Source organism: Cetorhinus maximus, chromosome 24 (assembly GCF_964194155.1).
Source record: "Cetorhinus maximus chromosome 24, sCetMax3.hap1.1, whole genome shotgun sequence".
NCBI classification, from domain to species: domain Eukaryota; kingdom Metazoa; phylum Chordata; class Chondrichthyes; order Lamniformes; family Cetorhinidae; genus Cetorhinus; species Cetorhinus maximus.
In genome coordinates, this window is record NC_135902.1 from 3,178,058 (window position 1) to 3,250,146 (window position 72,089).

The window sequence follows — 72,089 nt, forward strand, 5'->3', positions numbered from 1 at the left end:
GCGAACCTTAAGCAGTTGACAGAACACTGCGACTTTGGGGACACATTAAATGATTTGCTGTGGGACCGATTAGTTTGTAGAGTTCAGGACGACGCCGTTCAGCGCTATTTACTCGCCGAGGTCGACGTCGACTTTAAGATCGCCCTAGAAATCTCCCTCGCCATGGGAAGCGCTGTGGGACATTCACAGGCTTTGCAACACATTCAACATGGCGCCGCTCTTCATGTGGAGCGGGAACCTTCCACCGAGCGTGGCAGGAAAACCAGACTCACAGCATCGAAGCGAGAGGCAACGTCCAGTTATCCAGTGTTAGAAACATGAAAAGGCCCAGTAGAAACACTTCAGCAGCGACTCCAAGATCAAGTTGTTATCGATGTGGAGGTGACCACAGACCGGACACCTGTAAATTCAAGGAGGCAGAATGCCATTGCTGCCATAAGTAAGGCCACGTAGTAAGGCAGTGCAGGGAAAAGTCAAAACAACCTATAAAGCTGCAAACCAACATGACTGAATTAAAGAATACAACAGAACCTGAAGCTGCCGACACTGGCATTTATTCCCTATTTTAACCATTGTAAAAACCCAGCCTATCACTGTCACAATCCAAGGTAATGAGAATCCATTAATAATGGAGGTGGATAGGGGTGCCTCAACTACAGTGGTGGAGAGCACACCTTCAAATACCTTAACGAAGGTAGAAAGCCAGTAAAGCTGGAGCGGACAACCGCTAAATTAAAGACATACACTAGAGAATCTATCCAGGTAAAGGGCATCGCCACAGTATCAGTGTCTTACTGGCAACAGACAGCCCAGCTGCCTGTGATAATAGTGAAAGGAGAAGGACCCAGTCTGTTAGGCCGAGATTGGTTACAGAAGGTCAAGCTCAACTGGTCTGAGATATTTCACCGCAAAAACAGGATGAGTTCCTGAACTGCTAAGGAAATATGACATGGTAATTCAGGATGAATTGGGGAAGTTAAAAGGCCTGCAGGCCAAGATATATGTGGATCTTCAGGCAACACCACATTTCTTTAAGGCCAGACCAGTGCCTTATGTATTGAGGGAGAAGGTGGATGCAGAACTGTGCTGGTAAGAAAAATTGGGCATCATCCAACCTGTCCAATTCTCAGAATGGGCAGCAACCATAGTTCCAGCGGTTAAGCCTGACCAAACCATACGCATTTGTGGGGACTATAAATTGACCATAAGTAAGGCAGCGAAACTAGACAAGTACCCCAATCCAAGAATAGACAACTTATATGCAAAGTTGCCTGGAGACAAGTCCTACACAAAATTGCATATGAGCCATTCCTACCAACAATTAGAACTGGATAGCAAATCAAGAGAATACCTGACTTTTAACACACACAAGAGTCTTTATCAATACACTCGCCTACCCTTTGGAGTATTGTCTGCACGCGCTATCTTCCAGAGAACAATGGAGAGCCTTTTGCAAGGACTTCCCCGAGTGGTAGTTTACCTAGGTGATGTTCTGGTCACAGGGTCAACCGAGAACAAACACTTGGCCAACCTGGAGGAGGAGCTAAGAAGGTTCATGGAAACCGGCGTACGGTTCAAGAAAGAAACATACGCGTTTCAAGCACCAGAAGTTACTTTCCCGGGTCACAGGGTGGACACCGTGGGTTTGCATCCGGTAGAAGAGCAAGTTCGGGCAATAAAAAAATGCGCCTTCACCATCCAATGTAACTGAACTCAAGCCCTCCCTGGGTGTGATCAACTACTATAACTGCTTCTTGTCTAGCTTCCCAACTGGTGTTAGCACCACTGCAATTGTTGTTAAAAAAAGAATCACCATTGGCCGTGGAATTCACAACAGGAAGAAGCCTTTGTGAAAGTAAAGAAACTGTTACATTCGTCGTGTTAATTGGTACACTGCAACCCATCGAAAGAGTTGGTATTAGCATGTGATGCATCTCCTTATGGTGTCGGAGCTGTGTATTCACATAGAATGGAAAATGGGTCAGAAAGGCCCATTGGCTATGTCTCGAGAACCCTCTCTACAGCTGAGAAGGGTTATTCTCAGCTAGGAAAGGAAGGTTTATCAGTGATATTTGGAGTGAAGAAATTCTACCAGTACCTACATGGATGACATTTCACCATTGTGTCAGACCATAAACCATTAATGGGTATATTCAGTGAGGATAAGGCCATTCCGCCAATAGCTTCAGCAAGAATACAACATTGGGCTCTGGTATTATCTGAGCATAAGTATACTTTTATGCATTGTCCTGGTTTGCACATTGAAAATGTGGACTAACTCAGTCATCTCGCATTACCAAACAGCACTGCACATGCTCCTGTTCTACAAGAAGTTGTGTTATTTCTGAATTTCTTGGATTCAACACCCGTGTGTGCAAAGCAAATTAGAATTTGGATGATCAGAGATCCAATATTGTCCTACATGTATATGACGTCAGAGACTTAGTTTTGCAAGGATGGTTAAATTCACCTGTACCTGAAGATTTGAGATCTTTCCATGCCAGAAACAGTGTTAAGTTGTCAGGATGGAATTTTGTTGTGAGGACCAAGAGTTGTTGACCCATCACAAGGTAGAGAAATATTCTTGACAGAGTTTCAAAGTGCACATCCAGGAATACCAAAGATGAAAATGCGTGAAGCTATGTCTGGTGGCCAGGCATTGACAGTGACATTGAAAGCATGGTCAAGAACTGTCTCCATTATCAGCAACAAAGAAGTTACCTGTTTCAGCTCCACTGCATCCATGAGAATGGCCAGGTCGACCCTGGGTCAGACTACATATCGATTATGCAGAATCATTCTTAGGTACCATGTGTTTGTTGATTATAGATGCACATTCTAAATGGATGGATGAATAAGAAGTCAAATCGCCAACACAACTATTGAGAAGCTACATTACTGTTTCAGCATACATGGCCTACCTGAAATCGTTGTCTCTGATAACGGTACAGCCTTTACCAGCATAGAGTTTCAGAAATTCCTGAATCTGAATGGAATCAGACATATTAAAACAGCCCCTTACCATCCCTCACCGAATGGTGCAGCTGAGAGAGTTATACAAACTTTCAAGTCTGGTATGAAGAGGTTATCAGAAGATGCTCTAGAATCTCGACTTTCTCGCTTTCTTCTCAGTTATCATACAAGGCCACATTCGACCACAGGTTCAACACCATCTGAATTATTGATGAGATGCCACCTATGTACATCGTTAAGCCTGGGGTTTCCAAGTTTAGAGGTGAAGGTAGAGCGGAATCAGAATAATCAAAAATTGAACCACCGTACACACATTAAAGCTCGCACATTCAATATAAGTGACGCAGTATTCGTGTGAAATTTCGAAAGTGGACCTTGTTGGGTTCCCAGAACCATTGTCTCAAAGACTGGTCCATTATCTTTCCAAGGACAAGTGGAAGATAGAATCATTCGTAAGCACGTAGGTCATATTCGTGCTAGAGAGACATTCCAACAACCAACTATTCTGCCTGAGATTAACATCAAACCATCAACTCCTGAGGTGAATAGACATGCCCGATGTCTCTGTAGAGTTGCCCAGAAACCCAGAACTGCCACTTTCTAATGATGTGTCTCATGCTCCAGCTCCAGATCCTGTCAATCCTGTTGACGATCCTCAAGTGGTAGAGCCACGCTGCTCTAGGTGTGTAAGGAAAGCACACCAGAGACTTCATCTTCAGACACCGGAAGTTGTATATATGTATATGTTATTGGATATTCAAATGTTTCCCTGTAAATAGAAATTGTAAAAAACTAAAGGGGAAGGAAATGTAGTAACTGAAGGCGTAGCCTCCCCTACTGTCCATCGGGGTCACGTGATGATCTGGGAGGCTCTGACCAATGAACCCTAAGCTCGGGCAATCCGGGGTGGGGCTTCCTGACAAGAGTCCTGATTGAGCATGTAGCACCTGAAAAGCTCTCTGTAATAAAGTTTATCTGTTTCTTGTTGAAACCTGTCTGCTTCGCTGGGTCAGGATAATTGTAATTCTGTTATTCCAGCTCATTAGTTCAACCATTTTGTTTCTTATAAAACTGTTCAAATTAATTAGCTTGTTTTTGAATCTTTCAATGAAAGAATCATGATTTAGCAAAGAACTGTAGACATCCAGTTCTGCAGAAGCAGACCAAGCTGACTGAAATTCACTAACCCCTTATCTGAAAAATACCTCATTAATATGATGTAATACAGTAACATTTATGTGTAAATGTGTCAAAAAGTGAAAACTAGCCTCACAACTAAATTTCTACTGAATGACTGAGGATGCAACTGTTATTTTGGATATAACAGCAACAATAGACATTGTGTTCCATGGATAGTGCAGTGACAAATGTGTCAAGATGGGTACAACACTGGCTCAAACCCTCGGAAACAGGATTTTCTTCTGAACCATGATTTGCAGACAGAGGAAGATTCAAGGGAAAACCCACTTAGTGGTCAATTAACAGTTAGCTTAAGGCCAAGGAACAGGCTTCCTGCTTACCTCCTTGGTTGGGCAATGGTGCATGTTGTGGAGGAACCCAAACAACATAGGCAACATTACACTTTGATTTTGTCACATGACATTTCATATTGTTGAATTAATAAAAAAAATTACAACCTATACCTGGAAGACAGTTAGAAGCTCATGTTTCTCTATGAGAATGACATTTGTTGGAGGTTTCAGTAAGAGTTTGCATAGGGACCCTATTAAAGCAACAATAACAACAATTTATATTTATATAGAGCCTCTAACATAATGAAAAATCTCAAGGCTTTTCATAGGGATATTATAAAACAAAGTATGATACCAAGGCACGTTTTTTTTGTTCATTCATGGGCATCGCTGGCTAGGCCAGCATTTATTATCCATCCCTAATTACCCTTGTTCAGAGGGCATTTGAGAGTTAACCACATTGCTGTGGGTCTAGAGTCACATGTAGGCCAGACCAGGTAAGGATAGCAGATTTCCTTCCCTAAAGGACATTAGTGAACCAGATGGGTTTTTACGGCCATCATCAGGCTTTTAATTCCAGACATTTTTTTATTGAATTCAAATTTCAACATCTGCCATGGCTGGATTCAAACCCAGGTCCCCAGAGCATTACTCTGGGTCTCTGGATTACTAGTCCAGTGACAATACCACTGTGCCACCATCTCCCCCATAAGGAGATATTAGGTCAGTTGGCCAAAAGCTTGGTCAAAGAGGCAGGTTTTAAGGAGTGTCTTAAAGGAGGAAAGTGAGTTAGAAGGAGGGAATTCCAGAGATTGGAGACTAGACAACTGAAAGCATGGCCAGCAATGGTGGAGTAATTATAATTGGGAATACACAAGAGGCCAGAATTAGAGAAGTGCAGATACATCAAAGGATTATGGGGCTGGGGGAGATTACAGAGATAGGGAGGTGAAAGACCATGGAGGGATTTGAAAACAAGGATGAGAATGTTAAAGGCTTGACCGGGAGCCAATGTTGGTCAGCGTGCACAGGGCGATAGGGGAATAGGACTTGCTGCGAGTTAAGACACAGGTGGCAGGGTTTTGGATGACCTCAAATTTTTAGAATGTGGGAGAGTCAGGTGGATTGGATCGGTCGGGTCTAGTTTAACAAAGACATGAATGAGGGTTTCAGCAGCAGATGAGTTGAGACAGGGGCAAAGTCAGGTGGAAAGGTGGAAAATAAGCTGTCTTAGCGATGGCATGAATATGAGGTTGTAGCTCATCTTGGGATCAAATGTGACACCGAGGTTACAAACAAAATGGCTTAATCTCAGACTGTTGTTGGGGGAGGGATGGAGTTGGTAGCTGGGGAATGGAATTTGGAACAGGAACCAAAAGCAATGGCTTCAGTCTTCCGGATACTTAACTGGAAGAATTTAATTGAGTACTGGATGTCAGATAAGTAGTCTGATAGTTTAACAGCTCTGGAGGAATTGAGACAGATGACGGTGGGGTAGAGCTGGGCGTCGTCAGCATACATGTGAAAACTAATGCTGTACCTTTGGATGATGTTGCCAATGGCAGCATGTAGATGAGAAATGGTGTGGGGGGTTGGTGTAAACCAAGGATAGATCCTTGGGGAACATCAGAGATAACGATGCTGGCTCAGGAAGAGAAGCCTTTGCAAGTGACTCTCTGGCTATGATAAGCCAAGTGTCAACCGTTCCACTCTTCTGGACAACAGTGGAGAGGCATTGGAGGAAGATGCTGTGGTCAACTATGCCAAAGGCTGCAGATAGGTTGAGAAGATCAAGAGGAAAAAGTTTACCTCTAAAACTATTTACTGTTAATGACAAACAAATCACTATCCTTTCTGGAACAGAAAAGGTAACTTGAATAGTTTCATTTAAGGTCATGATAAGCTCTCAAGTATATGTTATAAATTATGTTGATTGCAAAATGGAATTAAAATTCCTAAAAACAATGTTATGTGCTCAGCTTAATAAAGATATACATCCAGGCACGAACAACACCCATTTCATCTTCAAGAGTCAGAACTGATTAAACTACAGAGTTTAATAACTGCAGTAACTGTCCAATATTACATACAAACTTAACATTTCCTCACAACAAAAGAACATTCATATTTGGGACAAATCAAAAAATTCATGGGCGGGGATTTTGAGTTTGGCGTGTGGGTGTGGTCAGCGGGCTGGGGAGTGGCCGGGAAATGGGTCGCTGCCGGCAATCGGCCCCCGGCCACGATTGCACGCTGGCTGACCAATTAACTGCCGGGTAGCATGAAATGCTCAGCGCTGCTGGGGTGGGGCCAGGAGGAGGGCGAGCGCTGAAGTCAGTGCAGGACCAGGGGAGCGCTCACAGAGCTGCCTCAGGGAACTGAAGAATTCAAAAGCCATAAATAAAGATTTTCAAATGCCAAAATAAATGTCCATGCATCAGAATCAGTCACCTGAACATATAGCTGATGTAAATTCTGTCCAAACATTTTTAGCTTTTTTAAAATTAATATCGGAAACCTCATCCCGCCCTTGGATGAGGTTTCCTCAAAAAGACAAAGACCGCCTGGCCCATTCGCCCGCCTGCCAACCGTAACACTGGACCAGCACAAAAAAATTACCGTTGATTACTACGTTAATGGCCTTAATAGGCCTCTTGATTTTCGGCGGGCACGCTGTCAACTCTCGCACACTTCTGCCGACTGAAATATCACACGAGTGCGCGATAACATCAGAGTGCTTGCCTGATGTCATCACGCACTATTACACACTCGAGTGGGTCGGGTGTGCACCCGCACGCTGAACGTAAAATTCTGCCCCATACCTTCCATACCATTAAGATCACAGAATCGTTTAGGTGCAGAAGGAGGCCATTCTGCCCATCTTGTCTGCACCAGCTCTCCGAATGAGCAATTCACTTAGTGTCATTTTCTGCCCTCTCCCCATAACCCTGCACATCTTCCTCATCAAATAACAGCCTAATTTCCTTTTGAATGCCTTGATTGAACTTGCCTCCACCACACTCAGGCAGTGCATTCCAGACCTTAACCAACTGATGTGTGAAATGTTTTTTCCTCATATCGCTTTTGCTTCTTTTCCAAATTACTTTAAATCTGCGCCCTCTCATTCTTGTTCCTTTCACAAATGGGAACAGTTTCTCTCTATCTACTCTGTCCAGACCTCTCATGATTTTGATTACCTCTATCAAATCTCCTCTCAGCCTCCTCTTCTCCAAGGAAAGCAGTCCTAACTTCTCCAATCTATCTTCATACCTGAAGTTCCTCATCCCTGGAACCATTTTCCTGAATCTTTTCTGCACTCTCCAATGCCTTCATGTTCTCCCTAAAGTGTGGCACCCAGAACTGGACGCCATACTCCAGCTGAACCAAAATAGTGTCTTATACAAGTTCAACATAACCTCCCTGATCTTCTACTCTATGCCCATATTAATAAAGCTTAGGACGCTGCATGCTTTATTAGCCGCTTCCTCAACCTGTTCTGTCACCTTCAATGACTTATGCACATCTACACTCAGGTCCCTCTGCTCCTGCACCCCCTTTAGAGTTGTACACATACATAGTATATATTTTCTCCATGTTCTTCCCACCAAAGTGACTCACTTCATATTTCTCTGCATTGAACTTCATCTGCCACCTGTCTGCCTATTCCACCAATTTGTCTATTGAAGTTCTACACTACCCTCCTCACAGTTCACAATGCTCCCATGTTTCATATCAAACACAAATTTTGAAATTGTGCCCTGTACTCCAAGTTCTAGGTCATTGATATATATCAGAAAAAGCGAGGGTCCAAATGCTGACCCCCTGGGGAACTCCACTACAAACCTTCCTCCCGCCTGAAAAACATTCGTTAACCACTACTCGCTGTTTCCTGTCACTCAGCCAGTTTTGTATCCATGTTGCTACTGTCGCTTTATTCCATGAGCTATAACTTTGTTCACAAGTCTGTTTTGCGGAGCTGTATCAAATGACTTTTGGAAGCCCATGTACACATCAGCAGCATTGCCCTCATCAACGCTCTCTCTGTTACCTCTTCAAAGAACTCCAGCAAGTTCATTAAATACTTGTGAAATCTATGCTGGCTTTCCTTAGTAAACCCACATTTGTCCATGTGACTATTAATTTTGTCCCTAATTATTGTTTCTAGAAGTCTCCTCACCATTGAAGTTTACTTGACTGGCCTGTAGTTGTTGGACTTATCTTTACACCCTTTTTTTCAACAAAGGTGTAATGTTTGCATTTCTCTGGCCTCTGGTACCATCCCTGAAGAAAGACTGAAAATAAAGGCTTGACAGACTGACATTACCTGACATAAATGATACATTATTAGAACTGTCATTAAAATTATATTTCAAAATTCTTATCATTATAGAATTTGTGTGAGAATTTCAAATCGTTGTTTCTGGGTTGCAGATTTTATACTTCAGAGTACAAAGCAAGCACTGACTTGCCTAAAGGACTGGAAACTGAATGTGTACAGGCATGACTGAATATTCAGAACGAGGTGTACAGTAACCAACACACTTTAGAATGGATTCTGCACAGATGCCAGGCCAGGATGGCAGTTACTAATTCTTGTCTTAAAAAACAAATTTAAGAGAGAGATTATGTAGAATATATATTTAACTCCGTTATTAAGATTACCATATTGCTGTAGGATTTTCAATAAAATCACAACTATCAGGAAAACCTGAGCAGGCGGGAGGTGACCTGATAAAGGTCTTTGAAATGATGAAGTGGCTCAAAAAGACAGATGTAGAGAAGAAGCTTCCACTTGAGGGGAAATCTAAACTCAAAATAGTCTTTAATAAATTCAATAAGGAATTCAGGAGAAGTGTGTGTGTGGCAGGGTCTTTTGGAGCCTCGTGTAAGCTCTCTCCCATGCACACAGATCCTTCATGTGTCACACTCACCTCACTGTCCTGGGCATTGTCAGTGCTGCTGCTGAGGTTCACTTTCAGTTGTCCATCTGAGCTGACCTGCATTTCCACCCACCCCCTGATCACACTCCCACGCAGCACCTGATCTCACCCCCACCACTGTCGTTTCACTTTCGATTTGGCCAGCATGGTCTGGATTCAGTTTATTGCGCACTCTCCCATCTTTACCCGTCCCCCAGTCACCCATTTCCTTTTCCCCCATCACTCTCGCTTAGTCTCTCCCCCTTCCTGACTCCCTCAGACACCCTTACTTCTCCCACCATCCTTAGTCCTTCCCCCTCTCCCAACTCCTTCCGCCAGCTTTACCTCTTCCTCCAATCTCACTTCTTCCCCCAGCTTTACTCCTTCCCACTTGCCGACTCCTTCCTCCAACCTTACTCCCTCCTCTCTTCGCACTCCTTTCTCCCCCAGACTCCCTCCCCTCTTCACACTCTTTCCTCCCCCTGGACTCCTTCCCCCCTCCGAACTCCTTCCCTTACACCTTCCAGTCCCCTTACACCTACCTCCCCAGTTGCCATCTTCTGCCCTGTTACCCCCACCTCCCCCCGTACTCCCTCCCCCATCCCAAGCTCACCCCCCCTGACACCTTCATTCCCCCCCTCCCAACCCCACCTCCCCGACATCTTCATGACGTTGTGAAACTGATTTTTGGCCTTCTCGCCATATTGTTCGCTCACACCATCGAACACGCCTGATGCCAGCGGGCACGGAAAATCTTGGCCAGCGTTACACAATCACTAACATTCCGCCTTCTCACCCACAGTTGTAGGTGCCACATCATAGAAGGGCCAGGCCAATGGGGGACAAGGAGGTTTGTATTTCCTGAGTCCTACAGTATTGATGGCTCTTAGCAACATGGGGCTAACTGCAATGGAACCTGTGGCATCTGACATCGATGAGAACGTTGAAAATGATGTTATGTTTAGTCTTATGCCCCTTCTTCATTACCAGCTCACTCTCATCTTGCTATTTCCCATGATGAGGAAGCTGCTGATGGTGTGACCATGGAACACTGGCTTCCCACTCCCGGTCCCTTCCCTCACTCCAACCTTCCCGTTCTGATTTTCTACATTCAATCACCCAAGAACTACCACTGTCTGCCCAGCCACAGATGTACAAGGAGGAAGAGAGAGAACAACAGCACAGCATTAATGAAGAGGCCCCATCAATGGATCTGATATTCACAGACATCAGCCTAGACACTGGTACTGCATGTATCGTGTCGGCAAGAATAAAGGTGTGAGTCATGTGGACACAAATAGGCTGCAGACAGGTTAGGGGGAATGGATGGTTGATTTGCCAGCTCACCAGGGGGCAAGGCCACCAACAGGTTCTGCTCTTGAGGACTCAGGTGAGGACCTCAATGGGCCAGCACACAGGTTAGTGCTGATAAACATGCACACCAATAGCTGGGTGCATTGATTGGTCTTCCACACAACCTCCTGTTACTGTAAGGGGCATGGAGGAGTCCAGCTCCGAGTTGGCAGGAGGCATGGTGCAGATCTTGCCCTGGCCACAGCCCGTGATCCATCTCCTTGTTGTGTTACAGGCCCAGAGGCTCTGCCACAGCTGCACCCATGCCAGTTGCAGTCTTTGTGTGGACAGGTCCTCCCTGTGAGGGTGCAGAAACACCCTCTGGCAAATCCAGGAACTCACCACAACACCTCCAAGAACACTCTAGAGTATTTTCAGAAATTCCACGAGAGTGGAAGTTCTTAAAAATTACCTTATATGTAATTTGGGTGCCTGGCCCTTTGAGTAACATCTGTGCAGGGCCCATCTTGCAACTCACCTGTTGATAGATGACTGACATGTAAATTTGCGGCCTGAACCCACACGGTCCAAATTAGGTATCCTGGCATCGCTTCAGCCGATTGGGCTGTGTGACATCAAGGCAATAGGCCTTCTCAGGATTCTGGTTTCCAATTAATGAAAAGCTTATATATCGAAACATACATTAAACACATATGTATAATGTAAATAATGCCCACTTGATAAGACAGGCAATTTCAAAACCCCCCTCATTTCAGATGACTACAATACTTAATTGAATTAATTACTATGTTCTCGACCAAGTACTTTCCTTTTTCCAATTAAGCTAAATTATGCATTTCATTTCAGCTTATATTGTAAATGACATTTCTTTAGATTTGATAAAGATACTGTTTACAATGGGTTCCAGCCTCCAGTTTTCAGTCCCCTAAGGAATAATTTGGCTCCCAGGAAGGTATTTATTTTCAGTCAGTGTATTGGGATGTATCTAACTTTATTAATATTTAATTCTAATTAAGAGGTCTTTTTTTTTTTACTGTTGCTATGGGAGCAGTTGGTTGAAACCATGTATGCTTAGGGTTTAATGAAGATACCAGTTCTGAATTCAAAGCATTCTTTTTCCTTCTGTTCTTTGTCCTTCCTTCTGTTTGGTAATCTTTCGAAAACAATTCAGCCCTAACATAACATCCAAGCACTTGTCATCCCTCTGTCAAGAACATGTATTAAGTGCAGAACCTCAGTACAAAGGCAAAGGAATTAAATAAACTACAAACAAATACTAATAAGACCAGTAAATTAAAGACACAAAAATATTTAATTGAATTAAGGCTGATTAGACGGCGAATTGAATTGCCAATCTCAGCTGTGTGCAGGCGCTGATCTGAAGCTAGGCATTTCCACACAGGAAAACAGATCAAAGCAGAAAAAGACAGTTGTCAACAAACTGTCTTTGCACATATCGTAATGTCTGACTTCAACCTAGCACTGCTGAAGGCCCAGCGAGTGCTCTAGCACACACAGTAAGCAGTGTAATATAAGTCTGAGGAAGTGAAATCCAACTGTACAGTGCTCTGGTCAGGCTGAGTACAGCATCCAGTTTGGGTTGCCTAGACACAGTAAAAACATTGAAGTGTTGGAGGCAGCAAAAAGCAAAGCCACAAGGCTGGTCTCCAGTGGTAAAGATTTAAGTCACAGAAGAGAGAAAAGTGCAGAAATTTGAACTTGTCAGCCTGGAGCAGAGGCTTCAGGCAAGTCATCTTCTTGTTTAGTTAAAGTTTCTAACACAATGGAAAATGTAAATCCACAATATCACCTTAAATTATAACAGTAAAATCACCCCATTTTTTAAAACTGCAGAAAATATATCTTACCTCCTGCCTGCATCAAAAGAGTGAAATTCAAGGATTTTACACATATTTGAGTTCAAATTAGTGCCTTATAATTCACAGCCCACAGTCCTACATAATACACACTGTTTTGTTATTTGTCCATGTTTACAGTGTTCATGTGGTTGTAAATGAAATAATACTTTGGTCAGCAATAATGGGTAAGTGAGCCTTAAGGGAACAACACAGCTTGAATTGTACAACAATAAATTTTGAAGCAAAATCAGATATGCCAAGACATCACATTGTGTTCCTTTAGCAGCTTGTCACCAGGACAGTATATTTCACAACTGTAATTGTGGTAAGATGAGGTGTAATACACCTTTAAGAGACTGTGAGCGGATTGACCATGTGACTGTAAGACCCAATGGCTGTGTAGCATGGGCTACCATGTTAATGTTAGTCTAGAATAGGGTCTGGCTGGAGAAACGCACATCGTGTTAATGCTCTGTTGTTTGTGTAAATAAACTAGTATGTGCTTCATTTCATATTGGTCTCTGTGTCTGCAGTATATTGTAATCAACTCACCTGCCGACAGATAAGCATGCAACCAGTTCACAAGCAAAGCCATCCCGTAGTCAAAACATAGCGGTAATAATTCCTTGAGTTTCAGGAATCCTTATTAGCTGAACTTTGAAGGTGAAAGCGAGGGCAAAGTTTGCACCTCTAAGCACTAATTTTTAAATAGGCCGAATACCAACATAACTGATATTTACTAACAACCAGTTTAAAAATTATAATCTACCCTATTTACCTCTACATTAAATTTCACTTCAGTAGAACGCTTGAATAACATAGCATTAAATGCAATTATCGATGCTATCATATGACTACTCCTCAATAGTTAAGGTTGCAGTCGAGTACAATCACAAAATAAACTTCAAGGGATTTTTTCAGCATTTCGTAAAGGTTCAATTAAAAAGGTATCATTTTCATTAAAAAAAACTATGCTTATCAAATCTTTGCTCTCTGTTTGCCATACACATGATGAGCTGATTACATTCATGTCAAAATAAATGCACATTGTTTGTGCACAATGAATGCCAGGATTGTGCAAGCCCATCCCTTTTCATAGGAATGACAATGACTCTGTAAAATGAATAATCAAATTCAATATGCACATCCTATCAAAATGAGAACTTCAGGAAGATCAACTGAAGAACGCAACCAGTCTAACAGCAATCTGCTTATTCTCAATCCCTAAGAAAACATCTATTGATACAGTTGACATTACTTAGCTTTATTCTGTTTCTAAACACTGAACTCAAAACAATTGTCTGTCAGCTGGGAGTGCTGGTGCATATAATCCTTTCCCAATAAGTTCTTTATTGTTACCTTTATTTTGCAGGGCATCATAAAATAAACTTTACAATGCTGGCAGGGATTGTCGAACGTACATGAAAATATGTCTGTTAATAAAAAATGTGTGGGCAAAGTAATAAATAAGAAGAAACAAAAGCTCATGAAACTATTTACCATCAGCTGGTCTCTTGGTAGAAGCAGTATCTTGGGGGGAAAAAACTTCATGCAGAATACCATATTATTTTAAAATTAGCAGCTGCAATGTTAGTATGGAAAAAATATATCAGGTATGTTTTATATTTTACAAATTAGCACATTCTGGACTGCTTGGATTCTGGGAGAACACACATCTCAGAATGCTAAGCAGACATCAATTGTCAATTTTTCTGTCCAGAAGGTGCTGGCCTATGCACCACAATTTAAAATAAGTTCATCTGACAGGTCTGTGATGCACCCTAGAAAATGTTCAGTACGACACTTATAGCTCAGCAATGTTTTTTGTAACATAGTCCATTTGCTGTTACAGAAAAGATCAGTCATCTTTCCAAGGGTGAGTTTGCTTGTGAACAGCATGCTTTAAGTTTTCCAATTTATTTGGTTAATATTTCTAACTCTAGGTGCATCTGCTAAAATGATGAAATAGGGGTTTGAGCTATATCTCTCTAATATTTTGTAAGACATAACAATTTTTCATATTTTGGGATGATGACTGTATATAGGACGATGATATCGGCATTTCATATACTTCATGTATAGAGAGCATAAGTACTAATTATATTTAATTACTCTGCCATCGTCAACCATGTGTACAGTTGCCTAGGCCCTAATTTGGACCTCTAAACCACTCCGCCTTGTTACTTTTCTTTCCTCTTCTAAGATGCTCTTTAAGACCAAGTTTTTGGTCATCTACCCTAAGATGTCCTTGTGTGGCCTGGTGTAAAACTTTGTTTAATAATGCTACTGTGAAGCAACATGAGACATTTTACCATCTGAAAGGCACTATATAAATGCAAGTTGGCATTTTTGTTATATATGTGTTTTTGTGGTAGGCTTAGGGTTCTTATCACTCTTATTGACCATGCATTTGTGTGAAGCAGTGAGTCACCTTAGGATTGTCTTTATCTAATTCTACCTTCTGACAGTAGAGTAATACTTAGGGGAACCCCAACAATGGATGGAAAAATGTAACAATTTGTTAACTCTTTCTCAGACAAGAAAATGTGTTATATTGTATTGAATACTAACCTCTAGATTTAGAATCCATATTACTTGAAATTTAAGGATTATGCTTCTTCAGTATTCAGAAGCAAATATTCACTTTCCCTTAAACTATCCATGGGCTATAATACATTGATATGGTTACAACACCAAAATGCCTACTCTCCAAGAGTTAGTGAACTTACTCTTGTATTTCGAGGCATTGAATTCATTTTTTGTGGTAGAAAGCTGCCATTAATATATATTTCACTGGAAGGTGATGCACCATTTGTACAAGACTGCAGATTTGAGGATTATATTGTGCAACACATACAGAATGTAGGATTTTCCAAATATATACTATTTCCCAAGATGCCTGTAATACTGATCGCACAAACATTAGGTGATCGAAACGTTTAAGATCCTGAGGGTTCTTGACAGAATGAACGCGGAAGGAATGTTTCCGCTTGTGGGAGAATCCAGGGCCAGGGATCATGGTTTAAAAATAAGAGGTCACTCATTTAGGACAGGGATGAGGAGAACTTTTTTCTCCCAGGGTCATGAGCCTTTGGAACTCTCTTCTTCAAAAGGCGGTGCAAGCAAAGTCTGAATATTTTAAAGGCTGAGCTATATAGATTTTTGATTAACAAGGGGGTGAAAGCTTATCGGGTCAGTGGGGGGTTACAATCAGATCAGCCATGATTTTATTGAATGGCAGAGCAGGCTTGAAGGGCTGAGTGGCCTACTCCTGCTTGTAGTTTGTATGTTCGTATGTATGTGAGCATCAACTCAGCTGTTTAACCATCATTGCATATACAAAGAGCATGGATCAATAGTGACAGCTGCTATCCAAATGAACAGCTGCTGGAGAAAAAGAGATGATTTGACAATTATAATCTTATTTCAGATATCATGCCCACCTCAGATGCCACTTTGAAATGCTAAGGGCACTCATAGCACCCCAAAAAAATGGGTGCTACAGCTCTGAATTTTGTGCCAGAGAGTTAAACCGAGGCCTACTCTGGTGGATGTAAAAGATCCCATGGCACTATTTTGATGGAGACCATGAAATATCCTTGCCAACACTCTTCCCTATAACAATATCACCAGAAACAGGTTATCTAGACATTCATTCATTTGCTGTTTGTGGGATTTTGCTGTGCACAATTTGTTTAAGGCCAAATAGTCAAGATTCTTAAACAAAAGCAAAATACTGTAGATGTTGGAAATCTCAAAAAAAGAATAGAAAATGCTGGAAACACTCAGCAGATTGAGGCAGCATCTGTGCTCAGGGAAACTTGAGTTAATGTTTCAGGTTAATGTTTACAGAATGCAAAATAAATTTTATACACTACAGTACTTGCAAGCAACAACTGGAACTGCACACAAGACATATTCAGAACGTGAATTAGAAAAAGTGTTATATTAAAAAAATATATATATATGTTTTGTATGTTTTTGTCATTTACATGCAGTGCTAACTCAAGACTGAGAAGACAGATGAATGCATCGCAAGGAACTTCATATAATTTAAATTTGCCTTACCAATTAGTCTGAATTCCTAAGCAAATGGAAGAAAAGTTGCCGTCACAACAACCACCAGCAGAGTGATTAAGGCGGTATCCAGTCATCCCATGCAAGTTCAAACAAGACTATCATATCGTACTTGCCCACAACAACATAAAAACCAACCACTGATACAGAACACTGAGGTTAAGGATAAGTAGTCAAGTAGTTATATTTAGATTATCCCAAGGACTGAAAAGACCTCAAACACAACAACTCCTCTTTTATTTCACCAGTTTTACAATTCCAAAGATAACTGATCATACTTAAGTTCTCCGTTATCTGCTTTGTTGAAATAAAACACCTCAAATTCAACACCTGATGAGAGCAAAATTTCCAGATTTCCAGCATGTAAATAGACAATAAAAGGAACACAGAAGCAAAGGCAATTGACAATATAAATAATTGATTTTTCTCAATGACAAGAGTGTTGCTACAACAACTTGGCATTATCATGTTTGCTGTTACATTACAGTTACACTGTAATGGACATTATAAGGTAGTGATGAAGGCAGATTAGAATATTGAGAGTGGAAGCATTGTTTAAAATGTTACGATCTCCAAGGGGGAACCATAACCAAACTAACTCATTTTTTGAATGACCCCCCCAAATTACCAAGAAGATTCCACTTTTTGTAGCTTTTAATTTTAAATTAAATCAGAACCAATGCAAAGTAAACATGAATTAACAGGCAAAATAATATTTCAAATAGAAAGGTAAATTTCATTTTAAATGATTGATCAATAAAGATATGTCTTTCACAATCACAAGAAACCACATCACTCCCCACACAAAAGTGGCAGTACATAGTTACCCATGTTGTGATACCGTGTTAAGAGAGAATATGCTAATGAATAAATAGCCAGGATGTAAACCATGTGATCAGCAGACATCGCTCGGGGAGCTTTCAGTTCAGCTAGCAACGTATGGTGTAAAGGAGTTGCAGCTGTACTTTCCAGTTAACAATAACTGTTGAATCTTTATAGTAAATCTGTCCGCTGAGCAATCGTGTATTACATCTTTAAGTAAAACAAACCTATGTTTAGTATACCAGTCCTGTGTGAGGTTGGTAGATTTGTATTAAACTAACATAGAAATACAACAACACAGTTCCACAATATGCTGTTCTTTATTTAGCAGGGTAGATTAGGAGTCCTGTCCAAAAACAGCTTTCACCTTCAAGTTATCATGGATATGATTATCATCAGCAGTGTACATTTCTGTGAACACTCTCTCACTCTGGTCACAACAGACCTGAGGGTGTAGCTTTCCAGAGTTCCTTTTCAACAGACCAACCAATAACACCCAGTTAGTGGTTTGATCACTTCTGGAAAAAAAACATTTAGCTCTTTAGGATCTTCGAGCGATTCACACCGCTTTTCAGGTTTTAGACCTTTTTAGCCAGCTCACGTAGTACCTCCAAGAGCTCCTGTCTTCTTTTCTGCCAACCAGAAAAATTGACCTCTTCCTGGGAGTGGCTTGCTTCTTCTCTTCACAAGAGTTCTCCTCTTTCTGTTCATCTTTTCGTGTCTGTCTGCATTTTCTTTGTTCTGCATCTGTGACTTCATCTTCCAGCTCCTCTGCTTGTAGGTCTCCTTTGTGTCTGCCAGCCACAATGATTCATTTCTTAACTTTCTTCCTGTTGGCACTGCTTCCAGGTTAAGGGTCATCAAGTCACATGGACCAATATTTCTTATTATCCATGAAAATTACAGTTGATCATTTTACAGTTGATGCAAACTCTTAAAAGTCCTTTTCAAACATCCTTTAAAAACAATTGCAGATTCCACAGACCTTTTTGTAAAATTACACATTTTCCTTACTGCACTACTTCCGGGTCAAAGGTAATCACAGAAATGTCAATATCTGTTCCTCAACTTACCAGGCAATACTGGATTTTTTTCATCCTATTTTGAATCAACTTCAGGGACATTTACATAGGTAATTAAACATTGTTCACCAAAAACATTGTTCCCTAAATGACATCAATTCTTTCATTTTTGCACCCTACCTGTCTACAAAACCTTACTATACCTATTATCAATTTTTATCACACTTTTGTATCAACTTTCCACATTCTGCCTATGTAAACTTGTCACGCTATGATTAGAACAACCTTGGTACATTGGCACTTCAATTTTTTTGTCTTCCAGCATTCAAAGGAACTATAAAGAAGGATTGAAATGGCACCTTTAAAAGGGGATGGTTACCAAAAATTACATTGATCATTTAAGCCACAGTAATTGCAATTAATACTTACCTATTGTCTGCACACCCCACAATGCCAACCTAACCATTTGCATGGCAACACTTTTAAGAGCTGGAGTCGATAAGAACATAAGGAATAGGAGCAGCAATAGGCCATTCGGCCCCTCGGGAGTGAGAAGTGTTTTGGATTTATAACCTTTTTCTAATATTAATAGAGCATAGGGGAGAAAATTGTCTCAAGTCATTCCTCAATTAGTGAGACTATCTTGACACTTGAACAGAAACATGCTGCAAGGTGTTAAAAGTCTTTTTCTCTCTGTTCTCGCGTGTGTGCATTTGTTTACTTGGCAGCAGCACCTTCATTATTCAGTCTGTAATTGAGCTTTAACTGTCCTTCCTCAGCTGTGGCTCAGTTCATAGCACCCTCGCCTTTGAATCAGAGGGTTGTGGGTTCATGTCCCACTTCCCGGAAACCAAGAACTGTGATTGTACTCAAAAGAGTTGCAATCTGTGACTGTTGATAACTCGAAAGAGTTTCCCAACCCCCCTCCCTGTTAGCAACTCACCGCGTCCATGGCAACAGATATGCAGGATTCACCGTACACACAGTACAGCCTAACTTGATGACCAAGACCCGCCCCCTGCGCTCATTTGCCCATCCGTCCAAACTGGAGTCGCGGCCGGCCCGCGATTCAACCTTCCCGCTGTCAATCAATCAATCAAGGGGCGGGGCGGTGCGGGCGGATTCCCCGCCTCCAGCTATCAGGTATGGTTAGCGTGCAGCGCTCTCCGCTGCTGCTGCTGTACATTGGACTGCGTGAGGACAGCGACCACCAATAGTTCTCTTATCCGGGCGGTAAAAAAAAACTTTGTTTGCATTTTAATTTCCCTTTTTATATCAAAAAAAAAAGCTACAATTTAAATTCAGTCTTTTGGATAACTTTACTGTGTTAAACAAGCTCATTGTTGTTAGTTGGACTTAACCTGAATGTCCAACAAGAATAACTTAGTCTACGGTTTGACTTTTCAAAAAAATGCATTGAAATTATCTGACTTGAAAGCTTCCATCCAGTTATGTCTCGTACCTTTCGAAGCGAAAGGGATTTCAATGAAGCTTTTAATAGGATCGATTTATTATCGTCTTGCATTATGCAAGTTTTGGAAAAGTAGTTTGCATTATGCATAAATACAAAATGATGTTAGAATTTTTTTATTAACAGTTGACCTGCAGACATTGTTCAGTTGAGTGAATGAGTTACATATTAATATATTGCTGTGTCCAGATTCTTATCAAAGTTTGCAGTTGAACAATATTTCTTTGATGTTTTCTCAATAAGTTTATTTGCACCCGCATGAAAAGTATTGAAACTGTTTAGATGTGTTGGCCCCAATCAACAAGCATACAGGAAAAATCGTGAAAGAAATACAGGAACATGTATAGTCTATAGAAAGACTATATTGGTTATTATTTTAAATCAATGGGGTTAAAGTGTTAATTCCAGCAATGCAGATCCAGTCGCTTATAGAATTTTAACTGATATCTTTATTCGCACAGGCCTTGATATACAGTTGGCTGAAGGTACATATTTGCAACCGGTGACATATAAGGATCAAAAGCATAGTAAGAGTATCTGCAAAATTTATGGCAGCGAGGATGACAATGAAATTCATATACCTAAACAAAAAGGTGGATAATATACTAAAGAATCCAAAAAGTGGTATGCCTGAGACATTATTGCAGTTACATTTGCTGCAGATAATGCCTGAACTATTAACAGGCAAAATGGTCTATATTGTTCACAGCCTTTAATTACTTAATGAGTTATCTATTTCTAAGAATGGTGACTTTGGATTAATCTCAATACTCTATCTAAGCAACATCATGTAACTCGTGTTGATTTTCATGAGTTGAAAGTCAAGTGGACCACAGTGATAATTTCTCCATTTGTTTTCTCAATAGGTGAGACCCTCCCCCTCTGGATTCATAAATTCAGCTCTCATTTTTTGGTTATGGTGCGAAGAGAGCAAGAATTAGTTTGGGATTGTTCCAGCCAAGAGTTGGCACAGACATGATGGGCTGAGTGGCCTTCCGTCCTGCAAACCTCTATGGTTCTACAGATTATGCCATTGAAAGCTTGGCTCTGCAACCTGTTTTAATTCCAAAGGTGTTGCTCAATTCTTAAACTACCTGCTCAAAATTCATGAGTAGGTCTTTCAAAACTTGTTTATTGTAGGAAATATTGAAACTATCCTTTCTTGAACCCTGTCAGCTGCTACCTGACTCTGTGCTTAAATCCACAATCTCCTCACAAGCACTTCAAGCTACGTCTCGTGATACAGAATCTGAATATCCATTTTCTCCTTATCTAATGTGCCTCCAAGACCATCTTCTTCCAAACTTTGCAACATTACTTATTTCCACCCCACCTCCCCACAGACCCCCCAGGATTCTAATCAATGCCCTTATTGCTTCAAGGCTGGATTTCTCCAGTAATCTTCTCCCTGGCTTCCTGGCATCCAGGCTCCACAAACTGCAGCTCATTCAGTATGCAGGATCCTGTATTCTTATCGACACAAAGCCTGACATCTACCTTCATCCTCCCAAGGCTGAAGTGACCATCCTTTGGATCATGTTCCAGGCCTTTATCCTCATCTTCAAACTTCTTTATGAACTTGCATCGCCCAAACTCAGCAACGATTTTCAGCCCTATGTTCATTCTTGGCTCCAGTGACACTGATTTACTCCTTGTTTCAGACCTCCTTGATCCACATTTGGTTACCATTGTCCAGTCACCATGCTGCTGCCCTCCCTACTTTCAAAAGTCTACTAAAAGCTATTCCTTCTTCCAGCCCCACCCCTGAATTACATCCTATGTATTGTTTTCCCTCTCATACAGCACTCTTGTAATTCCCTAATTTATGCAACACTCTGGAACATCTTTCTATTGTAAAGAACACTGTATAAGTTCAAATTGTTATTGCTGAACCCTTAAAAATTTACAAAAGAAAATAGGGTCAATTCAGTGCTCCCAGTAAGGAGCTGCTTTTGAAGGGGGATTCGAAGTTGCAGTGTTGTAACTATCTACAATCTGTGCTTCCTCTTGAAGGCATTCATTGCTGGGAGCGCAGGATTGATTAATTTGCCATAATATCTGCACATATTGTAAAACAGTAAAAATGAAAAGAATAAGATTGTTTTTAAAAGTAATAATTTGTGTATTTTATAGGAAAAGACATCATTGCACTTTTAGGCTCAACAATGGCTGCTACTTACATCCGTCCCAGGGCAACTAGTGCTAACTTTCTGCCTGCCATATCAACAATGGCATCAAGTTATAAAGGCCACTATCCTCTTAATGTGTTTAGACAGAGCCTAATGATGCCTTGGAGACCTAGCACTTATTACAAAGTGGCATGTGTTGCTCCTACCGTGGCTTCTTTTACTACTAATGTCCCTGGACATATTGAAGCCAAAAGCGCTCCTTTCCCATCGAATAGAACAACATTACTCACCAGATACACTCCTCAGGATTGGCATGAATCTAACCAGACCAACTACAGAGAATCAGAGTCTTACAGACACAGTGCAGAGAGGCTAAGAGCTGACACTGCTCGTCTGATCCAAAACAAGGAAAATGTTACAAAGAAAACACAGTTTGAAACCAGCAAGAATTTAGGAGAACGTGTGAATGACATTATGTTTTGGAAATCTGAATTAGCTCATGAGACTGAGCAGATCATTGGGGAGACTAATTCTCTCCTAGAGGTCAAGAAACGATTAGAGCGAGCCTTGACAGAAACTGAAGGTCCTCTTCAGGTAAAAGGCACCTTTATTCTGAATTATTTGATATTTTAATGCACTAATAATACAGTTAATACTCTAATTAGAAATAATTCTTTTGAATAAGAAACATGCAGATGAATTAGCTGTTTTAAAGGGAATACAGTATCATTGCTTAATGAATTGCCTTAATTGCTGATAATTTCCTCTCTTTTGCTTGTTCACCCTATGAAAATCATTTATTTTTTCCCACTGTGACTGTGAGAGTGGAGAAAGTGACTTTCAAATGCATTGAGGTTCCATGAGGCATTTCATGGGATTCATATTTATTCTCATGATCAGATTTCTCACTTTATGACCCAACTCAAGTGATGAATGTTGGTACACTTGGGGCAAAGATTCCCTCTAGTCACTATTGTGAGAAAGGTGAAATGTTTTGTCAATAATAGATAATGATATTAACTTTGTTCTTTTTGACACAGTATATGTATGGGGTTAAAAACCATGTTCAGTCATAGAAAACAGTCTGGCTTGTTTCACATAAGAGTCCCATAATGTAGCCTGGTCTTTGTGGAGGGGACAGTCATTCAATTCAAATGCAAAACATGTTGTGATGTTTATTTTAAATATATTTAACTGGAAACTCTTGAGCTTAAAAGACAAATAACTAAATTGGTTTTGTGCTGACCATGAAGTATTTTTCAGGCTGTCATATTAAAATTGGACAGTCTGTGTGAAGTCAATAGAAAGAGACAAAACAGCTACAGATTACATAGACAATCAACAGTGAAACTCAATATAAACATTAATATTCAGGGATGTTGCAGCCAGTTCAGCTTGCTTTGCAATTTTGCATAGCCAATGTGACAGTCATTTTCTACCTTGTAAGAAATGATGGTTAAACCTCTTCAGTTATCTATTTACCATTTAATAAATCTAATTGGTATTTCTAGTTGGCGCAATCGACCAGTGAAGGGTTTATTTCCTGTTTTCAAAAGACAAAGAAGATTATGGAAACTGATGAAATATCATCAGTAAATTGTTCAATGCCTGGGCATGTGAAATATAACCTAGATATTGGACAGGTAAAGGAACATGTGGGTCATAGGGAGTGAAGGTTGATTTATAGGAATGCACTGACATGCTGAATAAGAGATAAGAGTCCAAGAGTTAGAACCCACATGTCTGACAGTTATATGTTATGACATTGCCAACACCTTTTGAATGCATTTATGATATCGCACTAATATTGATTAAAGCAGTTCATTCCTCCCTCCCTCCCCAGTGCTTTGATGCTTACAGGATATGTCATTTCCAAATAAGACGCTTAAATTGAAACAGCCTTGCATTGCATAGCATAAGCTTTTTTAACCTCAATAGAAAATGTTCAATGAGTATATTATAACAGTAATTAACAACTCAATGCTGGTATTATTGTCAAATAAAGAACATTAGGATTTGAGAATTAGTAACTGTATAGCATAGTGTTACGTAAATACTGTAGGTTTCAGTTGCAGTTTGTATTCTTAATTTGCATGTAACTTATTAATGCAACAGGTGTCACAAGAATGTCTATACCACAGAGAGAAAAGGATAGGTATAGATCTTGTTCATGACGACGTAGAGAAGCAGTTGTTAAAGGTTGGTGTAACTAAATCAGAAACATTTTTGTGTTAAAAGTATACTGCATTGGTACGGTCATTTTGCTGAAGCAATATCCGCAATTTCTTTTCAATAGGAAGTTGAATGTATAAAGTCCTGTCAAGAAAGAATGAGAAGACATCTGAACAGGGCAATAGCCCAACTTACGTAAGGGTAACAATGTGAATTACAAAGCGAAACACACAAATGCAGGGAGAGTGAGAATTGAGGGATACAGCTTTAGGGTAGGGAGAGCATCAAAACTTGTCAAATTGAATTAAACCCTACCTGCTGAATTGAGTTCAGTCAGTGTGCAGTATGATCTTGTAAATCTTACTCCAACAGCTTTGCTTCCCTCCAGCACTCCCCCCAACAATCTACTACCCCCTGCCTCAAACAGTTCCTAATGCACCTTATCAGGTCTCTGAAACACCTTGAACTCTGATTCAAACCTGCTCTCCTATAATTCATAAACAGCCTTGCCAGATGATTTCCCACCTTTGATTCCACTCAAATATTAATGCAGTCGTTTTAAAATAAAGAATTAAGATGCTAATTTGCAGAAGTCGATCATTGTCACACCAGACTACATTTTCCAAGTGCCAATTTATAGCCAAGACTCCAAGCCACGAACAAAGTAACATAGTAAACAGTGGGTAGGATTTTCATGTTGGCGAGCGGGGGCGGGGCCTGCTCGCTGACACGTAAAATGACGCGCAGTGACGTTGGGAGGAACTCCTGACATCACCGCGCCCCAGTTAAATTTTCAGTTGGATGGGGGCGCAGCAAAATCAGCTGTGCACCCGCCAATCTGTCAATGGCCAATTGAGGCCATTGACAGAGTCATTTAACTAATTAATGGACCTGCCCGTCCAACCTTAAGGTTGGCGGGCGGACCAGGAGCCCTGGCGGGCATTAGAAAAAGCATCAAATCTCATCCACGGGCGAGATGAGGTTTCATGTAGGTCTTTAAAAATTTTATTAAAGTTTTTTAAAAAATTATGGACATGTCCCAACTCATGTGACAGTGTCACATGAGGGGACAGTGTCAGGAATTTTTTTTTCCATTTTTAATATTTTTGACAGAACAGCCGATCTCTGAGCACTTAGCCTCAGGGAGATGAGTGCACCCTTTCATGCGCATGTGCGAGAGAGCGCAATCTCAGGTTTAGGGATTCCTCCCCGCCCGCACATGAAGCGCTCAGCGTTTCTGTGTGGATGTCACACTGGGCGGGCCTTAATTGGCCCGCCCACGTAAAATGGCGCCGCGCCCCCGATCGGGGTTGCCGATTTGAGGCGCGCGCCTGTGCAGACCCACAATTCAACTTCGCCCCCAATGGTGGGGGGGGGAAATCCTGCCCAGTGTTTCTAAAACGCGTAAAGGCATCACTCTGACATTATATACTTATATCTAACCATGCAACAGGTGAGGATAAAAATGACATGTCAGCATTAGAAATGTTTTGCTTTTAATTTATTGCACTTGAATGGTCAGGCTGATGCTAAGAGAATAAAGAGAGACAAGGTCAAACAAACAAGATGGCAGGGATTAGAGAACACAGAAAAACCGAAGGGAGGGTGAGAAACCATAGCAAATTATGTGGAAGAAGAATGGAAAAAGATAATTAGAAGGGAGAGAAAATAAAGAAAAAGTTACAGAAACTCCGAGTGAAAGACAAGGAAAGGTAGATACAGAAACTATGCAGGAATTGTAGAAAGATACATATACCTAGAATCCAGAGAAGGAAGGAGAAGTTTCACTGAATTTGGAGAAATGAAGAAAGAGGGAAGGGAGAAAATAGAGAAACTACAGACACAATTAGGAAGCAGTTACTTAAGCTAGGAAGAGTCTATTGTAACATGAAAGAGAATATACAAAAATCATCTGCTGTTTTATGATTAGGACAGTTTTAGATAAAATGGTGTTGCACAAATGGCAATGCATTTCTGTCACATTTTTCACCATGATTAAAAAAGAAACACCTATTGGCTGATCTATTGGTTGGCTTTTAGCCATCATTGGGTTAAGGTGGTTTGAAAATTTGGCAATGCGATTTCAATAACACTGTGGCTTGATGAAAAAGGAGAAAAAAGGGCGATAGATCCTGTTGGAGCATGGTAAGAGAGGGAGAAAATTCTTGAGCAGTGGAAGGAGAGAAGCTCTCCTAAGATGGAAGAAAAGAAATAGAAGGAGATTCTCTGAGAGATCTGATTAAGGAGTGGGTTACAGAGAAATCAGAAGAGTGATGGTGTTGTGGGAAGAAAGAATGAACATTACCCTGTTACGGGATGAAGTAAAATGATCTGTTGAAGGAAGTGGGGCAAACCCTGTTCTACAGAGAGACCTATACTGGCATTGCTAGAGATGAGCGTTGTGATTACTGTCAGAGGTTAGCAGGCCCATTATGGGTAAATTATCCTGATCCAGCACCTGGGAATACTGGTCTGCCTGTAAGGTTGTCTTCCAGATTTTACCATCCGTGACTCATCTCTGGCTCATAACATGAACCGCCCTGGCACATCCACCAGTTAGTACTCTTAACCACAATAAAGTTCCTAAACTTCCTGTTAGTCTATTTTTATGGATCATTACTTTTTACTGGGGTATTAAGTGGTGACCATGGCCACAAAACCACAAAGGAAGTAACAATTTAAGTGATCTTTAATTGTGAAATATCTTGTTACTTCTGACTTTTGTAGGTCATGGCAACCTTTAACTAGAATAATATTAGCTTTTGCTTGGTGATTAGATTGTCAACTTGCCTACAAAGAATAATTTAATGCAATGAGTACTAAAACTTAATTGGGTGGTAGTAGAATATTAGAGACCCACATAAATTCAAACCTTTGCTTTGACTGTCCTTTGAATACAAATGTCCTAATTTAGTAAATGTCCTCAGTTCTTAGTTGGCTTTCAATGCAGCTTTGATACTGTATTAAACGTCTTTCGTTTGATCAGGTCCTGATGTGTGGGCCTCATGCATCTGGGGGAAACATCAAATAGACTTGCCAGATTCGATAAGGTCAGCAGCTCGGAAGAACCTTTTTAAGGATAATTATAATGCTAATCCTACCTCTCAACTTTTTTATAGTTGAAGACTGGTTTAGAGTTGTAAATTGGACATTGGAAATCAACATCATGCATATTCATGGTTAAATTACATAAAGCTTTACATTATTCCACTATTTAGTGTTTACCAACAAGGCATTTCATTATGGACCTTAGTTTAATGTTTGTAATGTGAATTTATACCATTGAATGTGTGATCAAAGATTAATATGATTGATTAGTAGTTTATGTGCTGTTAACAAGTTGATTTTCAAGGGTTATATATTTCATTAACTACTTCAATAAGATTGGCAAATCTCATTTTTAAATTGGATTCTGTTCCTTTCCTTCAGTGGAATCTATAGCCTTACATGATTCTGTACCATAGGACTATGAATAAAAAAAATCCTCAAATCCTATTCCAAACTAAAACTTAATTAGATTTTTTCCAGGGCCTGAGTTTTATGAACAATCAATGAGTAGAAAGGATGAAGGGGAAAGACAATTAAGAGAAGAGAATTCTGTTCAGTGAGTGATCAATCCCATGGCTATCCAGTGTTCTTCTGAGTTGATTAATTGGGGGAGTGACATATGGGGGAAAGATAACCAAAATTAATTTACAGACAACAAAACCATTCTCAGTGAGCTTTGATATGTGTTAATCTTTTCAGTTATGTCCCCATCAAGAGTAATTTATTGACTGTATTCTGATTCCAAATTTATGAATCAAAGATGGAACTCCGCCAGGTTCACTCATGAAAGAAGAACTCTGTCTGAAATAGTTGATCACACTGTCTATAGCATCATTCCAATTAATTGTAGTTAATAAGTTATTTGAATTATATTAATTTGTTCAAGATTCTTTTAAGCATTATGCATTGATATTGGTCAAATATCACCACTGAAACCCAAACCACCTAAAACTACAGTTAACTATTGCATACAATACAATAGAAAAGTTGCATTCTTTATTACCATAAACTTAGTAAGGTTGACTTTTGGCATACTGATTGGGCCTAAAGTAATGTTATGGATTCAGAACATTCTGATGAGAGATTATGGACCTGAAGCGTTGGCCTGAATCTTCGGCTCAGCGAGTGGGGGCGGGGCCCATTCGCCGCGGGGTGACGTCAGGTGGGTGTCCCGACGTCACTGTGCGTCATTTAGATTTTCAGCTCGACGGGCACACAGCTGAGCCAAACTGTCAAAGGCCTATTAAGGCCATTTAAATATCAATTAAACTAATAAACTGAGCTGCCCCATCAACCTTAAGGTTGTCGGGCAGGCGAAGAGCCCAGGCGGCCTTCGCATTTTTCATGAAACCTCATCCATGGGCGGGATGAGGTTTCATGAAGTGTTTATAAATTGAATAAAATTTTTTATAAAAATTCATTGACATGTCCCAGCTCATGTGACACTGTCACATGAGGGCACATGTCTTAAAATTTTTCCTTTTCTTTATTAAAATTTTGGGAACTTAAACTAACCTCCCTGAGGCAGCTCTGAGCCTCAGGGAGATTTCTGCGCCCTTTCGCGTGTATGTGCTAAAGAGCACAGGCCCCGACTCAGGGAACAACCCCCCCACCCCCACCGCCCACACAGGGAGCGCTCAGCACTTCCGGGCGCATGTCACGCTGGGCGGGTCTTAATTGGCCCGCCTACATAAAATGGCAGCGCAGACCCGATCAGCGGCACAGATCGGGTCCGTGCCCACCCCCGCACAACCCCCCCACCCCCAAACGGGGAGGAAATTCTCCCCATTAACTCTCTACACAAGCACTGCCTAACTTGCTAAGTATTTCCAGTCTTTTCCTTTCTTTCTTTCAGTTTTCCAGCATCCCCAGTATTTTGTTTTTGTATTATTCTTCCCCATTAGTTTCCTATTCTTGCAGTACTAAAACACATGATTGTTCATTTTTGCAGATCAAATAGAGGAACCCAGCATGAGCTGGAACAGGATATCAGTGATAAAAACACAGCTTACAGAATTGATGGGAAGTGTCACCAGCTACGCAACACATCTGATGGCATCAGCTACTACAGAGGGGTGGATCGTGTGGATGCTACGTAAGTTATTAAAATAGTGATTAGTTAATGAATCATCAATTTTTAAAGTAAGGAATTTCCTGTTGGTGCAGAATCTTAAATGTGAAAATTTGCATCATGTTACATTTCATGTAAATTATCCATGGTGTATTGATCTTGTCTGATATGAGATGGAAAACACAATCTGGATTTAACTCATTATTGACTGGAGGAAAGTGTATTCAATTGTGATCCTATCAATTTCATAATGTCTTCATAATTCAAACCTAATTAGAAAAGTCTTAGAAGGAACATCTGCATGAAAATATCTTTTGAAAGAATAAAGACGATGTATGACCATAGCCTCCTACCTTCCTTCAATTCCTTTACCCTCTGTGGCTTTAATACTTTCATCTGAAATTCTTTACTTCATTGTGTTAGACGAAGCATTAACATGTTTATTTAAAATTGTTTCCGTCTATTTCTGTTGAAGATGGTATTGCTGCTTTGTAGATGTGCTACTTACTGTGATGGTCTCTCCATAGTAAAGATGACTGATATTCCAAGATAGAAAATGTCTCTCAACTCTATAATTATATTTACAAGCATGTGTAGCATAGTTTGAGCTGCTTGATTTGTCAACATCACGATCAGATTGTCTCTGAACAAATTGAATGATTTCCTTGATCTAATTGACAGGTTTCAGGTATTTATTTGAATGAAAAGCATATTATGAAGCTTTGTATGCTTAAAATAGATATGTATACTGCTATTATGTTGCTTGATATTTGCTATATATTTTTGACATCTATTTCTTAATGCGAATTATGGATATGTTTGTTAGTTTTCTCTTGGAACTTTTATGTCAAAAAATTAACAGATGTATTGTTTTGGCCCCTAAAAGCTATAGATATGAAATAGTCAGGTAACTATTCAAAAAGCTAGTGTTTGATCAGAACAAGAGACCTGACTGTTCCACTCCTCGGTTGAGTGATATGCTTGTACAAGTGTTTTGAGATATAAGCTGGAACTGTCATACAAAAACAAGAAATTTATTCTTTGAAGTTGCAGAGATGCTTGAGTCAATCCAAAAATACTACGGCAAGGGTAATTGACCTGTTTTGGACATTTATGATACAGAAAGAGACCATTCAGTCCATCGTATACACCCTCTTTCCAGTTCTTGGTCCATATTGTTGTACGTTATAGTACTTCAAGTATTTTTTTTTAATGCTTGAGGGTTTCTGCCTCTGCCATCCTTTTAGGCAGTGAGTTCCAGACCTCCACTGCCCTCTGTGTGAAAAAATATTATTGTCAAACCAATTACATTAAATCTATGCTGCCTGGTTATTAGCCTCTCTGCTGACAGAAACAGGTCTTTCCTATCCACTCGGTCTGGGCTCCTCATCATTTTATACACCTCAATTAAGTCTCCCCTCAGCCTCCTCTGTTCCAAAGAAAACAACCCCACAATATCCAATTTATTTCTCATGGCTAAAATTTTCCAGTCCTGACACCATCCTTGTAAATCACCTCTGCGTCCTCTCTGAAGCGAATTGTTCCTCTATATACGTGACTAAGTAAAGCTGGGGGGAGTGGGGCTAATTGGGTAGCTCTTTCAAAGAGCTAGCACAGGCATGAAGGGCCTAACGATCTCCCATCATGCTATGATAAATGTAAATTCTGCAGAATCTGCTATTTTGCTGCATCATGCTTGATCATTTATTAAATCAATGATACTGACCTGGAGAATGCAGTGAATGGAAAAGGAATAACCCTCATTGTTGATCGAGTTTACAGCTGCCCACAGGCTTTTCATGAGCTTTTGAGTGGAAACTCCTGTCATTGTGCGGAGGATCTGGGCCATGCATGAGCAGTCAAGCAACAGTGTAGCTCTTCAGCTAAACAGCTTGAAGAATCTTCACTAAGCTAAGCAGATTCTAAACCAGGAAGTATAAATAAGATATTTAATTAATTCTGAAATCATGTACAGAAAGCAAAATAAAATGATGGAAAGAAAGATGGGATTAAATAACATAGTTAATTTATATGATTAATTTACACTTACATAATTCACGTGGCCTGCAGCGGTTCAAGAAGGGGGCTCACCACCACCTTCTCAAGGGCAATTAGGGATGGGAAATAAATGCTGACCTAGCCAGCGATGCCCAATCCCCATGAACAAATAATTTTTAAATAAGAGTTCAGGGGCCAGAAACCAAATGTTAAAAAGTTAATAAATCTCCAATAATGATTCAATTCTTAAGGAATGAGACTCCACACTTGTAAAATTACATTTTCAGTGCTAGAGAGGCTGCTAGGGAGTAATCAAGTCTTATTGCGGCATTAAAAAATCACTTGTACCTGAACCCACCAACCCTAACTTTTTATGGCATATTTAGTGGGTAACTAGTGGGCAAGTACTGCAGCTTCACGCTGTTAAGTGGATTTCAATACTAAGTCTATTGGCAAGGTAGCAGCGTGGGAAGTCTTGTGGAGGAACAGGGCAAATCGGACAGCAACCTCCACATATCCATGTTTAACTGTAGATGTGCAAACTGCAAAAATTGCTACTTGATTTGCCCTGTGTTAAGGGTAAGCACTGTTAACCATTATTGTTCATGCAAAATCTGGGCAATTAATTAATCATGCATGGTAAGTTACCAATAAGATTTAATTGCTCATTTTATATTTCAAATTCTGCTACATATAATAACTGATATTAAATATATTGTCTTAAGAATGTCAATGGTAATACACTTGCTCCAACTATGATCAGCACATAGTTACATAATCAATCATATTTATATAAACAACTGTTAATAGAATAAAACATTGAAGAAATTAAAATCCCCATGCACAAGTCCCTTCTTTTCTTTTAAAATAATTACTGTCCCTGTTGCATGAATGAAACGTTTAAATATATCGCAAAACTCTTGATAATAATTTAAATGATATATTACCTCAATAATGCTGATTTGTTTTGATCTTTTGCCAATCAAGGTGTTAATCATTACTCACAAGCATTTTTGTTTGAGTGTGAAAACAGAAGAGTAACCAATTCAGTAATATTTCAGAGTCCTTTTCATTTTATCAAGTGTTAGTGTTCTACAGCTTTTGGCAACAAATGTGATAAAAGTTTTAGTCTAGATGTGATCAGGTAGTAATGACTGAGCTCTGTGATGCTTATGACTTCATGGCATAATCATCTTTAGCAAGAAGCTGTGGCCCCAATATTTCCTTGGAGATGGGGAGGATGTGAATGAGGCCAAAATCATCTAGAAAACATAGCTTGGCTCGGGTGTAAGTGTTTATGGGGTGGGGCAGGGTGGGTCCTGCTGATCTTAACAACAGATGCTTTTCGCGTCTTGTAAGGACATCTCCCACTCGGTAGCCAGCTGGCAAGGGGAGTCGCAAAATTAAGAGAGTGGCAGGAGTGAGGATGGAGATCAGAGTTGCGGAAGGGAGGCTGAAGATCGGGGGTAGGGAGGGAGGCCAGAAATTGGGGCAAGATGGACCTAAGGTATTCTTGAGGGCCATGAGGGCAGGACTACTGCTCCTCCTGGCTCACAAGGGGCTACATAACTTGAGGAGGTGGCAGCTCCCACCTAGGTTCAGCTGCCAGGAATCCTAGAGCTCAAATCCTGCTCACCTTCTGTTAACTTAAGGTGTGGCTCTAATGATGACATCAGACCATGTCTTTGGTATGTTAATTAGGCCCTCAACTGCCATTGGAGGGAATCCTTCAGGTCCTGAAACTTGCACTTTAAAATTTAAAGGGGTGAAATGGGGCTCAGGTTTCTTGATCTGATTTTTTTAACTCCACGATCACGTCCTACCTGTCAGGTGGTTAAAATCAATGGCTGTCTGTCTGAATGATGGTTAAACCTCTTCTTATGAAGAAGTATGTTCTAATTATGAACAATGAAGTGAAAGTAATTGTGATGCTGAGTGGGAGGAGCATTTCCCAGACTTTCATAGTAAAATCTCCAAACAGTTTAGTGTTTCTGAGCCATTTATTAAAAGGTTTTTTTCTTGTGATATTTTAACGTGTATAATAATAAGGAAATGCTATAAACATACTTTTAGTCATCCATAACAACCCTGACTGTTTTTACAGTACTCTAGCTGCAGTCAGTTTTCTATTCCATGAATAGTTTCTTGCCAAACCCGATACAACCGTTAAATATGTAAAAGAATAGGGCAGTTAATTGAATAAAATGACTTGACAAAATCACAATTCATCTGACATTTGTCAATTACCCAAAGAAGTTTTGGAAAAAGTGAGAAACACACAAATGGGTCTTTTCTGGAGTTGTGATCCGAACACACTGAGGATACATCAGAGATGTTCAGTATTTTTGCCTGACTTTTCAGGACAAGGTTTTTATTTTTCTTCTTTCTAGTGATGGTGTTCTTCTTTCACAAATATTCAAAATGGCAATTTCAGGTAGAGATGTTTTAAAGTCTTTGTAATATCTGCTTTTTTTAAACAGAATTTCAGTCCCAGAGTCTTGGGCCAAGTACACAGATAATAACATTTTGCGATCACAGAGTGAACGGGCTGCATCTGCTAAACTCCGAGATGATATAGAAAATCTCCTTAATTCAACTTCCAATGAGATGTGGAACCACTTCAATACTCTAAATGTGTCGTTTACAAACCGCGTCTCTGAGATAGCTGAAGCCAAAAATAAGTTGCAGACACATCTTGCTAAGGTAAATGGAGGATTCAGGTTAACATGTAGGAGTCACATATCATCCAGTTTTAGGGAGTAGTGAAGGTCTGTAAAAGCATTTTTGCATCATATCCAAAACAGTACATTGACATTTATGTGGTATTATCTTTATTAAATAAATATATCAGTACTTTACAAAAAGAATAGATTACTAGGAAGTTGCTTGTTAATGTGTAATACTTACTGAAATATCAGATCAGCAGTTCTCAAACTGGTTTGGTTAAAGGAACCCTCTTCAGATGGATTAGTTATCATGGACGCACTTATCTAAATTAAAATACTACATTATACTCATAATATGTACGTGCTGCATGAAGGAGTGTTGTAATAATGCCTTCAACACAAGTATTCACTTAGAGCTACCAGTGAGATGGGTGTGCCTGCTTCTCACAGCAGTCTGTCTATCCTTGGAAGAAGCCCATAGAGAGCAGGAGCAGAGGGCAGTTCATAGGGAGGGCAGGAACCCAGAGGTGGCAAAGTATGGAGAGAAAAGGAACATGGGGTGAACTGCGCATGGAGAGAGCACTGGGGAGCAGGAGGAGTGCAGGAATATGGCAATGGGAACAGAGCATGCTGCCACTGTGGGTCATTCGATTACTCTTGACCACACGCCCTTATAGCCCACTCTGTCCACCTGTAAAGCAAGCCTGTGCTGTGGACATCCTGGAAGATCTCCATGGACTCCTGTGTTTACAGATCCCAGTTTGAAAATTCTCACTTAGATAGGGTATATAGTTTTATAATTTCTCATGTTGTTCATTATCTATGAAATGAGACTGATTGAGTTGAAATGGCCTCGTACAATTTTAGTAACAGGTGTTTATTTTAAATAAATTGATTACTACATTAAATATAAAATAGCAGACAAAGGAGATATCTTATAAATGTTTTAATGTGTTTACTTTTGATATTGTACTATGCAGATACAGTACATAGTGGCGTAAATTAAACATTTGCCAATCCTAGATCATCATTTGCTCAGTTGAGATTTTAAAATTATACTTTTCACACCTGTACACAGTTAAGGGGAGATTTTCTAATTTGAGTGTCTGTTAGGACAATATGCCTCTTGGTTGGACCAGCTCTGTAGATCTCAATTTCACACTTGATATACATTTTTAAACCTAGCCATCTAGATACTGTAACTCATTTAAAAATTGAGTTTTAAAAAAAGTGATGTGAATTGACACGAGAGATTGCATAGCATTGAAAGCCTCAGTTCCAAAGATGTATAAAATACCTCTTGAGAATAATGCCTCAGATTTGTAGGAAGGTAGAAAACATTTTTAAAAGAAAAGAAAGGAAAGCAGATGTCTGACTGCTGGAAGCAAAGATATTTCAAAGAAAGATAAAACATTATCAAGCAAAGATAAACACAGCAAAACAAAGGTACAAAGTACAAAAGAAAATAACATTTAAACAAAAGTGTTCTCCTTTGAATCTTTCATTATCTTTAGTTTGTGAAAATGTTAACAGCTTTGATAAATTTAATATATTTAACCGAGTGATAGAACTAAGAGGAATTTAGTTTACCACTGACATTCCTGACTAACATGTCAATAGAATTTCTAATGGATAATGTATTCCAGCAGTGAGACTAGTCTTGTGCATTTGTTAAATACGCCTGCCCATTGCAAAAGTATTCCACCCATTACCACTGGCACATAACCCCGGGTATTAACCTAGCATGTAGGAAAAACCTCATCAAAATAAGGGCTGCAACATTATTAGATTCTGATAAACACACAAATTTATAAAGGAGAAAATTATTCAAAGAGAAAAGAATTCAATCGCTGCCTACATTGATTGATAGATTACCTATCTATAAATAGCACAAACAAATGTAGAGCTGACCAATACAATCCCGAGGTTAGCCAGAGATTACCTTACCAAAGAATAAAAAGATTGCCAGTCACTTCAGTTTTGTCTATGGATGAAGAAAATGCTGTTGCACATTACTGCGTTCTGCTTTGATAAGACCAATAACCCGGATACTGTGGTCTGTCAACACATATTTTCATGATACAAAATAAAAGCAGCTGGGCACAACACCCATCATTTTCCTCCTCTGTGTTTTCTCTGGTTATGCAGACTCTTCAAGTGATCTTCCAAACTGAGCTGACAATTGAAAGCATCAAAAGAGCAATCAAAGATAAGGAAGCACCTCTGAAAGTAGCCCAAACCCGTTTGGATGAACGCACACGGAGACCAAATGTGGAACTGTGCCGTGATGCAGCCCAGATTTAGTAAGTCAATAAATAAAGATCCTTTCGTACATTTTCAAGGGAAGTCTTGTGGCACAGTTAATGTCCCTGCCTCTGAATCAGAGGCTCTGGGTTCAAGTCCCATCCCAGGACTTGATGGCCATGGAAGATGCGTGCATTGTGTAGCCAAACAGGTTATTAACAACCTGCAAACCCTTCCAATACACCTGAAGCAGGCAGCAAGAGCAGGAGAGTCTCCTGGTCAGACACGCTTGATGTGAAGCTATTGCCTCTGACAAGTGACCTGTTCCAGGAAAAACTCTTTATGGAAACAGATATAAGCATGTGCTTTGTCTGCCTTAAGTGTCATTAGACACAGGACAGTCTCTAAGTCACACACGTGGAGCAATTATCAGCAGCCTCCTTTCAAGACGCACCCCCTCCCCCACCCCCAACAAGATCTGGCCCTGCTAGCTCTCCCCTCCCCTGGCCTCTGCACCAACATCCCCTCACCTCAACCCATGTCCATCCACCCAGGCCTCACCTCCCCTCCCCACCCTGTGACCTCCACACTTAACCTGGCCCTGCACTGCCAAGACGGAACCGCTGGGGGCTGCTTGTAGTCCCAGTCATGTCCATTGCAGCTTCTGGCGCTGCTGGGATTACAGAGGCGGGACCTCCTTCCGAATGAGGGGATGCAGCCTCATCTGTAGTTGATTAATGCTTGAAGCACTAAATGGCGGTGGGGCGGCCAATATCATAGGAATATAGGACTTAGGAGCAGGATTAGGCCATTCAGCCCTTCGAGCCTGCTCTACCATTCAATAAGATCATGGCTGATCTGGTTGTGGTCTCAATTCCACTTTCCTGTCTGCACCCCCATAACCCTCGACTGCCTTGTCTATCAGAAATCTGTCTCACTCAGCCTTGAATATATTCAATGAACCAGCTGCCACTCTGGTGAAGAGAATGCCACAGACGAATGACCCTCTGAGAGAAAAATGTTCTCTTCATCTCAGTCTTAAAAGCAGGCCTCATTCTTAAACTGTGTTCACTATCAGCGGGGGCGTGTTTGCCACCAACCCTTTCCACCATCCTAAAAATCTTGGCCCATGATTTGTAAATGAATGCTTTTAACGTGCTCAAAAGAAAGTCTTTTACTCAGAAATCTCCTTCCCTCTCCCCACCAAAATAAGACACTCAAACTTACAGAACTGATGAACCAGAAAAAAGCCAACTGGCCCATTCAGCAGGCCCCATACTGTTATGATGCCTTATAGATTACAATATATACAATCCCAAAACACCTGAAGCCAAGTAATCTCTTGGGTGAGGTAAAAACAAAGCACCAATAAATTCCAAATCAATGAGAATTTTTGCACCTGAATTGGGAGCGCAGAGTGGGGAAAATTTCCAACTCTGCAAATCCGGCTCGGGAGAAAGTGCCTCAGACACTCAGCTTTTCATTCCAGGGAGCCAGGCGTTAACAGGAGCCGGGCTTCCCAGCCCCAGAAAGAGTTCAGAGACAGCCATGGAGCAGACTGTGTGGAGGGCTGGTCTCAGTGATCCGGGATTTTGTCCCAGCTATTAAAAAACACAATAAAACAAAAAACAGCCTTCACCCCCTCATAGCCCACGCACACACAATCCCCATGTCCCATCTATGCCAACACATGCTACCTCGTGCCCTCGCCCACTGTCCATGGCTGCTCATAGTGTCCATGCCAACCTATGCTCCTCTACCCACCTCCATGGTCCTTTATTGCCCCTTGCCAACTTCATGCCAACCCATTCCCTAATCCTTTGCCCTTACACCCTCCATGCCAATTCATCCAATATCCACCATGGGCAGACCTCAGGGCCCATGCTGAGATGAAATAAAATAAAGTTCGAAGCACTGTTTTAAAAAAAAAACCTCTCATTCATAAAAGCCTATTCACTACATTTACACTCCTTCAAGTGCTTAATCCCTTACAAAAACAAATATTTCATTAAGTACTCATATTGTATTCATAGTCCCACATCACAAATTTATAACTACTTGAAGCTGTCAATCAAATTGTGAACTGACAGACACCCCACTGTGATAATGATAGGTTGTGGAATCAGTCATGCTGCACAAATTCTATAATGATAGCCCTTGGCTTATGTAAACAAAGTGAAATAGCAAGCACTGACTTTAAACAAATTATAGACTGCTTTTTTTTTAAAAAAGGCCGGGAGATTATCATTTTAAAAATTCATTCATGGGGTGTGGGCATCGCTGGCTAGGCCAGCATTTATTTACCATCCCTAATTGCCCTTGATAAGGTGGTGGTGACTTGCCATCTTGACCTGCTGCAATCCATGTGGTGTAGGAACACCCACAGTGCTGTTAGGGACGGAGTTCCAGGATTTGGACCAGCAACAGTAAAGGAACAGCGCTTTATTTCAAAGTCAGGATTGTGTGGCTTGGAGGGGAACTTCCAGGTGGTGGTGTTCCCATGCAGCTGCTGCCCTTGTCCTTCTAGATGGTAATGATTGTGAATTTGGAAGGTGCTGTCGAAGGAGCCTCGGTGAGCTGCTGCAGTGCAAGATGTACAAGATGGAGATGGTACACACTGCCTCCACTTTGTCAGTGCTGGGGGGAGTGAATGTTTGTGGGTGTGGTGACAATCAAGTGGGCCGCTTTGCCCTGGATGGTGTCAAGCTTCTTGAGTGTTGCGGAAACTGCATTCATCCAGGCAGGTGGAGAGTATTCCATCACACTCCTGACTTCATAGAATCGTAACGGCACAGAAGGAGGGAATTTGGCCCATCATGTCTGCACCAGCTTTCCAAATGAGCCTTGTGCCTTGTAGATGGTGAACAGGCTTTCGGGAGTCAGAAGGTGAGGATTCCCGTAGGATTCCCAGCCTCTGACCTGCTCTTGTAGCCACAGTATTTATATGGCTAGTCCAGTTCAGTTTCTGGTCAATAGTAAACCCCAGGATGTTGATAGTGGGGGATTTAGCGATGGAAATGCCATTGAACATTAGGGGGAAATGGTTTGACACTCTTTTGTTGGAGATGGTCATTGTCTGGCACTTGTGTGGCGCGAATGTTACTTGCCACTTATCAGCCCAAGCCTGGATATTGTCATGGTCTTGCTGCATTTGGACATGGACTGCTTCAGTGTCTGAGGAGTCAGGAATGGTGTTGAACATTGTGCAATCATCAGCGAACATCCCCACTTCTGACCTTGTGATGGAAGGAAGGTCATTGATGAAGCAGCTGAAGGTGGTTGGGCCGAGGACACTACCCTGAGGAGCTCCTGCAGTGATGTCCTGGAACTGAGATCATTGACCTCCAACAACTACAACCATCTTTCTTTGTGCTAGGTATGACTCCAACCAGTGGAGTGTTTTCCCCCTGATTCCCATTGACTCCAGCTTTGCTAGGGCTCCTTGATGCCACACTTGGTCAAATGCGGCCTTGATGTCAAGGGCAGTCACTCTCACCTCACCTCTGGAGTTCAGCTCTTTTGTCCATGTTTGAACCAAGACTCTAATGTGGTCAGGAGTTGAGTAGCCCTGGTGGAATCCAAACTGAGCATCAGTGAGCAGGTTATTGCTAAGCAAATGCTGCTTGGTAGCACTGTCGATGACCCCTTCCATCACTTGACCGATGATGGAGAGTAGACTGATGGGGCAGTAATTGGCTGGGTTGGATTTGTCCTGCTTTTTGTGGATGGACTTACCTAGGCAATGTGCCACATTGCCAGTTGGATGCCAGTGTTGTAGCTGTCCTGGAACAACTTGGCTGGGGACATGGCAAGTTCTAGAACACACGTGGAGTGAATCAATTGGTTGAAGACTGGCATCTGTGATGCTGGGGACCTTTGGAGGAGGCCGAGATGGATCATCCACTTGACACTTCTTGAAGATTGTAGCAAATGCTTCAGCCTTACCTTTTACACTGATGTGCTGGGCTCCTCCATCATTGAGGATCGGGATATTTGTGGAGCCTCCACCTGCAGTGAGTTGTTTACTTGTCCAGCACCATTCACAACTGGATGTGGCAGGACTGCAGTTCTTAGATACGAGCAATTGGTTATGGAATCGTTTAGCTCTGCCTATCACTTACTGCTTATGCTGTTTGGCACGCAAGTAGTCCTGTGTTATAGATTCACCAGGTTGACATCTCATTTTTAGATATGCCTGGTGCTGCTCCCGGCATGCCCTCCTGCACTCTTCTTTGGACCAGGGTTGATCCCCTGGCTTGGTGGTAATGGTAGAGGGAGGGGGATATGCCGGGCCATGAGGTTACAGATTGTGGTTTTATACAATTCTGCTGCTGCTGATGGCCCACAGCACCTCATGGATGCCCAGTCTTGAGTTGCTAGATCTGTTCAAAATCTACCCTATTTAGCATGGTGGTAGTGCCACACAACAAGATGGAGGGTTTCCTCAATTTGAAGATGGGACTTTGTCTCCAGAAAGACTGCAGTGGTCACTCCTACCGATATTGTCATGGACAGATGCATCTGCAGCAGGCAGGTTGGTGAAAATGAGGTCAAGTATGTTTTTCCCTCCTGTTGGTCCCCTCACCACCTGCCTCAGGCCTAGTCTAGCAGCTATGTCCTTTAGGACTTGGTCAGTACTGATGCTACTGAGCCACTCTTGGTGATGGACATTGAAGTTCCCCAGCCAGAGTATGTTCTGTACCATAGCCACCTTCAGTGCTTCCTGCAAGTGGCGTTCAGCATGGAAGAGCACTGACTCATCAGCTGAAGGCAGGGGTGGGGGGATGTGGGGACAGTGCTAATCAGCCAGTTTCCTTGCCCATATTTGACTTGATACGATGAGGCTTCATTGGGTCCAGAGTTGATGTTGAGGACTCCCAGGGCAAATCTCTCCCGACTGTATACCTGTAGGGCAGGACATACCCCGGGATCGTGATGGTGGCGGTGACTGGGACATTGTATGATTCCGTGAGTATGACTATGTCAGGCTGTTGCTTGACTAGTCGGTGAGACAACTCTCTGAGTTTTGGCACAAGCCTCCAGGTGTTAGTAAGGAGGACTTTGCTGGGTCGACAGGGCTGAGTTTTCCATTGTCGTTTCTGGTGCCTAAGTTGATGCTGAGTGGTCCATAGAACAATAGAACCATAGAAAAGTTACAGCACAGAAGGAGGCCATTCAGCCCATCTTGTCCATGTCAGCCCGAGGACACCCAGGTGCCCTTTCTAATCCCACCTTCCTGCACCCGGCCCATAGCCCTGCAGCTTACAGCACTTTAGGTGCAGATCCAGGTACTTTTTAAAGGAGTTTAAAGTTTCTGCCTCTACCACCAACTTGGGCAGCGAATTCCAGACACCCACTACCCTCTGCGTAAAAAAGTTCTTCCTCATGTCCACCTACACCTTCTGCCATTTATCTTGAATCTATGTCCCCTAGTTCTAGAATTTTCCACCAAGGGAAACAATTTCATCCTGTCCATTCTATCTATTCCCCTCATAATTTTGTACACCTCAATCAAGTCACCTCTCAGCCTTCTTTGTTCTAAGGAAAATAACCCCAACCTATCCAATCTCTCCTCGTAGCTACACTTTTCTAACCCTGGCAACATTCATGTAAACCTCCTCTGCACTCTCTCCAGAGCTATTACGTCCTTCCTGTAATGTGGTGACCAGAACTGCACACGATACTCCAGTTGTGGCCTCACCAGTGTTTTGTACAATTCCCACATTATATCCTTACTTATATATTCTATACCTCTGCTAATGAAGGAGAGCATTCGGTTTCATTCCTTACAGGCTTCATAGCAGTTCAATACAACTAATGACTTGCTAGGCCATTTCAGAGGGCAGTTAAGAGTCAGCCATACTGCTATCGGTCTGGATTCACATGTAGACCAGACCAGGTAAGGACAGCAGATTTCCTTCCCTAAAGGATACTAGTGAACCAGATGGGTTTTTACAACAATTGGCAATGGTTTCATGGGGCAGAATTTTCTGCCTGTTGGGCGGGCGGGCCCGACCTAATCTCCGGCGGGCGCGGAGCTGATCGCTACCAATGATCGGGGCCGCACCGCCATTTTACGTGGGCGGACCAATTAAGGCCTGCCCAGCGTGACATCCTCCAGGAAGCGCTATGCGCTCCCTGTGTGGGCGGGAGGGGAATCCCTAAAATCGAGAGTGCGCTCTTTCGCGCATGCGCACGAAAGAGTGCACATCTCCCTGAGGCTAAGTGCTGCCTCAGGGAGATCGCCTCGACTTTTAACACTATTAAAAATAGAGAAAAGAAAAATCCCTTACATGTCCCCTCATGTGACAACGTCACATGAGTTGGGACATGTTCATAATTTACAGAACAACTTTATTACAATTTTAAAAACCCGACATGAAACCTCATCCCGCCGCTGGATGAGGTTTCATGTTTTCTCTATTTGCCGCCGGGGCTCCTGGCCGACCCGCCAACCTTAAGGTTGGACGGGCAGGTCCTTTAATTGGTTAATTGATCCTGTCACTGGCCTCAATTGGCCATTGACAGGTTGGTGGGCCCGCAGCTGATTTTGCTGCGTCTCCGCCTTCTTGAAAATTTAAACGGGACGCGGTGATGTCAGGGATTCCGCCCGACGTTATCCTGTGTCATTTTACGCATCGGCCCCCCAATCGCCAACGGCAAAACTCTGCCCATGGTCATCATCAGACTTTTAATTCCAGATTTTTATTGAATTTAAATATCACCATCTGCTATGGTGTGATTCGGATATAGGTCACCAGAGCATTACCCTGGGGCTTTGGATCACTAGTCTAGTGACAACATCACTACGCCACCACCTCAAATGCCTCAAAGATTGACAGTTCCCTTGACAGCTTGACAGTTCCAATGTGTTTGTTTGCTTTTTACACACATTCATGACTATTTTAAACAATCCCAAAGGGCACTTGACCTCTCCAAAAGGTCTCATTCTGACTACCATTCTAGTAAACCTTTTCTGTATTCTAAGGTCTTGATATCATTCCTAAAGTGTGGTGGCATCAGCTGAGGCATAATCAGTGTTTCCTCAAAGTTTAATTAATGTGATAATGGAAAATTCCTCTCTACCGCCAATAAACAATCAAAACTAGTTCAGAAGATCACATCGATCCAGACTTGCATTCCAAGATAGCTCCCTCTTGTGTGAGGTGATCTCCAACCCAGCCAGATTCAGGTCCAGCTCTTGTTTGAAGGAATAAAATTATTTATCATTCACTGCAGAAGCAAATAAACTATTCCACAGGTCCATAATTCTCTGGAAAAAGAAAAGCTTCCAACACCTGGCCCACCACCTCCTTCTAAAGGGCAATTATGGATGGACAATAAATGCTTGCTTTGCCAGCAATGCTCACATCTCATGAACAAGTAATTAAAAAAGAGGATGTCCTCTCAGAATTTGTAAGCCTGAACCTTGGTCCTTCCTAACCCATTTTATTGAAATAATTTGTCTACGTAAACGAAATCTAATACTTTCATTATTTTACAATCAAATCATCCCTAGATCTAAGTTTCTCCAAATTATAAAGTGTAGGGATGCAGCTCATTGAGTCTATCTAGGTAACTAAGGTATTTCACACTGTGTATTAATCTTCTGACCCTCTGCACCCTTTCCAAAGCCTCAATAAAACCCACCATATGAAGAGACTTAGGGCCGGATTTTGATCAAGGAGAGGGCTATCGGGAGTCAGGAATTTTCCTGGCCCAATGATCCAATCATTGTCCTGCAGGAGCCGCTCACCCTACTTTTGTGTCAGGGAGACAGGCCCACCACCTCCAGAGGCAGGCCTGAGGTGGGCAGATGGTGAGGCTGGCAGACTAGAAATCTGCCTCTGTTTACTGAGACATCAGCCCAGCTATAATCATGACTGTTAGGCCCTCCAACCCTCACCCTCATTCCCCCCCATGTCTCTTATGCCCCTCATATCTCCTCCATACCCCATGCCCTCGCCACCCCATGGCCCTTCTATTATCCCCATGCCCACATACATCCTCTTAATCTACTCTTCCAGTATCCATTAGGCACAGAATTAATGAGCCATTGGCAAATCTGGCAATTTTTGGAAATGCTCCTGAAACTGACAACATAAGCAACACACACTTTGAAAATCTCCTTTGAAAAAACTGCTCATCTTACACCCTCACAAAAGTGTCAGTTATACACAGCCATTCATAGTATCAATGACAAAAAAAACTTTGATTCATTTCACATCCTTTAATCTTGTGTAAATAAACACACAGACATTAAAGAGCACTTCAAAGAAAGATCAGGTTATTACAAGGTAATAAATATGTCAATCAAACAAAGCCAGCACTCCCCTGCAAACTGTGTTAACATTGCCTACAGGCCTGAGTCTATTATCCATTTTTGAACTCAGCCAAGCATTCATAACGAGATCATCTGGGGGAAAAAACAGGTTTCTGGCCATCTGCTCAATCTGCTTTTGTTGGAGCAATTGCCATAGGGCGGGATCTTCTGGCCCCGCCCACCACCAGGATTGTGTGGTCCAGCCAAAGGCTGGACCGCCGAATCTCCTGCAGTGGGTCCCGTCACAACGTGCTGGAAAATCCTGGCCAAAGAGTGCTGCCAATTGAACATGCCAAGATCTCCTTCTTACACCACTAGTTTTAATTGTTTTCCCTGTAGGGTGTATGTATATGTTTAGCATTTGACCTGCTCACATGCACAACATTGCTCTTTCTAAATTTAATACCATTTACCAAACACAGCCTAATTCCCCAGCACAACAAGATCTACTTGTAGTAGTTGAGCATCCTCTACAAGTTCCAAACTTTTGCATGTATATTGGTATTGTTCATGAATTTGTGGTTCATTCCTCAGCCCTTACAACCTGATCAGAAATGGAAATAACAAACAGAAAAAGCCCTAACGCCTATTTCTGTAGGTTACCAATGATAACCTTTCTCTAAACAGATCCAAATCCATTAATAACCACTTTCCTACCTACAGGTGTTCAGCCAATTCGCAATCCACTGCAGCAGATTACCACTAATTTCACATGATTTCATATTGTAGAGAAGTCTTTTGTGTGGTACCTTAGCAAAAGCTTTCCAAAAATCCAAGTAGATAATGTCTACCAGGTTACCCTCATGCACAAATTAGTGACATTCTCAAAAAATTCAGTCAGATTAGTTTCAGATGACCTTCTTCTCCGGAAGCTGTGTTTGATGTTTTTAATGTGGCCTTCTCTGTCTAAATGGATATATATTGATTTTATCCCTAACTATTTCCTCCACTCAAATGAAAATATTCAAAATTGAACAAAAACTTGCTGACAGATGCATCAGGGAGTGTAAGGCCTCATTGTACAACTGCTTTTTTTTTCATTTTAACTGAGTCCATTATTTTGCTTCCTTCATGCTGTTAGGCTTTTATGATTCTGTTATTATTTACACAATTTTTGACTCTAAATAAAGAGAAAGTAAACAAAAGGTTGTTAAATGCATCAACTTTTTTTTTACATGTATTTCATCTATTACATCTATCGTTATTTGTGTTTAACATGAATCAGTACAGAGAATTTCCCCTTAAACAACACACAGTAAAACCATTAATTAAAGTACATTAATTAAAGTAAACATGAAAGAAATAGCAGAATAGTTGGAGCACAGCACTTAGAGCTCTGGCAGCAAAGAGGGAAGGCACAGCGAAGCCTGACACTCCAACCTGGGTGGCTTTTTGTTGGCCAGTTCTTAATCAAATCCACTAGGTGGGGTGACCTGCTGTATAGAGAAGGATGTCAATCATCTGAGCAGAAGAGAGACATGCTGTGGTTTGAACTAACTGTGCACTAGCTCGGTAAAGCATTGTAACTGGTCACACTCAGGGCTATGAAAACAATTCCATGTCCCTTGGCATAGTTACTTGCAGACAATTGTGAAGGAAATATTTTTATTTCATAGAAAGGTCATCAAAAGGCCCAGAATAGATAACTGAGGATTTAGGGATTATAATATATTTGGAATGGATATGTAGTATATACTAAACCTAACAAACAAAATATTATTCTTGTTAATTAATCTGACTGTCCCTTTAACAAATGCATTGAATCGGGAATTGTAATTTAAAGATTCCTTCCACAGATGGATCGATTTCTATTCTATTCTCACCTTAGTGAATGCTCATGGTTATGACAGAGATTTTTTACAGCACCTCAGAATTACTGCTCAGTTACTCACTGGCTGATGATGATGCAAGTGTGTAATTTGGTAAAGCTGAGGATAGGGAAAAGCCAAGGAAAGCTACATTAATAATAGTATGTTATGTCCGATATTTCTGCAGCTCAGGAGGTTTGGCCTTTCTACAGCTGAGCAGAGTTCTGAAAGTGCACTTTTGCTACTTCTAGAGCTTTGTCTTCTTGCCCTGCTATGTTTCATGGATACTTGTAGCCCTCTATTACCTTGGTAATAATGTGTGATTCAAGCCAATAAGTATCGGGAGGCTTTTCAAATGTGAGGAGCACCCTGATTGAGGCCCATCAGGTCATCTCAAAGTCCATACACTCAAGCTTTGCATTAGGAATCACTGCATTCCTGTCAGGAAGCTGACTACGTTCTCTTTCTTCATGGAGCACAGGCAAATATAGTGCCCGCACTGGCATCCTGACTGAAATCACTTAACACAGCGCAACCTGAAGATCAAATCTAGGACCTTCTCGTATTACATTGTTCATGACACACCGAGCGGTGCATTTTTCACTAAGCCACTGGGGGAGCTCAAGAATACTTTTTTTTACATGTAAAAGAGAACATGTTCATCAGTGGTACTAATAATTATATAGATAAAAACATTTGCCCATGTTCTTTTAGAATCAGTGTTATGTACTTTAGGATACAGGGCATTTATTGTAAGACACTGAGGATTCTGCACATAATAGTTTTTAGAAGTGAATAGTCAGATTAGAATTTCCTATTGTGGCTAATCTGTTAAGGATCCAAATGTGAGTGTTTAATCACTTAAGCTACAAGTTTGCTTCTTAGTAACTTCAAAAAACTCAGAGTGCCAACTCAGTCTGTCAGCTTCTATTCATTATTTTAAGTAAATGATACAACCTGCCCCACGTATCATCTGATTCACTAAATTGTCACTGTGCATATTGTGAACTGTTTGTTGCAAAAAGGTAGAAACCGTATGAAAGGAATATAGTGATGGCGTGGCTGAAAGGAACACAGAGACTGTTGCCATGAACACAGCAACCCTGTAGCTTCTCAAAGTGCCTCAATCATGGATTCTTCATAAAAGATTTAAACCTGTTTGAACTTCAAAAAAAAAACTTCCAGCTTGAGATGTAAATACTGTGGGAGACTGCTGCATTGGTAGGATACTGAAATTAACTTGCTGTTTTGTGAGCCTACTTCTACGCAGCACTGGATCCAGTGCTCAGTTTGCACTACTGTGCTTGGGTCAGATGTGGAACCTCCACATCCCCAATAAAGAGAGGAAGAAAGATATTTCCAGAGAAGTCTATTAACCCCAATGGAATGTGGGCCATCACAGTTTTAACTCCTGAAAATAATTTTTACAACATGAAAAACTGCTGAACATTAAAAATGTCCAAGTTATTATTATGAGAGAGTACCAAACATATTTAGCGCTTCTATTTTCCATTTTAATAAACAGTCTTGTGGTTTTACAGAATTATTTTTGAAAATAGATAGTGCCTGAAGGCTAACTCATTGACAGCAGAAATTGGAGCTTATTTCATGAGTGAGAAAGTTCAGCATCTCATGAGAAATAAGTTGTTAAACTGCTGTTGGCACAGACTGTTATTTGTCCTTATAATAATGTCAACATTTCTGTTCCTCACAAACTATATTAACAAAAATGAATGATATTTGGTTTTATTTGATTTGATTTAGCTGTTGCAAAGTAAGATTTGTCAGAATCCAAGAAAATGTTATTTTTCATACATCAGCAAAATTATAGTCATTTCTGAACTTAAACTCTTAATATGATGGATTACACTGAAAACCATATTATTTTTGTTAGTCTACTCATAACTAATATCTGATGGAATTAAATCAAATGTTTGGACTTACTTTGTGACACCAAAGAACAAATTTGGAGAATGTAATCTGGTAATATTAGAGAGCAAAGGGAAACTTACCCATAATGATAAAGTCCTTTGTTACATTTCAATACTTTCACTGTGGTCATTGTCTCTTACATTCTCTGCCCACTCATTTAGGCCAGTTATTTTTTCAATTCCTTTTTTCTTAATGACTCTGTGTATATGATGATACTGGGCACAGGACAATGATACAACATGAGCCAACAAGTAAACACCATATTCCCCAATCAGAGGAGCAATAAATAAGTCAGGAATATTCATAGTCGTCAGATAGATAGAGCGGAAAATAATGGAATGGGGGAAAAAATCACTGGAGTTGTTTTTCATTTAAAGCCGTACATTACAAAGTATCTTGTGGTCATTATTTTCATTACGTTTATTATAGTCTTGTTAATGAAGTCCGTGAACTTGACAACACCATCCAGACCTTGCAGCAGAGGCTAAAGGACGCAGAAGACACTCTACAAATGCTGATACATACAAAATCTACCCTGGAGTACGACCTCTCTGTTAAAGCAAACTCGCTCTTCATTGACCAGGAAAAATGCATGGGAATGCGCAAAAGTTTTCCAAGCACCCCAAGACTGGTTGGATACACTTGAATTTAAAAAAAAAAAGACATTTTCCATTAGTTTACAATGAACAGATTCACTATGCATTATCATTGGTACAATTGCTTAAAATTTGACTGCTTCACTGGTGATGGCGAACTGTTGTAGCTCTTCACTGAGTTTAAAAGACATAACACACTAAATGCTGCAAGCATCAATGAGACATGGTCTTTTGACTAACTAAAGATTATCTGAAACTTTACATCATCACTGAGGTATCTTGTTTATTTTATGGGTGCGTTGTTTCTCAATGAATAATCTTTTAAATGAATGTTGGAACACTGCATAGCACTGACTGTTTATGGATTATATCATTCAACTTATTATCATTTTTGATTTTTGCACGTGGCAACCATGAAAACCATCAGTTTAGAATGGGAGTTTCATAGTAATGATCAAAAGGGTATTGGATATATATTTGAAGAGGAGAAATTTGCAGCTTTATGTAAACTGAGGAATGGAATAGGAATAATTTCAAAACGTCAGCAACAACCTGATGGACCGAATAGCCTCCTGTGCTGTCAGATTTTTTTAATCTTTGTAAGACTTTTTCTTTTAGTGCAGTGATAATCAAAAAGCAATCCTGTGAAAACTCATCTTTCTTTGTTTTTCTTTGTGACCGATGTGAATTATTTGACGTTTAACATAAAGCAGTTTCCTTTAACTTGACCTGTTCTGTTTATTATTAGGTGACTAATAATTAAAGGTGAAAGCCTTTAGTAATCTTACTTTATGTTATAACATATATCCAAAAAAAGATCAACAACATTTTAATAGTTAGTGAAAGAAAAGGCTTATTAGCTTTACTAATGCAGCTAGTATTCTGTGCTAACTACATTGATCTCATTTTGACAAGGTAAAGGTTAATAGTAAGGAAGTTAGTGCTGGTGAAAGGTCACAGACCTGAAATGTTAACTCTGTTTCTCTCACACAGATGCTGCCTAACCTGCTGAGTTTTTTTCCAGCATTTTCTATTAATAGTAAGAATTCTATTTTGTAGTATCTAACAATGATTTACTTGATTGATAATCGATAAAATTAAAAAATATAGACTTCACAAACAGCACTGGGTTTTAAAATTTAAAATGATTAATCTGCTCACTTACAAAATGCTAGCAGATTTCTTCTGTGCATAAATTTATAAAATCATATGAATTCATAAATGCATGAATTCATGGGCCAAATGCTTAAAAGCTGACTTTATTGGTTCAAGTCCCTGATTTCCAGGACTTTTGTTCATTTGGAGCTGTGCCAATTATTGGATAGCATGTGAGCCAATTGTACCTCACATCTCTACTTTTCAGTTCCATGTGTCCTTATACTTCTGCCCAAAACTTTCTTCACTACAGGGCTCTGAATCATCCCAGATTTGCACTCCGTGTGGTTACGGGCGGGTAAAAGGATGTTTAACACGCTGGCCGCAATGGCGGCTTCTCACACCGTATCGGCCCAAACCCGCTGCATTAATTATGCATTCCTGGGAAACAAACCGTTTTGATGGCGGGCGGCTCTGATTTGCCTGTCACGCCGTCACCTCGCCGCTTCATCACACTGGGCGCCACATTTAAAATGCAGCCAAGTGCACACATGTCAGTGTTCCAGCCCACGACTGCTGCGAAGGGGACATGGCCCTGAAAGGCAAGGAGCCCCCACGTTTAGTAACACATCCCCCAAGCGCCTGTTTGACATTGTGCCGGCCCATCGTGATGTCCTCTACCCCAACTCTGGCACAAGAGGGGCAGCAACATTACCACTCTGGCTTGGTAGGCAATGGCAGTGGTGGTCAGTGCCAATGCTGCACAGAAGAGGTTGGCCATCCAATACAGATAGAGGATGAATGATCTCACCCGTGCAGCCAGGGTAAGGCAACCATCTCATCACTCTAAACTCACACACACTCAAGCCCATCACACATTCACTGGCATCTCATTCACTGCCAGCTCAAGGGTCATCACCACCCATTCTCACACACATACCCTCAGATCTCCATCTGGCCTCATCTCCTCTGGAGGCTGCCTCCTCAGCCCTCACCATCTTGAGGCCACTTGCACAGATCAACATGTGCCCCCACACACACCCTGGGATACCCTCCTTCCCCAGTGCAGCTCACACCCTGCAGCCTCTTCCCTTGCCTGAGGCCACTTCTCCCCCTTCCCCAAGCAAGCTCTAGCCCAGCAGCTGTACAAAACCGCCCCCACCTTATGGCTGGTCTGGGAGCTAGAGACCTGCCCTTCAGCCCCTGTAAAAGTGATGTGGTGCTGTCTGCAAAGTCTGGCACTGATGACTGCAATTGCTGCCTGAAGCAAGATAGGCAAACAAACCTTGAAGTCCCAAGCGAAATGCAGCTCACCAGGTGCACGTGTGCAGTTGTGGAACCATCGGCGTGTGAGTGGACAGTGTGGGCGTTGAGTCTGGCAGTCTAGCCTTATAATGATATGCAGATGTATTACAATGAGGTTCCCAATGTCCGATGGTGGGAAATCCGGCCAGCCATTGGCAGGCAGAGCGGACGATCGCAAATTGGTTTCATGACGTTGTGAAACCGATTTTTGGCCTTCTCGCCATATTGTCCGCTCACGCTGCCGAGCATGTCCAACGCCAGCGGGCACGGAAAATTCCACCCTTTGTTCCAATGCTATTCTGGCCAGCCTCCCACTCTGTAAACTTCAGATCATCCAATACTCAGCTGCTTTTACCCATTCCATGCCAATCATTCATCTGCTCTGCCATTGCCTACATTCATTGCATCCCCACCCCCCCAATGTTTAAATCCCTTCATTGCCTTGTACCTAGCCATCTCTGTCACCTCTTCTCCTCCCCGCTATCATACCAGCCCATCACCACCAGACCAGAATTCATCCTTCCTCTGATTCTATAGCCTCTTGTGCATGCTCCCCCTTCACCCAACATCGGCAACTGTGCCTTCGGCTGTTTAAACCCCAAGCTGTGGAGGTCCTTTCCTATAAGCACTTTCACTTCTCCAGCACCGAATCCTAATTTAAGATCCTCCTTAAACCTACCTCTTTGATCAAGGTTTAGGTAATCCCTCCTAATTCCTTCTTCTTTGGCTTAACATCCATTCTTGCCTGATTATGATTCTGTGAAGTATCTTGGGTTGTTAGAGGCTCTATATAATGTCAAGATTTTGTCACTTTCCTCCAGTGGAGCAAAATGGAAAAAATGCTATTATGGGATAGCGTATCCCAGCATCCATTTCACAAGTGAAAGTGAAAGCCAGCACATTTTAAATTGGTGTAGAGGATAGGCCCATATTCCAACATTCTGAGTATACTTGTTGAAGCATTCCGGAGAGCAAAGGGAGAATGACATTGTGTGTAGCCATTTCTTGACAGAGCATTGGTAACAGCCTAGAACAGCTAAAATATCTTCAAACGAAATGAAATACAAGAGTTTCAATCTCACTGCAAATATTGAGATAAAAGCAAAATACTGCGGATGCTGGAAATCTGAAACAAAAACAGTAAATGCTGGAAAAACTCAGCAGGTCCGGCAGCATCTGTGGAGAGAGAAGAACAGAAGTTAATGTTTTGAGTCCAGATGACCCTTCTTCGTGCAGACATACAGGTCATATGGACTCGAAATGTTAACTTTTGTTTTTCTCTCTCCACGGATCCTGTCAGAGCTGCTGAGTTTCTCCAGCACTTTCTGTTTTTCTCACTGCACTACTTAGTAGCTTATATAAAACCTCTCAGCTGAGAAAGGGAAGATATGATGTGAGTGCTTCACGTCACAAATTCTTTTAACTATTTGCGGAGCAGCACTCTGCCCTTTGCTCCAGAACACTGCCCACCACTCTCTTCCTAGAAAGGAGAAGAGATGTGATAGAAGGCAGCAGTAAAACCTTCAAAACAAATGACTGGAGTGTAAAATAAGATCTTCACTAGCACACGCAAATCTACTTACATTGTTACTAAAAATAAATCCATAGTTTATTCAGAGAAGAATTAGGGACAGATTCAGATTGAAGAACCAATACAAATCCCTTATCACTGAATGCTCTGAACATGTTGACACTGTAAATATCTAATGTGGACAGCTTGATATATTCAACTGAGGTAATGTAGGGACAAATACTTTCTTTAAATGATGTTGATTCATGAAAAATGCAGGTAAGTAAAATTTCATCTTCACTGCTGGGGTAAAGCATCACCTGAACAGAGGGCAGAGAAAAATCAGGTGGGCTTCTGCATCACCATGGAAACCTCGCCACCCACTTTTCACCTCTGCACTTTGCCCAAGTAAAAATTCACCCAAAGGCAGTGCTGCTTGTGCAACTCTACATGTGGGCCAGGGAGTGCAGGATTACTTGCTTCTCATCCACCCAGTTGCCTATTCTTCTCTTCTCAAAGTGCGACTTGAGCTGAAATATGACGCCATAGATGTTAGACCATAGGAAGTTGTCTGGAGGTAATTCTGCCCTATGGTTTCTCATGCCTCACTTGATAGTTTTTTTTTTCAAAAGGCAACAAATAGAAAATAGTTGAGGGAGGATTTTGTGTTGGGGATGGGTGGGTAATTAAAATATGTGATTTTTAGTTTTCAACTGCAACCTGTCTCTAACAGATCCATTTCCAGGTTTAACAGAGGCACATTTGGATGCCTGAAAGTAATCCACACACTGTAAATAGGAGCTTAATCAGTACAGACAGGTAGGTGTCCCCCAACTCAGCAATTATGAGATAATGATGAGGGGTGGGATTTTCTGGCCCCACGTGATGAGAATTGTTGTGGGCAGGATGGAAAATTTGACAGACCGGCTAAAGGTCCATTCACTTTGAGCAGGCAGGACCAGAAAATCCTGCCTGAGGTCTTTTTAACATCTGCAGCATGAGTTTCTCTGGGCTTGGGAAACATGGCAGCTAAAGGGAGGAGAGAAGGGTTGGAAACAGCAGTTGAGTGACTTTGCAGCACTGTTTGTGGGCCAGGAAAAGCAGGATTACTTGGTCCTGGAAGCTGGACAAAACAAACCCTCACAATTAACTATCCTTCAATTTAAACATGTTTGTTCGATCTGGAGTAAGATTAACTTTTCACTAATGGAAAATCCCTAAATTGTTGGCAAAGGTGTGTCTCTCGCCCACCTAGTTGCCTATGCTCCTCTTCTGAAAGCACAACCTGAGCTAGAATCTGACTCATAGATGCCAGAACATATGAAGTCCCAAGCCACGCAAAAATCAAAACGCCTGCACAACTATGAAAAAGGTTGCACGTTATACATGAAATGCCCTAGTAAACAAACTCCTGAAATAAAACGATAATGTAATTGTGGAATACAAAAGATGATTTCACTCATGAGCAATGACAAATCATGTGTCTGTAAAATTGCTGCTGATATATTATCAGGCGTTTTCACTTGTGTAGTAACTGTATTCCATGATTTCCCATTGAATGACTTATATTTACTGTTATAAGTATAAGTTAACAAAGTTATTGATGATAGACAGTGTACAAGACCACTTTGATTTGTGTTTTATAAATATACTTGCCATATCGTGCTACAAGTGCATATTACTCAATTACAAGGAAGGAAGTCTGCAGTCGTTTGCCTGAATGTAATAGTTGAGAAACAACTATCTTGACCAGATCATACACTGTATATATTATGAACTGCATTGCAATGAACCAACTGAAAATTTGCTGGAACCTTTAACTGCAGCCTGCTCCTACTACAGTAGCCTTTTTGTGTAGAGTGACACATGTGCTCCACAGGCATATATGTTAACTGTGCAAATTACAGACCTCCACAAAGAAATAATAAGATCCTAACCAGAGAACTTCAATCCTATCCTTGAAACTCAATGCCTGAGACTGAATGTTTTCTTTGTGTGTGCAGGAAGGTCAGCAAGAGACTGCTACAATCCGATTGTGAGGTAAACTGTGAGTTACCTTTTAGATTTAATAGAGTTAACATAGAGCAGGACATTGAGATTTTAAAAAAGGTTCAATGGTAATATCACACGGCAGAAATTTTCACTCGGTGGGTGGGCAGGTGCCTGACCCGCTCGAGTGTGAAATGACGCACGTTGATGATGGCCGAGCGTCGTCAACGCGCAGTTTCGCGATAGTTTGGTCGGCGGGCATGCACTGGAGCCAGCAGCGCGCCCACTGACAATTAAAAGGCCTGTTAAGTAATCAATTAAATTAAAATTTTCCGCTGCCCGTCCAACCTAACAGGCAGGCAGGCAAAAAGGCCAAGCGGTCTTTGCATTTTTTTTGGAAACCCCATCCATGGCCAAAAGCAAATAAAAATAAAAACCTTAATTTTTCATTAATAACATGTCCCTGCTCATGTTCATTACATAAAAATTTTTGTTCCATATCTCTTCATCTCCCTGAGGCAGCTCCGTGCCTCAGGTAGATTATGAAGCGCTGAGTCGCGCGCAGGCGTGAAGTTTCCCGCTCACCCTCCTCTCCTGCCCACACGGACAGCGCTGAGCGCTGCTGCTCGCCTTTCACACTGGCGGGCCAATTAATTGAGGCCTGGTGCCAATCGGCGGCAGCATTTGGCTTCCCGACCTCCCCTGTCCCGACGTCACCGCGCGTCATTCCGATCTTTAGTTCGACTGGTGCGCACCAGATTCGGCTGCGCGCCCACCAAACTGTCAAAGACCTATTAAGGCTGTTAATAATCGAATTAAGCTGGTTGCCTGGACTGCCCGTTCAAGGTTGTCGGGCAGGTGAAGAGCCCAGGCGGCCTTCGCATTTATCGTGAAACCTCATCCACGGGCGGGATGATGTTTCACGAAGTGCTTATAAATTGAATAAAATGTTTTATTAAAATTCATTGACATGTCCCAGCTCATGTGACACTGTCACATGAGGAGACATGCCTGAATATTTTTTTTTCATAATAATGAAACTAATCTCCCTGAGGTAGCTCCATGCCTCAGAGATTTCTGTGTTCTTTCGAGCGCATACACAAAAGAACGCAGGCCCCCGACTCTCCCTCCTCCCCCCACCCGCACAGGGAGCGCTCAGTGCTTCCGGGCGCACACCATGCTGGGCGGGCCTTAATTGGCCTGCCCATGTAAAATGGCTGTGCGCAGCCTATCGTGGGCAGTGATCAGCTGTGCGCCCGCCCACTCCCGCTCAGCCCTCCTGATAGGGAGAAAATTCTCCCCCAAATGACAAAGACAGGAATGAAGTAAGACTGAGTCGAGTTATACTCCTTAAGTGAGTAGTCTGTGACACTCTCTAACTTAGGCAAGGTATTGCAGAGTTGCCAATATCCATGGAACTGCACCTCAACATGAAGAACAAACCACTAGAGAGAGAAACCTAGGAACCAGGGGAGGGAAATTTCAAATGATAAGCCATTTATTTTCATTTGACATTAATGAATGGACGTGTAGCACAAAAATATAGCAGCAGCAGCTCTTCTTTGGACACCTTGATGTTTCTATTTGGAAAGATTAGACATTGGATGCCCAGCCAAAAGCAAGTGCTTAGCCTGCCCATAAGCACTGCGAGTTCTCTTGCCCTAACCCAGCACAGACACATTTTCAACAAACAAACATCACACTCCCGTCGGTTTTCAATGATGTTAGGGATTATATGTGTTTCTAAATAGAGTCATGGATTGGTTACAGCACAGAGTGACATTTAATTCTGATTTGTCGATGAAGCAGTTTTTGCAACTGTTAAACAGTTTGCCAAGTACAAGCCTTCCTTACACCACAGGCTAAGTGAATTTTCTTGATTGTGCCAGGGAAATCTCTGGATCACATGACAATAAAGGATCTGCTGGGTTGTCTGACAAGCAGATGTTTAGTGGTTGGCCAATGTCTTCTAGCCAGTTATCAGCTTTACTTATGTGCACCATCAAAAGCTGCTTCAGAAGTTGATCACTTAGATAATTTTGTGTAAAGTATATTTTATGGAAACTTCAAACAAGCCATTTTTCAAATGGTGGAGTCTCTTAATTGTGATGTTGAAGAAATTTTATTCAAAAAATTTGAAACTCAGCTAGTGCTCATTTATATAAAATTGATACCATTTCTTAATGGTTAAGCCTTTGGGTGAATTCAGAAAATCAAATATTTGTAAAATCACATTGAAGGAAAGACGCTAAACCTGGGTTTAAGCGCTATTGAACAATATAATTACAATGACTTGTCTCGTTAACTTGTTTTAAAGTTAAGAACCCAAAGGGAAGGACCAAAGCACATTACACGGCCACAGCAATGTTGAAAAAGAACGAAAGAGAAGACAGAGTTAATTATGGAGAAATGACATGATGCCATATTAGTCTGGGCTTTTATTGTTTGAAGATTGGAAGAGGCAGGAGGACTGAGGGAGGCAAGAGCTTCCTCAGTTTTCATATTCTGAAAGAAAAGAGTTACAGAAAGAGAATTTAGTGAGAGTTTCAACTTTTCAATACAGCAGAGTTGTAAGGAAGATGAAGTGTATGAGGATATGATAACTGGAGCACACAGGAAAGTGCAGAGGAGCAATAAATATGTCAAGTAAAAAAATTAAAACTCACAAGTGTGGTTACAATAATGAGGGTGAAAGGAGAAAGAATATGAATCAAAGGTCCAGCCACCCAGGTTATGTGTCTTATCAGCATCCATAAGATAAATTCAAACTTCCGAAAACGACCATTGATATGAACTAAAAACCTTTGCTCATTATTCAATGCGCAAAGTTAAAGTGGTAGATCTTATTCTCTGCTGCCCGGGCAATAATCTGGCAGAATGGATTGGTAGGCCTTTACAGAAGCCATCTGATTTTCATTTAATTGAATGTGGCATGGAAATAAGAGCTGTTTCTATAAATAGCAGGTTATCTGCTCTGTCACCTAACTACCCATGTGTTGAGGATAAAAATCTACCGCAAAAGTGTAATTTAATATTAGCCTAAAGTGTTTAGTGCTGCTTATTCTGAGATGTATGTATATTTGCCAATAATATAGTATTGTTTACTGACTGAGACCGACAGTATTACTTCCTGGATGAACATGTGAATCTATTGTTCTCAGTCATGAAATCCTCAAGCTCCCCACACTGCTTCAGAGTATCGCTTGTTGAACTGGTGTGCTACTTGTTGGAGCCCTGGCTGGGAACTACAGGACTGAGCCAGCACAAATCAAACTGTAGTCAAACCAATCCATGGCAAATCATGGAAACTAGACAAGTGGGAGTCAGAGGGGCTATTTTCACTGTGCCAAGTGAAGCACATTTGGATTAGAAATAACCTTACCTTGTTTGTACTTTGAAGAGAGCAGAAGTGTTAAGATTTACGGTTATATCACAGGATGTATGAGGAAGGATTGTGATACATGTGTCTGAGAAAATGTAATTATTGATTGCATTGCAATGGAGCAGGATTTCTGTGATAAGACATGATGGAGGGAAATTGAAAGCTGGGAGAATATGTCACATAAAATGATTGGTGGAAAACAAAAGTAGAAGAAAGCCAATTATAAAAAAGATAAACAAAGAGACTTAAGAGGAACAATAAGATACCAAAATAATGAGGAAGAACATTGTTTTAAAGGTGAAAACTGGCAGACGTTGGTGACAGAGTTGGTTTAGTTGTAGGAGACAGAGGGTGATGACAGAAGGATGCTTTAGTGACTAGAAGCCAGTGTCCAGTGGCATACCACAGGGATCTCTGCTCGGTCCCCTATTATTCGTCATTTATATAAACAACATAGATGACTATGTGGGGGGTAGGATTAGTAAGTTTGCGGATGACACAAAGATTGGCTGCTGCCCTTATCCTTCTAGGTGGTCGTGGTCGTGGGTTTGGAAGGTGCTGTTAAAGGAGCCTTGGTGAATACCTACAGTGCATCTTGTAGATGGTACACACTGCTACTACTGTTCGTTGGTGGCGGAGGGATTGAATGTTTGTGGATGTGGTGCCAATCAAGCGGGCTGCTTTGCCCTGGATGGTGTCAAACCTCTTGAGTGTTGTGGGAGCTGCATTCATTCAGGCAAGTGGGGCGTATTCCATCACATTCCTGCCCTTTGCCTTGTAGATGGTGGACAGGCTTTGGGGAGTCAGGAGGTGAGTTACTTGTCGCACGATTCCCAGCCTCTGACCTGTTCTTGTAGCCACAATGTTTATATGGCTAATCCAGTTCAGTTTCTGGCCAATAGTAACCCCCAAGATGTTGATAGTAGGGGATTCGGTGATGGAAATGCTATTGAATGTCAAGGGGCGGTGGTTAGATTCTCTCTTGTTGGACTTGGTCATTGCCTGGCACTTGTGTGGTGCGAATGTTACTTGCCACTTGTCAGCCCAAGCCTGAATATTGTCCAGGTCTTGCTGCATTTGACCATGGACTGTTCAGTATCTGAGGAGTCGCGAATGGTGCTGAACATTGTGCAATCATTAACGAATATCCCTACTTCTGACCTTATGATGGAAGGAAGGTCATTGATGAAGCAGCTGAAGATGGTTGTGCCGAGGACACTACCCTGAGGAACTCTTGCAGTGATGTCCTGCAACAGAGATGATTGATCTCCAACAAGCACAATCATCTTCCTTTGTGTTAGGTATGACTCCAGATGAATCCCCAGTTAATACCTATCATCCGAATACAATTAACACCCAACTGACATACAATTAACACTAGGGATTGACAAAATTATCCTGATGTTCAAGATTATTTGTATTACTAAAATTTTCAAATAGTTAAATTTTAAAAATCCGATCAAAACTATTGTAAAACTCCGAGCAAATATACTTCTCATCAAATGTTAGGTTTTCTTTATTGAAGTGTTGTACCCCTTCTCTGAAAAATGCAGATTTTGTAAGATCAAGTATTTAAAACAAAATCAATTTCAAATAGCAACCCATGTCTGCAGAACAGCACTTTCCCTCTTGTCTACTGTTCTAGTAGTTAACTTTTAGATATGCAAAAGAGTTGAAAACATGCTGTGCAATATTAATAATGAGCTTATTAACTCACCAGAATGAAATTCTCCCACTAATTATAGTGAAGTCATTAGGCTAAAAAAAAATCATGCTCAATATTGCAGAGCACTGTTCGATGAAAAGAGTGGTGTGTTAGTCAAAAAATATAAATGCTTCAGTATACAGAGATCACCAGGGAAGCCTAAGATTCATTAGATCCTCGAGGTACAAGTCCGAGATCAGATCCAAGTTCTGATTCTCAGTGAGGCTCCACAGGTAGAAGAGTCCAGTTTGTTTCCACATCAGATTCAAACATTGTTTTTTTATCAGGGATAGGCCTGGGGCTATATCTCTCAATAGGAGGCTGTGGAACACCAGCAAGGAAGAATTGCTATAGTTACTATGTGCAGCACCATGGTAAATGCCAGAATTTGTAGCAAGATATTTGCATAACATATTTGTACTGTCACTACACTTATTGGTTTGACCAATTCTTGCTCCCATTTTGATGACAAGTTATCAAATTCATCAACAAAATTGCTAAGGTCTGGCAATCCAATCAGCTAAGTAAAGATTCAGCACAAGAAGATTAAATGTCTCCCTCAAAAGTTTGCATCTGGGAAATGACTTGTCTCAATGTCACAGGCCCTTGTGATCTCTGAGCTCTTTGTGAGCAATTACTTGCTTCCTTGCTCCTTTTAAATCAGTAAATATTGTGATTATCAACAAGAAGAGTTTCAGGCCAGTACTTATGCTGCCATTCATATGAAACCTCAGAAACCACAGTGAACAAATAACTGTTGAAATGATTTCCCTCACAGCAACCTGCAATCTATTCACCAAATTGTTCTCAAAGCAAATCAACTAACTTGTGTCACTACTCAGCCCCATGGCCCAGAAATGCAGCGATTCTTTTGAAGCCAAGAAGGGCAGCTTGCAAAAAAATTAAACCCTCAGCATTTGACTGAAAAAGCATTGAGCACCCTGTAACCCAAAGGGTAGAATGAGAGTGACATAAACTGTATGATATGGAGGTGTGGGGTGCGTGTACAAGGTGATAACAGCTTCAGTCTTTATCAAATTGGCTTTAATTTAATGTCATAACTTTGTTTAGAATAAAGCAACCAGCCACTTACAGCACGGAGAGACTGTCAGGAATGAAAGTAAGCAGACACTGGGATTTGCAGCAGCAATGAACAGCCCTTGTTTAAGCAGACCTTTGCCCTTTAGTGAATTACCAATCAAAAGCAATAAAAATTACCAGTAGTTACAAAATGAGAAAGAAAACAAACTCCTTTCATGCTAATCAATTTCAAAGATATGAAAGTGGAGAACCTGGGCAAATTGTTCAGCTCTTGTACTTGTATGGAAACATTTAATAATCCACTAACTTGTCCCGTATCAGCCCCAGTGTTTGAGATTTGGACCAGCCACACGGTTCTCGATCTCGATCTGCCACCATCTGCCGACACATTCTGATTATTTTTCCAGCAAATTGGGGCGTGAATTCATCGCGAGAGGATCGGGGAGCAGGACCCAGGGCTAACTTAGGGCTATGGTTGCCAATATCATCAATGCAGTGGATTCTGGTACATGTTGCTTTAAAAAGCAAATTAGCGTATATGTATTATTGACTCCAGTGCTGCAAGGAAAATAAACACCCCTGTACACAGTTCAATCTGAAGTATCCTGAGAATTATCATTATTTGTTGCTGCTGACAGCTCATGATGAATTCCAGGCTCCTTGGGAAGGCTATTCAAAAATAAATTGTCACTAGTTGTTCCCTGGCAATTTTCTGCTCTTCGCTTCTAGAGGCAATCAGTTATAAATTGATGTATATTTTGCACTTCTCTTGGGTGTAAGCATACCAATTTCGCAATGGGACATCCTACACATTGCTCACTGCCATTGATTGGGGCTATAGTTAGGCAACATGGGTGGATGCTATGTTGGGCTTCTTTAACATGTTAATGTGGAGCCTAACAACCATTGAAGGACCGCTTTACAATATTAGTCACGGATAAGCAGGATAGACCAGGCCTACCAATTCAGGATTCTTTAGTGGCTCTTATGGGCACCAAACAAAAGTGTGTTATTTTAATGTAATCTGTTTTTTTTAAAAAAGAACCTTTATATGTTGTCAGCAAGTGTTCCCTCCCCTGACTCCACAGTCCTGCCGATCACCTCCTCCCTCCATCTCCACTAGCAGAAGGATTGGTAATCAGAAGACATTGATTTAAGGTGTTTGGCAAGAGTGTCTGAGGTGGGATGAGGAGAAATTCTTTACAAAGTGAAGATCTGAAATGCACTGACTGAGCGTGGTGGAAGCAGATTCATAGGCTTGGATTTTTCCTATGGTGGGCAGGCTGGGCGGGAGCGGGGAGGGGCAGGCGGGGAGCCAATCACCGCCCGCGATCAGCTCCGCACCACCATTGTATGCGAGTGGGCCAATTAAGGCCCGCCCAGCGTAATACACGGCCGGTAGCGCTCAGCGAACGAGCGCAGCAATCTCTCTGAGGCACGGAGCTGCCTCAGGGAGATTGAATGGATACTAAAATAATTGAATAAATGATTAAAAAATTTACTTAAGCATGTCCCCTCATGTGACTGTGTCACACGAGTTGGGACGTTTTTATATTGCCGAAAATTTATTTATTTATTTAACAAAAGCTTCAGGGGACCTCATTCCGCTCGTGGATGAGGTTTCCTGAAAAAACATGGAGGCCGCTTGGGCTTTTCGCCTGCCCGACAACCTTAAGGTTGGATGGGCAGCGTTATGAATGACAATAATTGTTTTCTTAATGGCCTTAGCAGGCCGTTTACGTTTCGGCCGGTTGGCAGCTAACTCTGGCGCACGCCCGCTGAACAAAATATCACGATGGCGTACGATGATGTCGGGACGCACGCCCGATGTCATCGCGCGTCATTTTACACATCAGCATGTCGGGCCCACCCCCGAACACCGATGGAAAAATCCTGCCCATCAGTAACATTCAGAAAGGAATTGGATAAGTACTTGAAGGTGAAACTTGTGCAAGGGAATTGGGTAGGAGCAGGAGAATGGGTGGGGGGGGGAGGTGAATTGCATAGCTCAACGAGCTAACGAGCCACATGATGGACTAAATCGCTTCCTCCTGGGCTGATGATTCTCTGATTCTAACTGCCAAAATTGCCAAAAGAGACATTAATATGACCTTACGCAACAAGAATAATTAAAAACAAATGAAAAAAGTTCAATTTATATAACACTTTCCAAGATCTGCCTAAAGCATTTTACAGGCAATGAAGTATGTAAGTGTAGTCACTGTTGTAATGTAGGAAATGGAGCAAACACCAAGGTCCCTATACAGCAATGAGAGAAATGACCAGATCATGGGTAGCATTTCCACCCCCCCCCTCTCCATCAGGGAGGTTGTGCAGGAGTGGGTGGGATCCCGATCGGCGCCCCCCAGTCAGAGGCGCGCCACCATTTTACGTGGGCGGGCCAATTAAGGCCCGCCCAGCGTGATGTGCGCCAGGAAGCACTATGCGCTCCCTGTGCGGGCGGGGGGTGGGGGGGGGGGGGGGGGGGGGGGGGATTCAGGAGTGAGCTTCTTCGCGCATGTGCACAGATCTCCCTGAGGCTAAGTGCTGCCTCAGGGAGATCAGTGTTACTTTTAAAAAGATAACAAAGGATGAGGAAAAATTTACTGACATGTCCCCTCATGTGACACTGTCACATGAGCTGGGAAATGTCTATTACCTTTATTAAAAATGTAACGCAAATTTTACATCCCTCATGAAACCTCATCCCGCCCGTGGATGAGGTTTCATGCTTTTTCTGAAGGCCGCCTGGGCTCTTCGCCTGCCCACCCAACCTTAAGGTCCATTAATCATTTTAATTAATTTTTTAATTGGCTCAATAGGCCATTGACAGGCCTAACTGAGAATCTAACTGACACGGGGTGATGTTGGGATGCACGCCCGAAGTCACCCCGCGTTATTTTACGCGTCGGCGAGCAGGCCCCGCCCCCGCTCGCCGACTGGAAAATGCTGCCCCATGTGTTTTAGATGGTGGTCAGCAGTAAAATGTTGCTCAGGGTAACGGGGAGAAGTACGCTGCCCTTCCTTGATTGAGGCAATGGGTTCTGCCACATCGACCTGAGAAACAGTCGCTCTCACATGGGGCCATCGGAAGGATGAGGCCTCTAACAGTGCACCGACTCTGTCAGCACTGCAGTGAAATACAAGCCCACATTATATATAAAAAACAAGTAAAGTTTAAACATTGTAAACGCTGCTAATTCTAACTTTCCTTTCCCACTTTCTCTTTTGCCTTTCACCCTCAAATTATCATTTTAATCTTTTACGTTTTATCTGTCCAGATGAACATAAATTAGCTGGAACATTTGTGTCTTTAAGATTAAAGTTGAAAATACTTTATTCACAGATGTTTTGGTTTACTGTTTTTCTCTCTTTCCTAAGTGTTGGGAGGCAATCCAAAAATTGGGCTTTGATTTATTGAAGACCGGTTGCAAAGACAGGCTTTTTCAAGATATAGGGGTCAGTGGTTTAATGGCCATAGATATTACTGCTGCGCGCACTTTTACGTAATGTTGTCACATGAAGCAAGTTGTCACTCAACAAGTAGTTTCTTTCGAGGTTCAGCAGTGAGCATGTACTATAATAAGGGAACTTGTTGCCAGCAACAGTAACTGTAAATTCAGTTCCCTTGTGGTATAATAAAGGACCATATAATCTGTGAATGAATACAGTAAGTTTACTTCCACAAACTGATAAAAGAAAATCACTAACTAAAGATCATTGCAGTTTTAGTCTTAGCAATTATTAACATCTTCAATGGTCTTGGTTATACTTGCATTCTGTTACCTCACGATGGATAAACACCAGAAAGGTCCACAATGCACAGAGTAAAGTTTTGGCGCCGTTATCTTGTCCTTGGTGTGGCTTTTCAAGAATCATTTGGACATTTGACAATACAATGACACCACAACACTCCCTCAGTGACTCATGCATTTTTCTAGCATAAAGTCACTTACATAAAGAAATAAATTATTTTACATCTCTCAGGGTATTTGGTGGCACGTCATATTCATTGGTTAACTTAGTAAAGTCAATTATTGAACTTTGGCGTGTGGGGGCGGGCCCCGCACCTCCGTGTGTAAAATGACGCGCAGTGACGTCGGATGAGTGTCCCGAAGTCACCGCGCGCCACCTGTGATATTTCGTTGGGCAGGCGCACGATGATGTCCGAAGCGCACCCACCATTAATTAATGCACCAGTTAAAGCCCTTGAGGCGCTAATCGATGCCGATTTTTTGGTGCCCGTGCAATCTTCTGCTTGGCGCACGGGCGCAACGGGCAGGCGGGTAGGAGACATTTGTATTAACCTCATCCATGGGCTGGATAAGAGGGCTCAGTGGGGTCGTGAATGTGCACTGACAAGCATTTATTTCTGAAAGTTTTTGAAACTTGCCTGTGTGATCTGCAATACTTCAAAACGCATACCAGCTGCTTTTTCTGGACTCTTAACCTTCAGGTCAGCACTCTGCAGTGAGGAATCTTTTCTGGGCCTGTAGCTTTCAGGAAGCCTTCCCTTAGCCTGGGAATGGGAGCTGATCTACCCACTGCAGGCAGCTCCTCTGAGGAGGAAGGACTGGAAGAGGGGAGGAGGCCAGGAGTGCACATTCAGCCTCCAGAGGAGCCACCTTTGGGAGTACTGGCGCAGGCACAAGGGGCGCAGGGCCAAGAGGTTGTCCAAGGTGGAAGGGGCCGCAGAAGATGCCACTATCCTGCTGCCAGGGTTTACAGGCGGGGAAGCAGCTACCTCAATATGACTGAGGTGCAGTGCTGAAGGAGACTCCGTCTCTCAAGGGAGACAGTCAACTACATCTGTCAGATGATTGGGCCTGAGATCCCTGCAAACTGTGTGGGTGGACACCCCATGCCAGTGTTTCTAAAGGTCACAGCTTCAACTCCTCCACCTCTATGCCTCTGGCTCCTTCCAGGGGTTGGTGGGTGATCTTTGCGGTGTCTCCCAATCAGCTGTCCACACTTAGAGCAGGTTACAGATGCTCTGTTCAGGCGTGCATTGACCTTCATCCACTTCCATTGGGACCAGGCAAGTCAGGCACAGCGAGCCAGAGGCTTAGCGGCCATTGCTGGCTTCCCCCGTGTCCAGGGTGCTATAGACTGTACACATGTGGCCATCAAGGTGCCAGCAGGTGAGCCCGGTGCCTTCGTCAACAGGAAGGGCTTCCACTCCATGAACGTGCAGATAGTGTGTGATCACAGGATGCTGATTCTACAAGTCTGTGCAAGGTACCCAGGCAGCTCCCACAACACCTACAGCCTCAGACTCTCCCAAGTGCCGGGGCTCTTCAGTGCTCCAGCCCGGCTGGATGGATGGCTGCTGGGTGACAAGGGCTATCCCCTCAGAAGGTGGCTCATGACACCTCTCCGCCATCCAAGAACAGAAGCTGAGCAGCGGTACAATAGGAGCCACAGCACCACAAGGGCTGTGGTGGAGAGAGCCATCGGTCTTCTCAAGATGCGCTTCCGATGTCTGGACCGCTCAGGGGGGCGCACTCCAGTACCCCCCAGATCGTGTGTCGCTGATAGTGGTAGTCTGCTGCACTCTCCACAATCTGTCGCTGGAAAGGGGGGACGCTGTGGGCGATGAAGATGTAGATGCCTTGGCTGCGGCTGCACACGATGAGTCCAGTAGTGAGTTCAAGGATGAGCACAGGGAAATGCTGAGGGGGTAGATGCTGACCCAGGCATACTCCAGGGAGGCAGGGACACCCGGGAGGCTTTAATCCAATGAACATTCAGCTAGAACAACACAGATGGACCTCCGGGACAAGCCTGGGCTGTTGACTCGATACTTGACACCTAAGTGCAAAATCTGCCAGGTTAGGAACATTAACTAAGGGCCTTGTTAATGAAGCTGAATGTCCCACAAAACACTCATTACAGTTTTGGAAAACATACACGTGCAGAGGAAGAGAGGCACTTTCAGCCATGGTGACGTATCTGAGTTTATTCTGTCAAGGAAACCAACGTATTCCAAAAAAAAGAGAATAGTGTTACCCAACAAAGCAAATCATAAGGACCTCATCTCGGGCCAACACAAAAGCACCAGTGAGAAACCCGTGCTGTGCCTAAGGTGCCTTATGTTTCCGTTTCCGGGTGCTACGTCTTGGTGCTGCCCCCTCGCTGGGAGTGGTATCTGAGCCAGCCTGCTGACTCTGCTGTCCTGTTGGCCTCGATGACCTTGGCGGTCGTCCTCTGGCCTGTGGAGCCTGTGCTGGCCCCGCCTGGGAGGGAGCTGCCAGTTCCACAGTGTAACACATGCTGTGGGGGCAATACACATCTCTTCATCACCCTCTCACTCTGACCTCAGCATGGGCAGTATCTGCTGGCCCACCCAGCAAAGGACAAATGCTGTCAATGATTCAATGCTATCCCTACACTCAGATTCGGGGGGTTTGCGGGGTGTTGGGGAGCAGGCGGGGGTAGGAAGATCTGCTGGGTTAAGTGACCAATGCCAACATGGTACTCACCCTGCCAGAGTGCAACAAGTCATTGAAGCGCTTGTGACGCTGGATCCAGGTGCATCGCACCACATCGCGGGAGCTCACCACCTCTGCCACCTCCTCCCAGGCACGTTTGGTCATGTCGGGGGGCCTCCTCCTCCCATCCTGGGGGACCAAAACCTCCCGACGTGCTGCCACCTCCTTGAGGAGGGCAGCAAGGCAGTCATCTGAGAAACGAGGGGCACACTGGCCCCCCACCCTACCCTCCAGCCTCGTCTGCCCCGCTGGCCTACCCTCCGGACTGGCCTGCTCACCAGAAGCCCTCTGATGAGCCCTTCCACTTGACATTGTGAGCGGCCTTGCAAAGGCTGCCAGCGTTCCAGGTGAACAGGCAGCCGGGTCGCCACTGGACCTGGTAGACAATGCATTCCCACCGCCGCCCGCCCATTCCCGCTATCCTCGGGAGTCGGGCATTACGCTGGGCAGGCCTTAATTGGCCCGCCCACGTAAAATGGCAGCACAGACCTGATCACAGGCAGCGATCGGGTCCACACCCGCCCACTACCACTCCGGCCCCGCCCCCTCCGCCAAACCAAAATTTCAGCCCCATGGATACATTAAAAAGATATTTTAAAAATCATTGTTTGAATATGGTGATGAATCTGGGGAAAGTACAAGCTATATTCTCATTAGCAATGCTTATCTTTGCAATTGGAGGAACATATTGATGAGGCAACTACTCCTTCGCAAAACAATTTAATCCAATATAATAGGCACAATGTGGCAACGTAGGTTAGAAATAGAAAACTCGATCATGGTTTAGGTTCAGCCAAATGCTAAAGACATTCAATTGCCCAATGAGGCACTGTGAAATGCTAAGTTTAACCCACCAGTGAGAAGCTGCCATGCTGTTGTAATATGAGTTCTTTAGCTGTCTCAGTGATGAGATCTGAGACTTGTATATTTAAACATGAACTCTTTTTTGTTAACCTTTGACTATTTACAGATCCCAGGTTACTGTCATGCATGGTGCTGTTACCTCCATGCCATTGGTTCCAGAGTGTTCTTTCTAGACTGTGCACTCAGTCTATTACCATGTGACTCTATACATCATCCCGTGGGTAGTGCTATTCTCCAGTCTCACGTTAATCCTTGCTCTGCCAGGCACTGTTACAATACAATGGCATGCAGGCACATACGACATCCCCCTTTCTTCACCAAAGAAAACTTCCTTGCCTTCCAATAGAGTATTACAACACCATCTTTACTTGCTATCCCTTCTCCCCCCCCCCCCCACCTCAAGCCTCTGACTTCACAAATTCAGGTGGTCTTGATGCTTGACAGTTCTTCCACATCTCGGTCTGTTATGATTGGAGGAATGGTAGTGTTGCTGGTACTTGGCTATCTCCATTTGATTTGCTTTTTGTGCTCCTTCAAGTTGCATTTCTCTTTAGTAACAGCTTGTCTGCTTTTTTCGGACACTGTGGATTTGTCTTATTCCTTCCGAGGGGAATGTGCACTCCGTTCATTCCTGGTGTGGACTTGAATTCTCTTTGTCCATGGTGTCTGCCGTGTTCTTGCTGGATGTATATGCTTTTCCACTTTTTTCACAATTTCAGCCAAATGCTTGTTTGCTGTTTTTTTTCCAAATCGTTTTCAAATCTTTTCATTCAGCTCAATAATTTCCATGATGTCTGAGACACCCAGTGATGTTTCTCCTTCTAACTCCTTGTGCTTCAGTGTCGGATTTATATTTTCCAATCTTAGTTCTGTGTTATCATTTTTTTGTCTGCAGCATAACTTTGTCCTTGGGTTTCATTTCTTTTCACTGTTGGCCAGGTCAGTCTCTGGCGAAATCTTAACTTGTTTCAGTTCTGTAATTTTGCTACTCATGGCTTCACTATTAGTTTGCAGTTTGGAAAGTTCTATGGCTTTGCCTTGCAATGTCTCCTCTTTTCCATTCAACTGCTTCTTCAGCTGTTCAGCCTCTTTCTTTAATATTGAACATTGCTGAGTCTTCTCTGTCAACTGGTTCTTCAGTTGGTTCAGAGTGACATTAAATTCATTTTCCTTGTCTTCGTAATTTCCCAGAGGAATAAACTTTGACCTGAAGGGTTCTTGTAACATGTAAAGGTCTTTCCATGGGCTTTCCTTTTCTTTGCTTGTTTCATCTTGAGCTTTCCTGTAATTCAACAGAGTCTCCTTGAGTTTCTCCTGTTGTTCTTCCATTCTGCTCTTTAAGACAATCTTCATTTCTTCCTATTGCTGAATGCTTATGCATTCCTTTTGCATTTGAGCTTGAAGGAGAATTAGATGTTCTTTCAACTGTTTATTTTCTTGTTGACCTCTTGCCAACTTACTCTGGGCTTCAATGCATCGTTTCGTTGCTACTGATAGTTTCAACGCAGCTTTTTCTGAAGTAATATTCAATGTCCTTTTTCACTCTGCATATTTTTCCATGGCTACATATTGATTCTTCAAGCAATCTTTCAGGGTCTCAACTTCTTTGCATGCCTTTTCTGCCTGCTGTTTTGTCTGGTTAATTTTCCCAACTCCTGCTTTGATTTGCCAACTGTGGAATTGAGGGTTGCTATCGCCTCCTGGTTCCTTTGTGCCATCTTTGGAATTTGTTTGTTCAGATCTTGAATAGTTTCGTTCATTGAAGACTTCAGTTCATTGTGCATTTTCAAAGGTATATACTCAGGTTAAATCTTGGGCCAGAAATCTTCCAGTTGAGCTCTAATGCAAACATTTTCCTGTAGAACAGATTCATTTACTTTTAAGCTACCTCAAATAGCTTTCCTTCATTCACAGCCATCTGCTCAATCCACACCGATATCTGTCTCCCTCACTCTGGAGGGATCTTTTGGCTCCCTCTCTCTGGGGTTGTCTGTTGCCCTGTCTCTGGGGTATTTTGTTGCTCCCTTTTGTCTTTTGTTGCCCTCTTTCTGGCGTCTCTTGTTGCTGTCCTTGGTGCTTTATTAGGAGTTGTCCTCTCTCTCTCTGGGGTCTTCTGTTGCCCTCAACACTTTATTTGGACTTGCCCTTCCTCTGGGTCTCTTGTTGCTTTTGGCACTTTATTGGGAGTGTACTAGACCATCTTCTAGGGTCCGCACTCTCTACCATTTGGAGTTTAAAATATCTGTCAAAGCCATTTATTATCTCACCAAATGTTGTTGAGTATTGATTTATACATTGGTTATGGAGTGCTTCACCAGCAAATGAACCAAACATGAATAGAAGCTTATCAATTAGTGCTTTTCTTTATCCTTTATTTAATCTTGTGCTTCTCCTATGCACTAAAAATTGTCTTCTCCAAGACTCCCACTCTTGAGTCTGGTTTAGCCCTTTCCATAGCAGAAATGCACCTGGCTCTTCTGATTTGCTGTCCATGGCTTTTCTTCTGGTAGTTACCACTTTAAATGTCATTACCCCTTTAAAACTGTCAGTGCAGTAACTGCTTTTTCACTCGGGCTATCTGCAGCTGTCGTCTTTCTGTTCTGTGAGGTTCCCATGCTTTTTTTGGGTTTTGGCAGGCGCTCGGCTTTTGCTTTTGAACTTCTAAACTTTCAAGATAGGAATATTGCTCTTCTCTGCAAATCTTTCCCTTTTTTTTCCTACAGGTTTTCTTCTTAGGAGTTTTGACAGGCTTGTGGTCCAATCAGGGCACTCTTTTTTAACTTAAAGCGACAGCAATTTTTTCCTCTGCACTGCCTATCCTTTGTTTTTTCTATCAGGTAACTTTTCTTTCTCAGTAGCTGCTTCTTTACTCTGCAGTTTTTCTTCTTAAACTTATGACTCTGCCTGCCGATTTTTATTTAACTCCTTTTGTTTTTAACTTCAGTGCAGCAATCTGCTGAGCCCTGGGACTGCTACCTATTCTATACAAGTACAGCTTATTTTTTATAGCTTTGTTCACCATCTCGTAAACTGACCAGGTTCTTTGACTCTGTATTATTCAGGGTCTTGCAATTTTTGTAGTTTTGCTCACCCATCTTGTGATCTTAGCAGTTTTTTTTTTTGCTCTGTGCCACTAAACTGTCTTGCAATGGGCTTTAACTCAGTTTAACTGTTTCTTCAATTTTTCTCAGGTGCATGTCTCTCTAGTTCGGCTTCAGCTGCTTTTAGTTTTTCATTCCTTGGAATACCGTTTGGGTCCATCATTTAAGTTGCTGCCACCTTTCAGATCACCGCTGATGTGATATCTTTTAGGAGATCGCAACACTGCCACCATGTTGTAATATGAGTTCTTTGGATTTCATACCACTTACTGCAAAGGATAGAAAAGCAGCTCCAAAGGCTGATTGTTGTTCATTCCATAAAAAATATTCTGTATCAAAAATTATATCATCTGATTCCATGTTGATATAAACTGGGTAAAATGTGAATATTGACCTAAAACATTCATTCAATGTGCTGAAACCTGAGACCTGAAGAAGCAGCAGGCAGTCTGTGGCAAATAGAAGAAAATTACTTTGAAAACAGTAAACTGAGGCTATAATAGTACAAAAGTAACTGAGTAACTTAGAAAAACTATTAGTCTTATTTTTTGATTAGGAACATTATTTTACGGCCTATATATCAGCACTTTTAGCCATCATCATTTGTATTTTCTATGTAGTTCCTCTCCATACTATCCTATTTATTATTATTTCTTCTTGTGTGTGTATATATATCAATTTCTTTCGGTT

General features: G+C 41.9%; 1 protein-coding gene across 1 annotated transcript; it reads left to right on the forward strand.

The window, feature by feature from the left end:
* Window positions 1–19,632: 19,632 nt before the first annotated feature.
* On the forward strand, window positions 19,633–50,033 carry tekt3 (tektin 3). The gene is made up of 9 exons (XM_078570595.1): window positions 19,633–19,691; window positions 20,796–21,000; window positions 22,063–22,652; window positions 24,174–24,257; window positions 24,355–24,425; window positions 29,230–29,373; window positions 33,828–34,050; window positions 36,162–36,316; window positions 48,750–50,033. The coding sequence occupies exons 3-9, from the start codon at window positions 22,095–22,097 to the stop codon at window positions 48,964–48,966; spliced, it is 1,452 nt and encodes a 483-aa protein (XP_078426721.1). The 5' UTR covers window positions 19,633–19,691; window positions 20,796–21,000; window positions 22,063–22,094; the 3' UTR covers window positions 48,967–50,033.
* Window positions 50,034–72,089: the final 22,056 nt, after the last annotated feature.

What these genes read in the sequence shown, in the direction of transcription:
- tekt3 (XM_078570595.1), top strand. Translation starts at nt 22,095, where the DNA reads ATGGCTGCTACTTACATCCGTCCCAGGGCAACTAGTGCTAACTTTCTG. An exon ending in AAACTGAAGGTCCTCTTCAG is followed by an intron (nt 22,653 to 24,173) that starts GTAAAAGGCACC and finishes TTAATGCAACAG; the next exon opens with GTGTCACAAGAATGTCTATA. An exon ending in CGTGATGCAGCCCAGATTTA is followed by an intron (nt 36,317 to 48,749) that starts GTAAGTCAATAA and finishes CGTTTATTATAG; the next exon opens with TCTTGTTAATGAAGTCCGTG.